Below are 72089 nucleotides of genomic sequence, written 5' to 3'. Positions count from 1 at the left end.
TTCCAAGTCCTTTGCCACACGTGCACAAATACCTGAGGGGCTGAAGAGCCTGTATTGATAACTCAAATTTCCCAAAGTGATTCTGACAAAAATACCTTACTGCTTATGTGGTCCAGACTGACTGTCTCCATTAAATACATTCATTAGGTAATTGCTTAACTTTCCATTTTCCTTTTCTGGTGAAGTCACATATAATAACTCCAAAATGGCTAGAAGGAATCATGGGATTTATGCATATAACTACAGCATTGCTTTTCAAAAAGGACAGAATACATTCAAGAACTATTTATATTCTGGATAAGCCTTGAATTATATATATTACATACGCAGAAAACAATTCATTATGGCATTTCGCACGTTGTGTGGCACACTAAATGACCCTTTGGTACTGATGTCATGCCCATTCATTTGGAAGGAGTTATAGATACCAAGAGGACCAAAAACTAATGCCAAGAATGCATGGAATGGTTTCCATGGAGCATAATGGCACAATTGTCTGATGGAACAAAATTGAAAAGAACTAGAGGACCGGAAAAGGGTGTGGTGTCTGCAAAAATGAAAAACTTTATTCATGGATTCAAATTTATGCTTAAAATGAATTGGATGTGATATATCATTCTCAGTTTTCAGGCAAAAGTTAGAAACTAGTAAAATAGTGATGGAACTTTTAGAGTAATCTGACAAATTCTCCTGGAACTTTCTTTCCTTCACCTCAAATATATTAATTATGATCAGTCCTATCTTTCTTCCCTAAAGGATGACAGAATAGCCTCCTTTTTAAAAATCTTCTAAAACTTTTGAAAGGTTTCCTTCTGTGTCCTTTTTAGGACCTCATGCACCAATCTCCACACTGCCTTATAAACTTGACATTTCTTTCCATAGAGCTGGAAGGACCTGTTGGTAGAGTCCATTACCAGAAAGAACCCCAACCTGACTTAGAGACAGCTGGGAAAAATTTTTGAACAGGGGATAATCCAAAACATTTCTTTTGTTTTTTGTTTTTTTTCATTAGACCGTTGGTTATATTTTTATTCTGTTCTATAACCATAATTAAACCTTCCTTTGAGTTCCTTTAAGAGCACTGACAGTCAATAAACAGCTTGAACATTATCACAAATATGCAAATAGTGGTCACTGAGAAGCTTCCGATGGTACCATTTCATAACTTTGGTGCCATTCCAAAGATAGCTGCTTGTGTTAAATTCAAATGAAGGTGCTTTTCTCGTGTCACCTATTGTTTAAAGTTATTCCACAGTTTAGTTTCATAATGTTTAGTTCAAATAGTTTTGTCGTGGTGCCTTCACCATGACTAAATAGTCCCTTTCTTACTGTTACTTGAAATCCATTTCATTCTTCCTTAAGATTCCTGACTTTCTGTTTTATTTTTATTTTCATTTATTTATTTGACAGAGAGAGAGAGAGAGCACATGCAGGTAGAGTAGCAGGTAAAGGGAGCAAGAAGCCCAATGTGGGGTTCGATCCCAGGACCCTGGGATCATGACCCGAGCCGAAGGAAGCCACTTAACCCACTGAGCCACCTGGGTGCCCCCAGATTTTCTGTTTTAATTTGATGAATTTCTATATTTGTTAGCTAATACTTTCATACCTATCCTCATTCCTAACTCTTACCATAAAACTTTTTATTGAGGTCCTTTCATTTTGATAGTATTAAAATTTGGTGTTTGCTTTCTAGACTTGATGTCATACTACAGCTTCCTTTTATTGTACTCTGATTGGTAGTATATACTATGTTTTTGGATCCTATATACTCCTTTTGATTACTTTGCCCTTTGTTTTGCTATAGTAGATTTTCAAGTAACTGTCCATGAAAAGCTGAATGAGATGCAAATGTTCTGAGATCTTACCAGTTTGAAAATGTCTTTTATCTGCTCTTACCCTAAGTGAGAATTTGGCTGAATGTAGAATTCTAGGTTGCAAAAAGCATTCTCTTAGAGGGGTGCCTGGGTGGCTCAGTGTGTTAAAGCCTCTGCCTTCAGCTCAGGTCGTGATCCCAGGGTCCAGGGTCCTGGGATTGAGCCCTGCATCGGGCTCTCTGCTCAGCAGGGAGCCTGCTTACCCCTCCCCTCTCTTTCTGCCTGCCTCTCTGCCTACTTGTGATCTCTGTCTGTCAAATAAATAAGTAAAATCTTTAAAAAAAAAAAAAGCGTTCTCTTAAAACTTCTCAATATGATAAAAGGAATTTGTGAAAAACCCACAACTGACTATCATACTCAATGGTAAAAGACTAAAGTCTGAGAATAAAACAAGGTCTTCTGTTTTCACCACTTCTATTCAGCTTTGTACTGGAAATTTTAGCTAGAGCAATTAGACAAGAAGATGAAATAAAAAGCATCCAGATGGCAAAGGAAGAAGTAAAACTATCTGTTCACAGATGACATGATCTTATATATATAGAAAATCCCAGAGCACCTTTCAAAACTACTAGTGCTAATAAATGAATTCAACAAAGTTGCAAGATAAAAGATCAACACACAAAATTCAGTTGTCCTTAACATCTACAGTTGATTAACGTCAAGATTTTCCTTGATAATGTGAATGGGTTTCATCCAATCAGCTGAATGGCCTTAAGAGCAAAGAAAAAAAATTCTGTCTCAAGATGCAGTGTCAACTTCTGACTGATTTTACAGCCTGTTGTCCTGCCCTGCAAATTTCAGGCTTACCACCCTATAATTACAGGTGCCAATTTCTTCAAATAAACCTTCTCTCATATAAATGAGATGAAAAGATTCTCTTAAAAGGTTGAAGACTTCTTCCAATGTCTTTATTTTAGTTGCTGAAGAGAATTCTGATACTAATCTGATAATCATTCTTTTGTAGATGATTCCTTCCTTCCTTTCTTCCTTCCTCCTCCTCCCAGCCTCAGCAACAGGAGCCACAATGGTGACACTGAGAATGATCTGACTCATATGTTTCTGCTCTTGAGATAATCTTGAACACTCTCAAAATAATTTTATCCCTGATGCAGCATTTATAGTTCAAGAAGTTGGTCATGTAACCATCTTCTATCTGTGATAGGGATGGGGAGAGGGAATCTGGATCATTTGGCTTTTGAAATATGAAGTATCTATAGAAAAAGTAGGCTGATAAGAGAGGTGGATACCAAACAGAGATGACCAATGTCTACTGTACATACTATCTTCAATGACATCTTAAAGTTCAACATATACTGTTGAATAAATGCTTATTATAATACATTATGGACTTACAGGGTAGTGAGGTTAAGTGACTTGCTTAATTATGTAATTACTTGCTCACTTGTTTATTGATCTCTCTAGTGTGTCTGCAATTAAACAAGAGCCTTTGGTTAAGTTATTCAAGATGTGCTCCTTGGATTTCATTTCTGTCAACCCAGAAATATACTAATGTTCAAGTAAAGCAAATATACACATGGCAAGAAGTTCAGAATTTTATGAATCAGATTCACACCTAAATATGCTCTCATCAGCCGTTTCCAAGAAACAATATTGTCAGAAGTTGCTGATAACCCTCATAAATGAATTTGTTCTCGGTTATCAGGACATGAAGCCCATATTGAAAATCAATGTTAATTCAAGAATTCTCCGCTCAACATGTAGCTTGTTCTGAGCTCTAGGAATTGTGCAGGAAAAGGAAAAAGGAATGATTTGTGATCTGAGGAATATGTTTTGACAGCCCAAACCCAAAACACATTCAAAAATTTTCACAGGGGCTTTAAAGGTGACCTTGGTTAGGAAGGGAAAACAATCTTCATCTGGTGAAGATACGGTGAGAAATATTGCCTAGAAAGATATACAGACTAAATTTAAAATGAAAACAATTTTGATTTTTACCAGTTGGGTGCTTTGGGCTTTTGGAAATATAGTTTGAAATGCTGGCATCTCAGCAATAAGTATTGGAATCTGGAGGCTGGGAATCAGTTGGTGGCACCTGCCAGTCACCCTTCAACAGCAATGAAAAGATTCATCTATTGTAACACGGAGCATTGGCTCCCACTGCCTGCAAATGACTCTCCAACAGCCCCCCTGGAAGCTGGTTCTGGAGTTGGTCCACAGGGAATAATTATAAGATTCCTAAACTCCCATGCCACTTTCAGCTGGAAATAAAGGTCATCTCATTTACAGTTCAGCTAGAAATCTCTGTCCTGAGTTAAGTAAGAAGGGACAGAAATAGAGAAGGCTTTGTGCTTCAACTCACAGATGTTTAAAAGGGAACAGTGATAGAAATCATTCTACTTCTTCTTCATTGTTTAATAAATAAATATAGAAATCAAATGCTAGGTGTTTAAATGTACAAAAAAAATCCTCCGAGTGTGTTTAGAGTAGATCACATAGGTTCTACACTATAAAGTCATAATAAACTGTGCACGTTTAAATGAAACTTTAAAAAATAATACTTTCTATTCATATCTTCATTAGTCTAGTGGTACTATGAGACAAAATGGGACACAACGCTACTGAATTAGAAATTTTAAAAGCCTTGTTTCATTTCAAAATGAAAGATTGTTTGCAACAACATGGACATGGATGGAGCTAGAAAGTAAAATGGCAAGTGAAATAAGTCAGTCAGAGAAAAGCAAAGTAACTTTATTCATATGTGAAACTGAAGAAACAAAACAAGCAAAGGAAAAGAGAGAGAGGGAGTGAGGGAGAGAAGCTAAGAAACACTCTTGTTTTTTATTTTATTTTATTTTATTTATTTATTTGACAGACAGAGATCACAAGTAGGCCAAGAAGCAGGCAGAGAGAGAGGAAGGGAAGCAGGCTCCCTGCTGAGCAGAGAGCCCGATGCGGGGCTCGAGCCCAGGACCCCGGGATCATGACCTGAGCGGAAGGCAGAGGCTTAACCCACTGAGCCACCCAGGTGCCCCAAGAAACACTCTTAATTATAGAGAACAAACTTATGGGTTACCAGAGGGGAGGTGTTGGGGGGGGGGGAATGGGTGACACAGGTGATAGGGATTAAGGAGGACACTTGTGATGAGCACCAGGTGATGTATGGAATTGTTGAATCACTAATTTGTACACTTAAAATGAATATAGCACTGTTATGTTAGCTATGCTAGAATTAAAATTAAAAAAAAATGAAAGATTACTTTTTTAGTCTTTAAAAAGAAAGTATTAGATTGAACATAAGAGACTGATCTTGGGAGTATTTCTTTCTTCCTTTTTTTTTTAAATTTTATTTATTCATTTGACAGAGACAGCGAGACAGTGAGCACGCAAGCAGGGGGAGAAGCAGGCTCCCTGATGAGTAAGGAGCCTGATGAGCGACTTGATCCAAGAATCCTGGGATCATGGCCTAAGCCGAAGGCAGACGCTTAACTGACTGAGCCAGCCAGGCGTCCTGGGAGTATTACTAATTAAAAAAAAAAAAAAAAAAAAGCCATTCTCTCTCAAAACTAATGAGAATTTCAAAGATTACTTCTTGTTCAAAGACCCTTTTACATATTTTGGGCCTATCAGAAATATTTTAAATGATTGTAAATGGTTGTCTATTTGTATCACATTGTGTATCACACTGTATGTGTATGACATTGTTCTAAGCCATTAAACTGGAAAACGTGACCCCTGTCCTCACAGGACTCACAATTTAGATATCACAGACTACAGACAACCCAACCTCAGTGGTGAAGGACGAAGGGGACCTGGTCAGGAAGATGAGGTCCTGGCCTTACCAACAGTTTATTTGAACCTTGTTGAAATTCACTAAATGTTTAGTATTTTGGTTTCTTTCTCCTTCAGTGGTAAGGTTATAATACCTGCCCTCCTTATCTCGTGCATTCCTATATGGAGAGCACACATACCAGCTGTAAACATTCCTAAAAATTCGAATGCATTCTTGTTATCTATATTAGGCACAAAAAGACTGCAAAGAGGTGTCCATTTCCTTTTAAATAGCTTTAAGAAACATCAGTGAAATGTGTACCATCCTGAAAATCTCCTTTCAGCCCCAAATTGCAGAACAGTGTTTTTAGCTACATCTTTGGCTGTGGCTTCAGAGGAAGATGTACATTATACCTCTTCCATCCAGAAGCGAAATGTTGATACTTTGAAGAATTTTACCTTCCAGGCTTATTGAGAAATACCTGACAAACACCACTGTGTAAGTTTAGGATGTACAGCATGATGGTTTGATTTACATTTATTGGGAAATGATGACCACAATAGGTTTGGTTAACATCCATCATCTCATGTAGATACAATAAAAAGAAAAAATATTCTACTTGTTATGAGAACTCCTAGGGTCTACTCCATTAATAACTGTTCCATGTGTCATACATAATGTTAGCTGTAGTCCTCATGTTGTACATTACATCCCCAGACTTATTTATCTTACAGCTGGAAGTTTGTGCCTCCAATTATCCCTCCCTCCACGACTGGTAACTGAAAATCTGATCTCCTTTTCTGTGAGTTTGGTGTGGGTTGTTTTATATTGAGGAACTTTTTTACAGAAATGTGGGAAGAAGCAAACTATAGGAGGAAGGGGAAGATTAAGTCCTGAAATATGTAAAAAAAAAAAAAAAAGGTTTAGGACTTTTTGGGGTAAGTGACAAAACACCAGGGGTAACCTACTTTATTGAATCTTTAGAATTTAGAGAATAAAAATTTTTAGAGATATTATGATATCTGAATAACATTTAAAATTTGCAGACGACCTGCAGTGCTGCCCCACCGTCTGGCCCCGCGGACCCACGAACGGACAGATCCATGGACACACGAAAATCTGCCCTGCTCCTGAGAGCGCCATGTTTGGTTTCTCCAGCGTTGCCGCTATGAAGAAAGTGGTTCAACAGCTCCGGCTGGAAGCCAGGCTCAACCGCGTGAAGGTTTCCCAGGCAGCTGCAGATCTGAAACAATTCTGTCTGCAGAATGCCCAACACGACCCCCTGCTAACTGGTGTGTCTTCAAGTACGAACCCATTCAGACCCCAGAAAGTCTGTTCCTTTTTGTAGTAAAATGAGTCTTTGGGATGGTTTTCTAGACCACTTTTCATGAACCAGTGACTATTCAAAGGAGAACTAAATTTGAAGCCTGTATAAAAAGCTTATCCCTGTAACACGTGCCATACTATATAAACTTTTACTTTTGTCAGTCCTTAACATCTACCTCTCTGAATTCTCATAAATTTCTATTTCATAAGGGTAATTGTTTTATATACACTGGCAGCAGCGTACAATAAAATACTTAGTATAAAAAAAAATTTGCAGATGATACAGAAAAAAAATGTGGACAGTTGAGTTAATATGCTGAAGGAGGAAGGTATTTGTTTTAATTCTAGGTTCCTTTATGAAAAAATGAAAACTTGAATGCGGAAACTTCATTCCCATAAGAGTTGAGATATTTTGTGCCATTCCCTCTTATCTGGCTACCCAACTGTTGGTCTCTGAGTTTCTGCTGCCATGATGAACTCTGTCCACAAGTATTTCACATGTGAACATCTCAAGAGAGGGTTGGTTGGGTTCTTCAGTCTATTCAGTATTCAGTGCCCCTCTAGGTCTCAAAACAGGTCACTTCTGAGGTCACTGGCCAACCAAGTGCTGTTCTAATTAGTTGTGGATTTGCTTATGGGGTCAAATGATGCCAAACACCCTAAGGATTCCAAAGCACACAGTTTATGTGGGGAGGACAGGAAACACTAACTGGGTCTGTTAATTTTCCACCATCTTGCCCAGGGGGAGATGAAGCATGAGAGACTGTGGACTCTGAGAAAGAAACTGAGGGTTTTGAAAGAGAGAAGGGTGGAGGGATGGGTGAGCCCGCTGGTGGATATTAAGGAGGGCAGGTATAGTATGGAGCACTAGCTGTGGTGCATAAACAATGAATCTTGGAACACTGAAAACAAACAAACAAACAAACAAACACTAATTGGGGAGTAGAGAAGTAAAACAGGGAAGGAAAGGTAGCCAATTAAGGGGCATTATCAGGTACTGTGGGTGACCAGGACTTTAATCCCACGGGGAAATCCAGTTATAAAACACCCCTCCTAGGGCCATCACAATGGAGTGCAAGGGAGAGGGGTATTTATATACCAACTCCCCTTAGTCAGTGGTTGAGAGCTGTTGGGACGGAAGTGGAGGGAGAATGTTCATTCTTCCATACACCAGTGCTGGCACCCTTAGGCCAAGAGATGGTGTTGAACCAGCAATTAAATGTGTCAGTCAGTGAAGTGGTTAGGCCTGAGGGATCTCGGTGGGACGTTCACTGCACTCAGTACCTGTCTGCAAGAAGTCGAGAAATCGAGAAATCGCTCTTCGCCACTTTCTACCAGAAAGGCTTTTCATGTACAGGCTTCAAAGCTTGGCCAATACCATTTTTATTAAGGCAGTAATTCAATTTAAATTTTAAGTCCAAATTCATATAGGTATTATTAGAGTTTTGTGTTTGAATTTTTGGACAACCTTTATTTTAAAATTTGAGTTTAAGTGCCTAAAATCCTTCTTTACGTTGTATTTAGATTTTTGTACATTTGATGATAAATAGTAAGCTTCTCTGTGGGAATGCTGGACACTAATCAGTAGCTCAGTTTTGGCAGCATTGAAATTTTTGTCAACTAGTTGAATTGGGCAATTGTTCGACTACTTTATTTTTATAAAATGTTAATGAATGTGGAAGTCTTAGTATCAACCATAGGACTTTCATATGATTATAAAATCGAGACAGAGATGCAAACCACAAAGCATGCCAAAAAATAGAAATCTTCAGTCATATTTGAATTTAAATTTTATTTTCCATTTCAAGAATAAAGTTAAGAACAAAGCACAAGATTATGAGTCAAGTGTAAGGTGAGGTTAGAATTTTTATATTTTTGATTTTTAAGGACCAGAATCCTTTAAAAAAATGGAAGTTTATTGCTTAACTTCCGCTCTTCAACTTTGGTGAGCATTGTTTCAGAAATGTACAGGATCAGAAACGGGAGACTGCAAAGTAAAACTGCTTTAGGAAAAAATAGAAAGGATTAAAAATGTCATCTTCATAAGGGAAAACGGAGCCTGGGTAGAGAGAGAGTGCCTGACCAAGAGACCATGCATTTGGAACCATCCCTTGGAATCTGAGTTCGGTCAGTCCCACAAGTATAAGGTCAGATACGCACAGCGGCCATCCCATATGCCACAGGGCATGAGGTGGGAGTGGTACATCTGGAGTTGAAGCAAGCTGTGTGAGCAGAAGGCCCAGACCCCCATTGCCTGGGCAAGCACCTTACCTGACACCCATGATATATTGGAGTTCATTTTACACAGCTGATGGAAAAAGACATAACCTAAACTTGACTTATGGGTGGATCTGGCTGATTTGTGGATGCAAATCAAGAACTTAGGAGAAAAGTCAAAAGACTGCTGTGCAAAAAACCCTCTAAGCCAGCTGCTTGTAGGTGATGCAGGATATGCTACAAGCAGTGGATCCCATAGACTTAGAAGACTCTGGCAATTTCTCGGCTGTGAAGTGGATCCAGGTCTTCGCGGTATCCTATGCTCATGGGCCAAACACTGTTAGCCCTCAGATAGTGGTATGGCTGGGGTCCTGTAGGCGGGAAAGGCAGACCTATACCTGGAGGGTGTGTCTACTCCTGGTTGGACAAATCTCAGACCCTTCTAGAATGGAAGGGTCATGTAGTCCCGAAGTGAGGTTGCTGATGCCAGCTGTCCATGCCATTTTGTCTGCTTGCTTGGTTGGTGTTTCTTTTACGTGCCTGCTCTCTGGTGGATGCTGACATATGATACACAGATCTTCATACTCAGTACCCACTCCCTTACGTGTATCCACATGCCTCTACCTTAGACCTCATTGTGCTTCATCTGCCAATTTTTTGTTTTCCAGACCTCAGAACATTTGACCAGTTGTTGGCTTCTGGTCAAAAAACTAGGCTATTTGCTAATGTTTCTGAATCACATGTAGTCTGACCTTGGGCCACTCCTTCCACCGAAGTGGATAGAACCAGGTGCTAGGAGCATTGATATAGGCTTTCATTCCTATGTTTTCATTTCTCTTCAGTAAATATCTAGAAGTGCTGGGTCATATGGTAAGTGTGTGTTTAACTCTATAGGAGAGGGGTCATATGGTAAGTGTGTGTTTAACTCTATAGGAGAAGGACAAAGTGTTTGTCAAGTACAGAATCCCAGCAAAGTATAGGGATTGCATGCTAACGAACACTTAGTTTTTTCTGTCTTTAATTTTAGCTATTTTAATCTTAATGTGTTGTCACATTTCATTGTGATTCTAATTTGCATTTCCTTTAGATTACTTCTTAAGTTGTTATTAAGCAATAGATTTCTTCATATATTTGAGATTCGAGAAATATTTTTTTCGCCTGTCTGGGGCTAGACTTTTTCTTTCTTAAAGGTACCTTTTGAAGAGTGAAAGTTTTCATTTTGATGAGGTTCAGGTAATCAAATCCTCCTTTTTATGGTTTATGATTTTTGTCTCCTAGCCAATAAATCTTTGCCTATTTCAAGGTTGCAAACATTTTCTCTTGTATTTATCTTAAGTTTCATAATTTTAGTTTTCACATAGGTCTATGATCCATTTAGAGATTTTTTTTTTGCATGTGTGTACAGAGTGAAGGAAATATCAAGACTGATTTTTCTTTATATGAATGTTCCAGTTCCATTTGTTGAAAAGACTGCTTTTCACATTGAGTTTCCTTGACACTTCTGTCAAAAATCAATTTGCCATATATATGTGGGTCTAATTCTAGACTCTCTACTCTGTTCCTTTTATTTATATGTTTCTTCTTATGCCAGTATCACACTGTCTTTTGACTTGTTGTAAGTCTTAATTACTTTAGCTTTATAATGTCTTGAGATCAGATATAGAAGTTCTTCAACTCCATTCTTCTTTTTCAAAATTGTTTTGTGTATTTTTAGGTCTTTGCTAAAAGCCTCCTGGTATTTTGATTGGGATTGCACTGAATCTGTAAATCAACTTGAGTAGAAATGACATCCTAACTATATTGAGTCTTTCAATCCAAAAGCATGTATATTTCTCCATTTATTTAGGTACTGAATTTATTATTTTTTTTTCATTTTTCAGTGCAAAGACATTACACATGCTTTTTAAAAATGCATCTTTAAGTGTTTCATGCTTTTGGATGCTAATGTGAATGGCATTTTATCTTCCAATTGTTTATTGATTATATATTGCAATGCACTTGATTTTTTATATATTTTCTTTGTATTTATCAGCCTTGCTAAATTCACTTATAGGTTCTAGAAGGTCCTTTGCAGGATTTTGGGGATCATATTATTTTACTTCTTTTCCTTAAATCTTTACATTAGGTATGCATGCACTTATTTATTCATTTGTTTTTTGGCCTATGGCACTGGCTGGGATCTCCAGTTTAAGGTTGAAAAGGTTTGAGCAGATGTCATTTTTTGTTGTTGTTGTTCCCAGTCATAAGGGGAACACAGTCAGTCTTTTATTATTAAACATAATGTTATTTGAGGTTCTTACAGATATCCCTTATCAGGCTGAGGAAGTTCCTTTTTATTTAAAAAATATTTATTGAGATATAATGCATATATCGTATCACAAAGTTGTACAACCATCGCTACAATTTAAGTATAGAATATTTTCATTACCCAGAAAAGAAACCTTGTACTTATTAGCAGTCTCTGCCCATTCTCCCACTCCCCACCCCTCCCAATGGCAAACACTAACCTACTTTCTATTTCTATAAATTTGCCTATGCTGGACATTTTACATAAAGAGAATCATGCAATATATGTGGTCTTTTGTGACTGATTTCTTTCACTTGGCCTAATGTTTTCAAGGTACATCTAAATTGTAGCATGTAACAATACTTCAGTCTTCTTTATTGCTTAAAAATGATGATGGTGATGATGATTATGATAATCTCCTATGGTACATTTTATTTATTCACTCATTGGTGGATTCTTTCCACTTTTTGGCTACTTGGAGCAATACTGTTATGAATATACTGTACAAAATTTTGTGTGAATATATGCTATTGTCCCTCTTGTGTATATACCTAGTAGTAGAATTGCTAGGTCATATGGTACATTTATATTAAACATCTGAAGAACTGTGAGATTGTTCTGCAAAGAGGGTGAAACATTTTAAATTTTTACAAGCTGTGTTTGAGGATTCCAGTTTCTCCCTATCCTAGTCAACACTTACACTATCTGTCTTTTTGTTTATAGCCATTCAAGTGGATATGAAATGGCATCTCGTAGCTTTGATTTCCATTTCTCTGATGACATTCTCCATGTGACATTCTAAAAACAAGTAGAACTTCAAAGAAAATTAAATTTACTCAGTAGTTTTTTGTTAATAGTAACATTATTATATTATAATTATTATTATTTTAAAGATTTTACTTATTTATTTGAGAGAAAGAGCATGAGAGGGAAGAGATCAGAGAAGCAGACTCCCTGCTGAGCAGGGAGCCTGATGTGGGTCTTGATACCAGGACTCCAGGATCATGACCTGAGCCGAAGGCAGTTTCTTAACCAACCGAGCCACCCAGGTGCCCCAATAGTAACATTATTATTATTATAGTTTTGAAACTACGTATAGTGGGATAAATTAAAAAAGATAATTTGTTAATGTTATTAGGAACTCAGATTTTTATGTAAGCAACAAGAGATAAAAATAGAAAATTAAAGTAATTACGGATACACACCTCTGATACATAAATCTGAATTTAAAATATCAATATAAAACCCCTCATATTATATTAAACTTGGAATTGTTTAGAATCATTGACACTCTGGTAGCAACAGTTATAGTTAACATCCTGATCTTGGTTGGAGATGAAAGAAGTCCTCTTCTTGGAGAAATGCCTGAATCTCAGGCACACGACAGGGTAGGTACAAAGTGAGCCTGGTTTGTCTTTTCGTCATAAAAAGCAAGAAGGTGCTCAAAGACCAGTGGGCATGTGACAAAAATATATTAGAATCAGGTTGAAAGCTTCCATTGGCCAAATTTGGGACTTTTGAACATTAAGAAGAGTATCAAGTGTAACTGATTATAATTCATAAATCCATAGTGAGAGAGAGAAGGAAGAATGTATGCCTCCTCGGTCACATGGAAGGTGACTTTTACATCAAATCCTCACTCTGAACATCTGTAATTAAAAGGGAAGAATAGTCATTTGCCATGTCATTTTAGAAGATAAGCTCTTCTTTATAAAAGGATGTCAGCTAATACATGTACGAGAAATGAGAAAATTAGAAAATCGTCATTTTGCAATTCCCAATAAATAATTGATTTTTGCCAGGATGATCCGTAAAATGTAAAGGCTAATACCATTAGGTGAATGGTAGTTGTAGAGAAGGACTAACTCATGGTGCTTATTCCTTTATTGTTAATCGCTAAGGGAAAAATAAGACTGCTTTTATATAGATGAATCTGGTTGTCAGCTCTTAACTAAATCAAGTTCAAATAATGTCCTTTTCCAGTAAGAGGATCCTTTCCAGAATTGTGTGTTGCACCCAACTGTCATATCTTTTTAGACTCCCTCAATCTGGAACTTGTTCTCTGTCTATCCTTGAGTTCCATGCCATTGATGTTCTTGATTACAAGGTATCCTTTTTAAAGTCTTTTTGGGATAAGACTCAGGTTATGCATCTTTTGCCGAAGTCATACTGTGTTCTCCTCTCTTCATGTTATCTGGTGTTACACAAAGCCCATGTATACCATTGCTCATGATCTTAACTTTGAGTACTTAATTAAGAGGTGTCTGCTACATATCTCTACTATTAAGTTTCTTTTCTTTCCCTTTGTAATTAGTCTTTTCTGAACAGACACTTTTTTAAAAAAAAGATTTTCTTTATTTATTTGATAAGGAGAGAGAAAGCTCACAAGCAGGAGAAAAGGGCAGAGGGAGAGGGAGAAGCAGTCTCCCAGCTGAGTGTAGAGCCTGACGTGGGATACCTGAGTGGAAGGCAGCCACTTAACTGATGAACCTCCCAGACGCCCCCTGAGCAGACACTTTTGAGAGTACATAAATATTCCATTTCTTATTCTACTTTCACCCACTAGTTTTAGCACCCATTCATATTTCTTATGTGAATTAGTACTGATGATTGCCAAGTGATTTTCTAATTCCATCATTTCTTCTGCATTTATTTTCTGGCTTTCTGTGAGAAACAGAAAGCTCTTTCTCTCCTCCTTATTTATTTACTTACTTATGCCAGTGTGGATTCAGGGCTTCCTATTTTATTCAATTGCTTGTAATTCACCACTATATGTTAACGCTCTGGTTGTTCCATATTTGGATAATTAGAAGCTCCCTTAAGCGGTTTTCTGTCTTCTTACTCTTTGAGCATTCTTTTACTTTCTGGCATCTTGCACCTTGCCTGCCCACTCCTGAAATCAGCGATTTTCCCAAGAAGTCTTTTTTCCTTTCAGTGGAGAGTGCACTTCGGAAACTAAGATTTGGGTGAGAACTGCGCTCTTGGTGAGTGGGGTGTTACTGTCACCCAAACTCCTCACTCAGAGCAGCAGGAGACATACAGACAAGTCTTTGTACACCTCTATCTCACTGAGTTCACAGAGCTTCAATTCCAATTCTGTAAGGCAGGATATAATCTACTTCCTTTTTCCCCCCTCATATTTGTATTCCCTCTTCCATCAGTGAGAGCCCTGTCTCCCATTATTCTTAGAATATTTACTGATTTGTCTTGTCACCTGTATGTAGCTAATTTCCCGATCCTGCCAAGCTGTTTCTGCCACCCATTATGACACTACCCTTGTGTGGGACACAGGTACTGGCTGGCACGGGGACGTCTTCCTTCCTAGTCCAACTATCTTCATATTATTACCAGCTGCCACTGGGCTTCCCTTGAGAGCTCACTCTAATACTTCTCACGCAAGCTGTCATTATCCATCTTGTTTCTTATGGTAATGGAAATAATTCTAATGATTCTTCCTTGTGTATGATGCCAGATTTGGGTCATGTATATATGTGTGTAATATATGTATATGTACTCATGTACAATACAAATATATACATACATATGTATGAACTCATATATACATTTATGTGAATATATCTGTGATTTTTAAATCAGGGAAGGACATTCAATTTTGCAAAATACAGTTTATCATTTATTGAAATGATTAAATAGGATTTCTCCTTTAACTTAGTGTGATAATAGTAAGTTAGCAGGTATTCTAATTTTTTTTTTAACTTTTAATTTTTTATTTCAGGTATTCTAATTTTGAACTATCTCTTGAACCCCCAAACTGAACCCTGTTTGATCATCAAGTATTAATCTGTTTATTTACTTATATTTTATGGCATTTCTGTATTGTTATTAATTATATATTGGTATGTAGTTGCCCCTCTTGTGCTTTATTGTCAGATTCAATGTCAGATTCATTTTTTTTCCGTCTCCAAGCTTAGGAACCACTTAGGATTGAAATACTGTGTTCCTAGATGTTTTGAATGAAGTCATTTGTGAGGCTGATAGAAGCCTAGTGCTTTTTTTTTTTTTTTTAAAGATTTTATTTATTTATTTGACAGAGAGAGATCACAAGTAGGCAGAGAGGTAGGCAGAGAGAGAGAGGAGGAAGCAGGCTCCCCGCTAAGCAGAGAGCCCGATGCGGGACTCGATCCCAGGACCCTGAGATCATGACCCGAGCCGAAGGCAGCGGCCTAACCCACTGAGCCACCCAGGTGCCTAGTGCTTTTGTAAAGGGTTTATCTTTGATACCTTCTCAATTTCCTTACTGGCAATTGATTTGTTTGTGGTGAAATCTTTCCTAGGGTCAGTTTTGGCAATCTGTATTTCCTAAGAACCTGGTTTATTTTATCTAAATTTTCAAGTGTATTTCCATAATTTCATGCAAAGCGTTTTCTTATGATTATTTTGGTTTCCTTTTAATCCATCTAAATGCCAATTTTGTGTTATGATTCTCTTACACATCCTTCAAAAAATGAGAGAAGGTACCATTTTGTTCATTTGGTTGATTGGTTTCAAGTAATCAGTTATGTTTCTTTCACTTTTATTTTTTGTTTCAAAATCATTAATTTATCATTTTTTCTTTAATTTGTTTTTTTGCTTCCCTTTGATTTATTTTCTTATTCTTTTTTTTTTACCTCTTGTTTTAAATATGAACTCATTTATTTTCTTTTTTCTTGTTTGTTAATTTGCATAAGACTCTGGATTGTTCTTCAAAGCATTCTTTTATCCATAACACATGGATTTTGATGTGTAGCATTGTCATTAATATTATTCTAAAAATAATCTTTCAATTTCAGTTTCTATTGCCTTTAAGTCAACTTTTTAAATAGTCTTAATTTTTAGGCAGTTGGGAATTTTTGTTTCCCATTAAAAAATCAATTCTACTTTGTATTAAAATTTGACAATAAGCTCTGTACTATTTTTGTTCATTGTATATATTGGGAGTATTTTGTAGTCCTACATAAGCCAAAATTTTTGTGAATATTTTTTGGGTATTTAAAGATGGAGTATTATTTGTTTGCAGGGTGAAGGGTGTGATATATTTTAGAGAGATTAAAATTTTAGAGAGACTGAATGAATTGTAGAATTTGATCCTGTATCTTTACTTTTTTACTGTTTTTTGATCTGTCATGGGTCAAGAGACTATGTGAACTTTCCCCCTTACTTCTGTATTTTTCTGTATTTCTCTTTGTTTATTACACAGTACTTGCTTGGGAATTTTCATGCTAGGATTTTGGTATTAATGATCCATAACAGACCTTCATTATGATTGACTCATCATTACAAAGTGAAGTTAGTTGTCTTATTTCATACTTTTTGCTGTGAGTTCAATTTTGTTTGATATTAATAATGTAATCAATCTATTAGCCCTTTAAAATTAATTACGTTATATATATGCCCATTACTTAACCTTGCTTTGAATGTATCTCTTGCATGCAACAAATAGTTGAGTTTGATTTTCTAAACCTACCCGAAAATATTTTTCTTTTAATATGTGGCTTTATTCCATTTACATATATTGTTATGCAGACGTGGTTAGGTGTTAGTTCTCTTTCATCTTTTATGGTTTCTACTGTTAACTGCTTTATTTTTATTTTGCTAAATTATTTAAACTTTTAAAATCAAATGTGTATGTGTGTTTTCCTTCTGCTAGTTCAGAAGATTTATAATGTGTTTTTAAGCCCTTTGGTGATTACCTAAGCTTGTATTTTTAAATTTTTTTTACTTTTGACACTACTTATTGCTTCCTTATTATAAATAAAAAAATAAATAAAAACCTAATTAGTGTCTATTTCCATACACCTGTTTGCCAAGTCCCAATTTTAATTAACTACAATTCCTTCAATTCTTCTTTATAACTATAATTTACATGATTTATAAATTAGTGTCTTTTTGAACATCAGATTTATGGAAGTATAATTTACTCTTTTGGATATATAGCAAAATTCACCCTTGTAAAGTGTATAGTTCTTTGAGTTTTGACACATATATACAGCAGTATAAACGTCACCATCATTAACATATGGTAGAATATTCCTTTCACACCATAAAGCCTCCCTGTAGGCCTTTGTAATCAACCTCTTACCCCACTCTTGACCTCTGGCAACCACTGATTTTGATTTCTACAGTTTTGCTCTTCAGAAATGTCATGTAAATTGAGTAATTCATTATGTAATCATTAGCGTTTGCCTTCTTTCACTTAGTAGGATTTTGAGGTTCATCTATGTTGTTAAATGTGTCAGTGGTTTTTTTTCTTCATCCTTTCATCTAAGGATGGATATGTCACAAGTTGTTTATCCATTCCCAGGTCAACAGACATGTGGGACATTTCCAGATTTGGGGAGTATGAATAAAGCTGCTTTAAACATTTGTGCAGAGGTGTTTGTGTGGACATATGTTTTCATTTCTCTTGCATAAATACCTAGTAGTGGATTGCTGTTTGTTTAACCTTATAAGAAACTGTCAAGCTGTTTTCCAAAGTAGCCATACTACTTTACATTTCCAAAAGAAACACACAGGAGATTCTGTTGCTTTGATTCATTGTCAACTCCTGGTATTGTCACCTTTGAAAATTTTAGCCATCCTAGTCGGTGTTTGGTAGTATATCACTGAGGCTTTAATTTGAATTTCCTTAATGTCTAATAAGTTGAACATACGTTCATGTATTTGTTTGCCATTTGAATCTTTTCTTTGCCAAAGTGCCTATTCAAATCTTGTACTCAATTTTTTAAAATTGGCTTCTTTGTTTTTTTATCACTGTGTTTTGGGAATCTTTATATATTCTGGCTACTAGTCTAGTTTATCATTTTTTATTTATGGTTTGTACTTTTTGTGTCTTATTTAAGATATTTTTGGTAACCCAGTGTCATAAAGATTTTCTTTTCTTTTCTTTCTTCGTCTTTTTTTTTTTTTTTTCCCCCTAAAATCTTTGTAGTGTCAAAGGAAAAAACCTAGCTTGGTCGGTAAAGTGGTAAAAATAGGTTTCTTTCTTTCTTTCTTTTATAGAGAAAGAGAGCAGACTCAGGGGGAGCAGCAGGCAGAGGGAGAGCAGGTCCCTCACTGAGCAGGGAACCCTATGTGGGACTCCATCCCAGGACCCCAGGATCATGACCTGAGCTGAAGGCAGATGCTTAACTGACTGAGCCACCCAGCTGTCCCAAAACAGATTTTATTCTGACAATTGCAATAGTACTCAGTATAGAGCAGGGCTCAGTACTGAATATATAGGCAAGTGAGGATTTATAGTGAAGGAGCAAGGTGGGATTCAGTGAATGGAAAATTACTATGAGGGAGTATTAGAGGTAAGGGGGATTCTGGCTAAACTCATCTAACAGAGTTCTTGCTTAAGATAAATAAGCATGATCACATCATGGGGAACTTGATCAAGAGTGATCAAATATGGAGCATGGGAGGTTCTGATTAGACTGATGTGGTGGGATTCTTGCTAAAACTGGATTTTATAAAGAAGTGGATAGATGGGCTAGAAAAAGGTGCCTGACTGAAGTTTGGTCAAGCAAAGAGTCTTTGTCAATAATTTTAATTTACATTTAGGTTAAAGATTCAAGTTAATTTTTGTTTATGGTGTGAGGTATGTATCCAGCCTACCAACTTTTTTCTTTTACAGTTTGTCCTTTTTGTATGTTATCTAGAAGTGTTTGTTAGCCCAAGTTTCCAGAGATTCATATTTTCTTCCAGAAGTTTTATGGTTTTAAGTTTTCCATTTAGATCTATAATTGGTTTTGAATTAATCTCTGCAAATGATTGAAGATGTGAATCAAGGGTCACTTTTTTTTTTAACATATAGATGCCCAGGTGTTCTAACATCATTTGTTGAAAAGACTATCTTTTGTCCATTGAATGACTGTGCTAGAATTTTTTTTTTTTTAAGATTTTATTTATTTATCAGAGAGAGAGAGGGAGAGAGCGAGCACAGGCAGACAGAATGGGAGGCAGAGGGAGAAGCAGGCTCCCTGCAGAGCAAGGAGCCCAATGTGGGACTTGATCCCAGGACGCTGGGATCATGACCTGAGCCGAAGGCAGCTGCTTAACCAACTGAGCCACCCAGGCGTCCCTGACTGTGCTAGAATTTAATGATAGATACATGGTTCTATTTCTGAACTTTCTGTCCTGTTCTATTATCTATATGTCTATCCTTTGGCCAATATAAAGCTTTTTGGGTAATGACTTTTTAATAAGCCTTAGAATCAGAATGTATGAATCCTATAACTTTTAATTTTTCAAAATCATTTGGTTATTCTAAAACCTTTGTTTTTTTCCATATAAATTTTAGAATCAACTTAGTTTCTACAAAAATGTCTTCTGCCATTTTGATTGGGAGTTGCATTGAATCTGCAGATGAATTTCAGTAGGATTGAGATCATAATGATACTGAATTTACCAATCCATCAAGATAGAATATCTAACCATTTATTTTATCTTTGATTTCTCTCATCAATGTGTAATAGTTTTGAATTTATTTGCTGATCATAGGGGGTTATAGAAACTGGGAATAAAAATATTTTCACTTCTTCCTTTCCAATCTATATGTCTTATAATTGTTTCCCTTACTTTGCTGCTTTGCCTAGAACCCTTAACAGAATATTGCATAGGAGTGGTGTAAGTGGAATTCCTTGTCTTATTCACAATTTTAGGGGGAAACCATTCAATCTTTCATCACTAAGTACAGTGTTAGGGGTAAACTTCACTGGGTTTTATTATCTCATTTTACTTTTTATTTTTTCATATTGGTTCATTGGTTTTTAAATAGTGTAACTGACCATGCCCCCTTTTCACAAAAACTGATCACATCTTTACCTACCAACTTGTAGATTTTCTGAGTAATATTGTTATTTCTACATTGCTTTGATTCATAACATTTACGTTTTATTTTGTAACCCCATTGTTCAGTTTTAGTTCTACATCCAAGTCAATTTAAAGAGCATGGCCAGGATTTTTGTCACGTTTTCTCTATTTGTCTCTTGGTTAGTGAAGTTCTTCTTCAAATATATTTAAGAAGATTCAGATTAACTATAAATTCATTCGTGTTTGAAAGTAGCTGTTGTTTTTATACTTGAGTGAATGTTTGATTGGCTTTTTTTCCTATGATCTTTGCAGACATTCTTCTGGTATTCTCTAGAGTTGAGTACTGTATTGGGGAAATCCAAAGCTACTCTTCCTTACTAGAGGGGAAGTGGGGGGGAGTGGGTGGGGATGGGTAAAGCAGGTGATGATATGGAGGAGGACATTTGTTGTGCTGAGTACTGGGTATTGTATGTAAGTGATGAATGACTAAATTCTATACCTGAGACTAATATTACACTGTGTGTTAATTAACTGGAGTTTAAATAAAAATTTGGAGGAAAAAAGTGTTTTTAATCCTTTTAGGTGATTTTATTATGAAATTTCCTGGCCCTCACAAAAATACATTTGTAATTATTTATATTTAAAGAGTTCGTTTAGTGCCCAGGACTTAGTTACTTAGTAAATGTTAGCTCTCTGCTTTGACTCTTGCTGCATAAAGACCATTGTTTTCTTCTAAGTTCTCTTATTTAATGGAGAACTTTTTGGCTTATTCTACAGCAAAAATTCATGTGTGGTTTTTCATCTGTTTTGTGTTAGTTCTTTTACTTGAATTATTTCTGTATATATTCTAAGTTGATCTGTTTTTGAAAAGTAGTCATTTCTAAATATGGGGCATTCTTCCTGAATAAACTATTTTGGGGAGAAATATGAGGAAAGAAGAGCCCGGCGAGTAAGCTGAAGTAGGAGTAATTTGAGAACTCTTAGAATTTTCTGGAGCTCCTTTCTTAACACACTGGCCAATGGGCATTAATTGTCTCTGGTATAGTGTAATTTCTCCATGGCTCACAGTGAAGTCCTGTATGGTATAGGACATACGTGTGCATGTACGTGTGTGTGATTTGGATTTCCTTTTCCTCCATATCTTTGACGCCACTTTAAGAACTAAGTCTACTTTTTTTCCCATTTGTTTTCTGTACTGGTTTTATTTTCTTTCAGCTACTCATTTACATGTCTTTCTGCAGGCTAATTGCCTTTGTTTTGTTCCTTTCCTCCTCATTGGCCTCACAGTTCCGTTCCTGATTATTTCTCATCTTTGAAGGAGGGGAATCTGGTCACAACTCACTATGACCTCAATAATTTGGAGGAAAGGGGCCCAGACGGCGAACTGAAGCAGCAGGTGGTTTCACTTTAGCAGACTAAGCTGAAGTAAGACCAATGTGAGAGTTTATGAAACCTCTGAAAGTCTCAGAGCACTTTCCAGCACATTCTGTTCAGGCTCTGTCTGTGGGCATGTCTGTTCCCTGGGTTTTTAGTATTCTTAGTACTCTCCTTGGGTGAGCAGGTTGGCTTCCTTTTTAATGATGACGTAATTTTTGTGTGTGAAGATGTTTCCTTCATTTTTTTCATTCATTCCTTTTTCCCTACAAAGAGGCGCTCTAACTTGGTGGTTACAACCATGAACTCTGGAGACCTTCTGCTTAAATTTGAATTCAGGCTCTGTCACTCACGAGCTACAGCCCTGCAAGACACTTCACCTCACAGTGCCTCAGTGTCCTTACCTGTAACAGAGGGTTAGTGATGGTAATAGGACTTACCTCACAGAGGCATCAGTATTAAGAGAGGCATCAGGATAAAAATTTGTGACATAGCTTAGCAGTTCTTTTTTTTCCTTTTCTTTTCCTTTTTACTTTTTTTTAAAAAAGATTTTCTTTATTTGAGAGAGAGAAAGGGAAAGCATGAGAGGGGAGAAGGTCAGACAGAGAAGCAGACTCCCAATGGACTCTGGGATCATGGCCTGACCTGAAGGCAGTTACTTAACCAACTGAGCCACCCAGGAGACCACCTTGAGCAGTTCTTGGCAAAGTGTAAGAACTAAATATTTGTACAAATAAGCAGGTCTGTGATTATCTGCTATGAAATCTGCTTGCTTATTATCCTGTATTATCCATGTGGCCACACAAGCAGACTTCTTGTCTAAGTGTCATGTCTCAGTGTTTCTCACTCAGCTCCACATCTTGTACTGTTCACAGGTTAGAGCAGGCTTCAGGGATATTCCTGGGCACACTCCAAGAACAGACTGTTCTAACCTAGGGATCACTGATTGAGCCCTTTGGGGCCTCATGCTGCTTTTGGGGAACTTGGCCTATACTGCAAAAGATCTGTCAGCTTGACGTCTTTCCTTCCAGCCTCTTTCTTTCATTTTGGTCCAGAATCTACTGTCTTTTGGCAGCTGGTTTTCATAGTTTGTGGTTTGAGGTTGTGATTATTTTCCAGCTTCATTGGAGATGAAGTTTTCGTCCCTGTTTTTATCATTGTTTTGTTGTTTAGATTGGTTTCAGGGAGGAGAACAGCAATAGTAATGTTTTTACTAGGTCATCTAGAGCTAGAGGTTGAGTCAGCTTTACTTAAATCACTTTTATTAAATCAAATTTTAAATTTTATTCGGAAACTGAAAAGCCTATATAGTTGTGTTTTATAAATTAAGCTCTATTAACTAACAACTCAAAAGGACATGTTCCATTTTACGTTTGTACATTTTAGGGCAGTAATTAAAAGTCCTTTATTAAATTAACAATTCACCTAGTTATAAATCGAATAAGGCAGAGAAATCTAAACAAAAATTCCTCTACCCCTTCCCCATTTCCAATTCCCTCAGTCCCACATCTCAAGAGCAATCATTTTTACCTGTTTCTTTTTTAAATTTTTTTCTGGCAGTTAGCTTGATATGTTTAAATTATCAAGAATGTAGTTATATACGGGTGGGTTTTTTTTTCCAGTTAATGTCATAATACATAAAAAACACAAATAGCAAATTGGTATGTTAGAGCATGTTCCACAGATTGCTGTCATGATTTCTCTGATGGAGTTCCACTGTCTGAATTTCACATGAAACTTCATTAACCCAGATATAAATATAAACTCAAACATAAACTCCTTACAATTGGCTATCAGACTAGATTTTCCCTTCTGCCAGAGAACTCATTCACTAACTCTCAGGTAAATGGGGGCAATTTTTCTAAAGACTACTGCAGTAGTCTGTTCAAAGCTTTTCCTCTTGTTTCTGCTTAAATTTAAGTCAGATATTACTTCTCTACTTAGATTTACTCAGAGTTTTCCTGAAAACACTTTAATGCAATCTTAGATTAAAAAAAATAGTGGGCCTTTGATTAGTCCTTTAGTAGTGTTTCCTGATACAAGTTCAAATTGCTTTATTACAGTTCAAAATTAAAAAGTTCTGAAAACCAGAAGTTGTGTGTATGTGTTTAACTCATTTGTTGGCAAAACTTGACCTGAACTGATTCAAAGAAATATTTATTCCCTCAACTGTTTAATGATGAAATATTATCCCATACCCCACTGGAGCTATTACACGATTTAATGTATATACACTATTTACTTCCTAAAGTCTGAACTATGAAACATTTCTGGCCCTGAATACTTTGAATGAGGACATTGTGGATCCCTGTTATGAAAGTGGAATGCTATTACTACAGGAATTCTCAGCCTAATTAGATAGGCGAACGCTGTGTGCTAAATGCCATCTTAGGCCAGTAGTCCTGTTTACATTTGCTTCTTTTAGTGTCTAGTCAGGAAAAAGAGACCACAGCAGTTATTTTAACAAGGAGAATTGAATCTAGGACCTTGGTTAAATGGCAGCTAAAGAATCAAAGAGCAAAAATGAGACTCTGCATTTATATATATATAGATAGATAGATACACATTTTTAAAATATTTTATTTATTTATTTGACAGACAGAGAGCACCAGTAGGCAGAGAGACAGGCAGAGAGAGGGGGAAGGAAGCAGGCTCCCCGCTGAGCAGAGAGCCCGATGTGGGACTCAATCCCAGGACCCTGGGATTACGACCCGAGCCAAAGGCAGACGCCTAACCATCTGAGCCACCCAGGGGCCCAAGACCTTGCATTTAGATAGAGGTGGCAGTGGTAGGAAGAGCTACTACTCCAGGGTTGCAAGCATAGAAGGAAGAGTTTGCAATTACTAAAAATTAAAAAGAAAAATGAATAGAGACCCTGGGGGTTGGAATTCAAACCTCTAAAGAGATGGCACTAGAACTGTTTAGAGCTGGTGTGTTTGAGGGGGCATTATGAAGTTGGTTCTGGAAGTGCCAGAAAAAAAACAGAGTAGCTCCAACAGCTGCTGCCAGGACGAGGGGCAGTTGTTGGAGTATCATGGGCAAGAACAGGAGGCAAACAGAAGGAAATCCATCCTCTCCTTCCTCTGGCCTCTGGCCCTCTGGCCTTTCTGTCTCCCACTTATGCCCTCTCTCAACGAGCTGGTGAAGGAGGAATACAGTTTGCAGGTTTTTATTGACAGGATTCCAAAGCAGAGTATAGAAGGATGGGTTTGGAGGTGATGGCCAGCTGAAAAATGGGGACAGTCCAAATTTGGGGTGACTTGGTGTCCATGTGTCCCTTCTAAACATATTTGAAATTCTGCACAGCAACAATGACAAATGTATGTAGCTACTCCCCTACAAAAGAAGTTGTTTTCATCTTTTCCTCAGAAAGGGGAAAATAAAGGCACAAGATAAAATTAATAACCTAATATATAATACGTAATACAGGGAGATCATGGTGTCCATCTCTGGGTGATATTAATTAGTTCTGGGGTTATTCCCAGTCCCATATAAATATTCTGCAATATGATGACTAAATTTTAACATTAATCACTACCAGCAATCTTTTCAAAATAATAAGGATAAAAGAGGAAGGAAAAAAAGGTCAATATATGCAAATATATATTATAATACATACTATCTTATATAATATATGATATGCAAAGTAATAAAATAATGTAACATTATAATAATATATTATGTACTATATGATATATTTATTTATATTTATGTAACAAGCAAGGAAGAAAATAGTTGCTACAGTTCTCGTTTCAGGTGGCTATAGTGATATTTATAACTTCCTTCTTCCACTAAACATTCCATGTTTTCTTTGCCCTCAGCCAGCACCTCAACTCATCTAAATCCTTTAACTATTGGGGTGACTCAAATCTTTATTATTAAAGGGCTGAATTTTTAGTGGTCATGCCTTTCTTTAGTTATTATAATTTTCCAATAATTTTGCTATCAGAAGTAGAAATACTGGGAAGTACTTGACAGAATCCCTGGGTCCCATGCATTATCCTCCCCACTCCGATTTTGTTGCTACAAACTGGCTCCTCTTTGGCAATCAGGATCAATCACTCCAGTTAGTAAGTGTCCCCTTTCTTTCACTGCTGACACAAAAGCATAAGGAACTCAAAATAGCCACACAGTAGTCTTAGACGTCCAATTCAGTGAAATCATTGTTGTGTCCGTTGGTGAAGCATTCCTCTAAGACCTCCAAATCTGTAGAATACAAAATTGGGAAGAACAGGAATCAAATAATCAAATAATCTGGGTTTAACACTGGAAGGAGCCACTCCTGCTATCCTGCTTATGGGAGAAATAGCATCCTACTTGTTGCTGATTCAAAGTTTGTACTATAACCTGTAAGGGAGAAACCAAACATTTCGGAGTATGGTCTCATAACTGGTCCTCTAACTGAATTTTCAGTAAGTCGTGCTACTGTTCTATCAGACCAGTCATTTGTAAGTGACAGGGTGCTTCATTGTATCCTCTTAGCCATAGATCAACAGCAACACAAAGGTTAAAATTATTAGCTTGTTCCTGCAAGGGAGAACACACACTGGGGAGCCATGGGGGAGTGTTACAAATGGGTGAATCGAGGAGGTTTTATAAGATTTGAAGGGGAGTTAGCCATTGAGTGGTCTTGTCAAGGATTAGTAAGAATTTGTAAACTAGTTAAATTGCTAGGACAGTCAGTGGTCTTATCTTTAACACAGGAATCCATTGGTCCCCTGGTCTTATCTTGGAACCCAGGGATCTAAATGAGATATGTTAAAATGGCACGAGTTTAAATTACTTGTCTTGCATGTTATGGTTTAGGATAGTTTATCTTTTTTGTGAGCCTTGGTACAGTTTTGCAAATTGTATTCTCTGCTTCAATTTTCAGATATCCCCTCACAGCTACCATCTGGGCTTTTTTTTTTTTTTTAAACTTCATCAGACTCCCTTTCAAAAAGATGAACTGATGGACAGTTAGCTTCTGAGGATGTGACTGATCCAGATCCACACAGTTCTTTGAGATGTCACTATTGTGTATTGAGTTTAGAATGGTAGTTGTTTTTCATCTCTTTCATTGTCAGGTCTTCCTTTTCTCCTTGTTGGAGGATCACTGGTTGGCTTACGTTCCATGGCAGCAACTGTACAGCAACAATTAAGACCCTGGAGGTCATGTATTTGGTTTCTGCAATACAAATAGTAAGAAAAAGATTATTATTAAGGCTCACATGATACTTCAAAAACAAAATACTAGACTTCCACATTTGAGCCATGAAGATATGTCTCATAATAATTTGTAATCAAGTGATATTTCCCCTTTGCTTGGTTATGGGTTACTCAGCTTTGCCAATGTTTGAATAAACAGTCCTGTACCAATTTAACTGACATGGTTGAGGACCTTAAGAGTATCGTGATTGGAGGCCAGGGATGCCTACAAACTGTTTAGGACCTTAAACCAACTAAGAGGGAAGAAAATAACCCAAGAGTTAAAGACTAAAAATATGTAAAGAAGTAAGAGGCAACCAGAGGCATCTGGAGGGTCTTGGTCTGATGGTCTTGGGTGAAATGATTCTATTTCTACTAGTATTTTCTTCTAAAGTTCAAGAGACAGAGCAGCTTGCACTGTAGACTGTACTTACTTGATTTTTCTTACTCTGAGCCCACTCAAAATTTGCAGGCTTAGAGATTATTTGGTAAATGGGTCAGAGATGCACATACAAATGTGGTGTATATTTTCCTCTAACTCAACATTCGCAGGTTTAATACCAAGAGACAAAAGCTTAAAAAATCAGCGCAGTATTTAGCCTTCTTGAACCTTGACATTTTTAGTGAGAGAAGAACATTTCAAAAAGCTGGACTCTGAATATGCCAAGATGAAGAAGTCTGTTGTCTTTTAATTCCATTATAATAAGCATGTTAAAAATGATTGCTCTCAGCACATGCTAATGATATGAACGATGAAATCCTTTATATGCATTATGTCATTCAATGCTGACCAGACTACAAGGAAGTAAAATTCGGCAAAATTTCAAGTTTATCCTTAATGATCCTCGACTTTCTTGGAGATACAGATCCACAATTTACAAGCTCAAACTAACATCTTCGCTGAAGCTCAGTGAGAATTTCAAGAATTCCTCAAGGCTGGTGGTCTGAAACTACTTACATCAGAATCACTTCAAGAGCTTAGTGAAGATGTAGACTTTCAGATTCCAGGCTCTGATTTCCCTAGGGTATTTTTGAGGATAGGAGCCTGGAATATTCAATTCATCAATTTTCCTACACAATTCTTATGCACAGTAAAATTTTGGGGCCACTATTTTACCTACACCCATTAATTTCAGATTTCCATTGGGTATGTTAATTTTTTAAAAGAAATCTCCCAAATAATCTAGTGCAAAGCTTAGGGAATTTTGTAATATTAAGTTCTTAACAAAGTCTTTGACCTCTTGTGCTAATTTATGACACTTAATAAAACAGCTGTTTGAGGAAATAGCTAATATGCCAGATAATGGTCCACCAGATTTGTGAAGTGTGGGCTCCTAAAAAAAAACATGGAAGGAGAATTTGCAGGAAAGAAATTTTAGAACTTAAAGAAATACAGAGGTTGGAAGATTAAAATCCTCTGTGAACTACTCTTTTATTCATTCTGTCTGTGAACACAAATTAAAATAATAAATATATATGACTAAGTAAAGAGACTATCATTGGGCGTTTTACATGTCTCATATTAATAGTTCAGTCTGGGTTCTCTCTGCTGTAAGAGGCAGACAGCCAATCAAGCTGCCTTAAAACACTTTTTTCAGTTGGCCCATATAATTGCAAAGTCAAGTTGGTAGGCTCAGTTGGATCCAGGTGCACACAAGAGGACTTCTTGTCTCAGACATTATCATTATTTGAACAAGACTTGCCCAGTAGTGCAAAAAGATGGTAACCACCAAGGCCAGCCTTGGAACACTGGCTTGGCAATTTGGCTTGGCAACTTCTGGGAAGAATCCTTCTTTTTCTCCGTAATCCCAATAAAAATCTTATGGTTGGTAGACTTCCCACACATTGATCAGAGGGATGCAGAACTTTTAATGGCCAGATCTGTCTGGGTCATGGGTCTAGGCTGCAAGTGGTTTGCCCTGAGATGGTGGGGGAGGGTAAACATCAGGGAGCTCTTTTCAAAAAAGAAATATCTGTCATGGGCAGATGTGAACCACAGCAATAGTGTGTAAACTGAATAGTGTACAATTGGTTTCCATTGACTGTCTTAAGCAATTTTGAGAAAATCTTCAGAATCTTCTTTAAACTTTCAATAAGATGTTTGTTAAGTTTGTTAGCCTTTGCTATGGATAGTCTTTATACAAAGATGTTTCTCCTTCCTCCCTCTTCCTTCCTTCCTTCTCCCTCTTCCTTCCTTTTCTTTCTTCCTTCCTTTCTTCCTTTCCTTTTTTTATTTCCTTCCTTCCTTTCCTGTTTTTTGACTTTTTTTTTCAAATGACCAATGCCTTTCTAATTAAAAAAAAAAAAAAAAGATTTTCTGTATTTATTTGAAAGAGGGAGAGAGAGAGAGCACAAGCAGGCAGAGTGTCAGGCTCTCCTTTGAGCAGGGAGCCCCATGCAGGGCTCAATCCCAGGACTCTGGGATATGACCTGAGCCGAAGGCAGCCACTTAACCAACTGAGCCACCCAGGCACCCCTGCCTGTCTAATTTTTGACTCAGTTTTAATTTTTCTCCTCATCTTGGACCCAGAGATAAAGAATAACCAGAAATCTTAGCTTGCAAAAACTTTTACTTAGCTTTGATTTAACCTATTTGGCAAAACTGGTGAGGTATATCTCACACCCTGAGAAGAAGAGAAGAGAAGAAGAAAAGCATATGTATTTAATCATAAGGACAGTGTTGTATTATTTAAGCCCACAGTCCCTGGAGTCAGACTGCCTGGGTTCAAATTCTGTCTTTGCCATTTGCTAGGTGTGACCTCAGCCCATTTTCAACCTTTCTATGACTCAGCATCTTCATCTCCAGAATGAGGCTAATGGTACCACTCCAGTGGCATTGCAGGAAGATGGATCATGTGATCTGAGCTCTGTGGTGCATGGGAAAGGCTCAGTGAGTGTTGGCAGAAGCCCAGATTTATGCTGAAGCTCAGGACGTCCGCCATCACATTTACTAGTTTCCCATTTGCTTGCCTCTGTAGACATGCATGTATAGCTCCAAGCATCAGGTCATTCTCTCAAAATTCTTTTCTTCTTTGCAAAAGATCTTCTCTGCAAGACACTCTACTCCAGTTCTGCCATGTACTTTACCTTCCTCTTCTATTTCCAGCTCTCAGGTTCCCCTTTTCTCATGACTGCTCAGAAACCTGACTCAGCAGTCTCCTCTATGCAACTGAAATTCATGACTTTGTTGAAAAAGGTGTATAAAAGTAAATCCACACAAACAAAATTTCAGTGAGGTCAACACCAGGCAGGGGAAGAATTTGTGCTGCTGTGCATTGGTTCTTACATAACATTTCACAAATCTTGACTGCCGTCGACTTGTGGCTGGAAGAGAGTTAGTTAATGCAGATGCAGTGGGAGGTGAAAGCTAAAAGCTGCAGAGACTCTGCTCTTAAGGAGAGGAAAATTTTGCATCCTATTATTGTATAGTTGAGTTTAATACAAATTAAAACCATTTTTATAAAAAGATCTGATTTAAAAGATTTTTTAAAAAATTTATTTATTTGACAGACAGATCACAAGTAGGCAGAGGGGCAGGCAGAGAGAGAGGAGGAAGCAGGCTCCCTGCCAAGCAGAGAGCCCGATGTGGGGCATGATCCCAAGATCATGACCTCAGATGAGGGCAGAGGCTTTAACCCACTGAGTCACCCAGGCTCCTCCAAAGGATCTGAATTTAAAAGCCTTTAAAATTTTTATTTATGTGAGAGAAAGGGAGAGTCTGTGAGTGAACCCGGGGGTGGGGAGTCCAGAGGAAGAGAGAGAATCTCAAGCAGACTGTGTGCTGACTACAGAGTCCAGCACAGCGCTGCAGCCCAGGACCCTGAGATCATGACCTGAGCTGAAATTGAGAATCAGACACTTAACCAAGTGAGCCACCCAGGTGCCCCTCATTTTGAAAATCTTTCTACAAATAATTTATTGTTTTCTCTGCATTTAATGAATCTGCTGAAGAGGAGGAAGGTGATAATCGTTTTAATGAATAATTATTGTATGTTTAACATGTCCCAGGCTCAGTCCCACCAGTTCCACAAATCATTTAACTTTGCCACACTACTGATTCCCACTGTGCAGATGAAGAGCAAGAGGTTTGGTGAGTGTTGGTTTCTTGTCTGAGGTCATGCAACTTTTAAGTGTGGATTTTGCATAATAACTATACAGAAGTGAGTATTTGCTTGTTAGGCATATACTGAAAGACAACTCAGAAAACTATCAAATAAAATGATGTGGTATTAGGTTGGCTTTTTGCTTTTATTAATCAGTGCAGTCATCTATAAGATCCCTCATTTTGGAAAATTCAGTTTTTTTAAGCCTCTCATAATGCAGCATTTCTACTTCTCTCCCATCTATTGTTTCATTCTTTTGGGGTTTTTTTCATTGATTTATTCCATAAACATATTATTGAGTATCCACTCTATTGGAAACCACATAAGACTGCAATAAATAAAAGATCCTTATTATCTCAGGAAAAGTAGGTTACTTTAACTTTATGGATGGTCACCTATGGGAATTTTAAGTCCTGTGGGAATTTTAAGTCGTTCTTCATTAAATATAAATATATATATATTTATATAAATAAATAAATATATTATATATTATATATATTATAAATAAAATTATATATATGGGGCGGAGAGAGAGAGGTGAGGAAGGGAGGAGAGAAAGAGAGAATCTTAAGCAGGTTCCACACCCAGCACAGAACCCAAAACAGAGCTCAGTCTCAAGACTCTGAGATCATGACCTGAGCCAAAATCAAGTCAGATACTTAAAAGAATGAGCCACCCAGGCGCACCTCATTAAATATATTTTTTAAAAAAGTTTTTTGGGTGATATTGACAGGGAAGCCTAGGATAAAAAGCAGGGAAAATTTTTACCAGCACTTCATGACAAAGTGTTCTGGGGATAGGAAAATGTCTTTTGGGGGGAGCTTTTTCTTCATTCTGCCTTGTACTTTGTCTACTTTGCACACATTTGTAATTTGCTGTCAAAGAAATCTGCTAATGCACTAATAGGTAAAGAGAAAGCTGAAGTTGTTAACCACCTGTTTTAGAATCATAAAACATTTTTCTCTCAGTTGTATTGCCTTTAAGTTTGAGCTGACTCTCAAAGAGATAAGAGTTTTCAAGTTGGCTTCTAAAATTTCCAATGTTATTAAATACACTTGGTAAAAATAATTTAGATAAGTGTCTTTATTGTTGTTCACTTATCTGTTTTCAAAATTTTCTCTATTAAAATAATGCCATAGAGAAATTATTCACTATAATAGATGTTGGCCAATACTTACTTCTTAGGATTGTGTACAATAGTATTCAGAAAGACAAAAATTCTAAAAAGTAGATTGACTTGATGATGTAAGCTATCTTATTTCTATTAATACTGTGCATTCTTATTTTTGACTGTTTGCACCTCATTTCTGATGGAATTCCAAGTAAAACCAAACCAAACAAAACAAAACAAAACAGAACATCCCATATCCTTAATAAGATAGGAGAGGAAGCATTTCTCAGTTCCTCATGAAGGTACCTGGACCTGAAGGCATAGAAGCTTTCTAAGCAGGAAACTGGAGCATTTGATCCAGGATGTGGTGAACTACAGAGTTTTGGCTCTAGAAATGAAAATTGTGAGCTCTGGAAAACAAAGAATCCAGTTCTCTTGGAAGAAGATCATAGTTTAAACTACTACAAGATAAAGGTTTGCTGGTTGTCAATTTTACTTATTACTGTTTTCGGGAAGCTATTTTAAATCTGTCCATGTTTTAAAATTTGGAAACAACAGTCAAATTAAACTTCAGGTTTAAAAATATACCCTCCCCAGTGCCTGGGTGGCTCAGTGGGTTAAAGCCTCTGCCTTCGGCTCAGATCATGATCCCAGAGTCCTGGGATGGAGCCCTGCTACATTGGCTCTCTGCTCAGCAGGGAGCCTGCTTCCTCCTCTCTCTCTGCCTGCTTCTCTGCTTACTTGTGATCTCTGTCTGTCAAATAAATAAATAAAATCTTAAAAAAAAAATCCCCTCCCCTCAAGATAATCCTTTAAAAAAAATATATGACTTTGCATTTTTTCCTGTGGGCAAAACATGAAAACCTAATACAGAGTAAAGCTAGAATACACGTCATTTAGATTTCATGCTGCTATCTTCATCTTTCACTAGAAGGTAGTGATTTGAACATATTTTTTTGTTATTTAATAAGACCCACAAACCTAGGTGAAGTTCTATGATATCAACTTGTTTGGTGTAAATCACCTGATTGCACTGACCGAGTTGGAAAATGGTTCCCTTAGCAGCAGAGCTAGTTAGAGAAGGAAACAAGGTGTTACTCCATAGAATGTGCTAACATGCTATTTCTCAGTCTTAAAAGGTATGCTTAGTGATTAAAAACTGAGGCCATGTGGGAGATGAGTGACCAGTGTGTTCACATAAAGGTGTCAGAACTATCAGGATTTTTCTGTTCTGGGTTTGGTGTTTCTTCTCCCACTATGTATTCATGGTGTGAGTACTGGTCAGTAATTGGATGTCTTCAAAATTCAAATTTCTATATTTCGATCGAGGATTTAGCAGAGAAAAGTTTTTTTTTTTTTTTTAATCCGCATGTCACTGGCTTTTAGCCCAACATATTTACACCTCAAATGCACAGAGGCATTTTAAAGATATTGTCAAGGTTTTGACGACAGGAGGACTGAATGCCTTTTTAGCATTAAAGATATCTTTAAGTTTCTCATTTCCTCTCCCTGATGCGTTCACCTTCAATATTTCTTTAGTATCAACAGATTTCTGAACAACTCTCCAATAGCATTCCATTTGAAACAGAATTGATTTTGTTTTGAGGCAGCTGATATTAGGAGCTAAGTGCATATTTCCTGTTTAATCATTTCAAGTTCATTTCCTTAAAAAATGAACACACTGAGTATTTAACTTATTTGGCAGTAGGGAAAACAAATAAAGACCTTTGGCCCTAAGCTTAAAAAAACCCAATAAGAGCTCAAGAGGCAGCAGTTTGGGAAGCAGTTAAGAATGTAATTAAAAAACAACTCTAGAATCCTTAGATTGCTTTGGATAATCTTGCAGGGTTTCTGAGGGTCAATGTCACAAGACATCTAATCCAATCACCCATTTTGGATTTGAATCCCATTATATCTATGCCAGGTGGTCACCCTGATGTACAATCCCTTATCATTTGGGGACAGGTAACTTAACACACTCCGAAGTACATCTCCTTCATTCTGATCACAAGGAAGATTTTCATTATGTGAACTCAGAATCTATGTCGTGGTCATTTTTTACTGATTGGTTCTGGAAAAATCGATGAGGGAGTCACACAGAATAAGTTCTAAATTTCATTTGACAGATCACTAAACTTCTAAAGACAGACTGACACTTCCGATTGGATCAACAGTTCCTGTGTCCTAGGTCTGTTGAACAGACTCCGATTTGTTTATGGCACCCAGTCTCAAATCCACTCTTCAGTTGCAGCATGAGCAGAACAGAGCCGGTCAGGACTTTCATCAACCTCATTTCAGGCAGAGGGATTCTAATTAAATAAAGCCCTAAATGACATGCACTCCTTTGGTAAGTCTGTTCTACAACTGAACTCTATTAATTGTGTCAACTACTAAATCTTTCTCATAACTATTTACTAGGTAACACTACTACTGGTACTCCCCCACACCCAACACTCATAACTCATATTGTTTCTGTTACTCTCTGCCAGGGATATTCAACTGCTTTACATATATGAACTCATGTAAGCTACTATGAATTAGCTGTTAGTATTATTCTCTTTTACTGATGCAGGAAGTGAGGGAGTTAAAAAGAGTTGAAGTAGCTTGCTGAAATTTATCAGGTAATTGATGGCAGAACTAGAGAATGAACTCAACAATCTTCAGTTACCTGTACAGAACGTCGCAGAATTAGTTGGATTTTCTGGACTCAAGGAAAAGGCTAGTCACATATGTCCATTATATAAATTTTTATTGGCTTATCACTTTGGTTGATCCAGATTTCTGTGGACTCTGAGCTGGCATCTGATGCATTCATTCTCACCCTAGGGTTCAAGTCATCAACATTAGCTTGTTTTCTAAATCTTATCCAAGATACTTTAAAAAATGTAATACTGGCCAGGGCCAAACTAAGACAGACCCTCTCATGCATCATGCAGAGCCATGTCTAGGTTGACACCTACCCATTAATCAACAACTTTGGATAGAAGTGTTCAACCATGTATGTGGTCTTATAATTATACTATTTTTCTAGCTGAAGTTTTCTCAACTCTAATGTCACAACACACTGAATTGTTGTAATCAACTGTGAGGTGTTTCATAACTAATTTGTTTCTTAAAAAATAGAGTAGATTAAAGATTACTACCAAATTAAAGCCACTCTCATTCACTGCCATTTTGTCAAACTTTCTTGAGTATGATAAATAAGGTAGGGGTTATAGCTGGCATGAGAATAAGAGAGGATATGTCCTTGGGAGAGTGACAAATAGAAAACTCAACTCTCAAATGTATAGTGGTGGAAAATAAGATGATAAATGTTGCTCTGGTCCACATTTTTCCCATCTTGGTTACAAGGATTTAATGAGAAACTTTGTCAAATTCATTTTGAGAATTTCCTCTCTCCATTCCTGTGGCCATGACCTTGTATCAGGTTCTTATACCCTCCTTCAAAGAGTATTAGAATGGATTTTTCAACTTTTTATTCTGAAAGTTTTCAAACACATAGAAAAATAGTTATAATGAACATCCACATACCAACCCAGATTTAACATTTCATCTTACTAGTTTCATCTGTATATATATATATGTATATATTTTTTTCTCTTAACTACTTGCAAATAAGTTGCAAGCACCATGACAATTTCCTCCTGGGATCAGTCATCTGCTTGCTTTATCCATTAATGCTCTTCCTCTGATTTGTTCTGTATCTTAGAGACTCAGTGCCTGCAAAATAGGTTTCCCATACTCTCTGGTGACTGGGTTCTTCTTAGGTTTTGGCTAATGGGAAGCATTGGCTGGAGATAAGATGGTAAGGAGAGAAAAGAAGACAGGATATTTCTACTGCTCTTGCTGTGTTTTGGGAAGGGTCTTTGGCACTGTTTGTCAAACAGTCCTTTTCTCCATGGTCCAAGCTTCCATTGGCAAGTCCTGTCAATTCCCACTGGACAGCCCTGGCCCCTGGGCTCCGATACCACCACCTCCTCCCATTGTTCTTCCAACTCAAAAGGTAGCAGTGGCTTTCTGCTTTTGTTGCTACTTGGATTCCCTCTTTTTTACCTTTTTGCCCTTTCAACTCTGCCTACACCTATTTAACCAGTCCCCCTTATTGAATTCCTTTTTTTGAACTCTTTCTTGTGAGTTCGTTCTTTCTTTCTTCCTTCCTTCCTTCCTTCCTTTCTTTCTCTCTTTTATTCCTTCCTTTCCTCTTTCTTTTCTTTCCTTTAAGGTGTGCACTTTATTGAACTGGATTTAAGTCAGTGCACAGGTAAGCCCATGCCTCAACTTCCCTCCCAGGGAGACCAAAAGCCTTCATCATACACCTCAAGTTGGGGAGATAGAGAGGACCATGATGGCAGACCATTCAAAATAAAACAAAAAGAACAAGTGTTAAGGAGAAGATTAAAAAAATTGGACTACATAATTTATACAAAAGCAATGCCATCACCCTCTCCTGTGTAGACTCTGGGGAGGACTGGCCCTTCTCTTCACGGAGAAATGGGGATGCTTTTGGGAAGGCAAGGGACTTTCTGTAACAATGCATCTCATGATATTTGGAAAGACACTTAAAAAAAGCAATGTACAATTGGTCCTCTGCCACATTGTAGAACTTTAGGGATACTTGCTCCAACCAACTGCTGTCACCTTTACTGTTCCAGCTTTTAAATCCTGAGTCAAATGCCCAAGAACAAAACAAACACGCCCTCCAATCCAAAATCAAAACCAAAACAAAACAAATTAAAATAAGCAAACGAACAAAGAAAGCCATGCCAATCTCATCTCGTTTTTTGCACAAGTTAAGTTTTGTCCAAAAAGGGTGGAAGGCAATGAGTCCACCTAGAAGTACCTGCAGTGGATGATGGAGGGGTGGGACTCGTCGTCCTCCTGTTTGCTTCCTGAGCCGCATCTGCTGGAAGGTGGACAGCGAGGCCGGGATGGAGCCGCCAATCCACACAGGGTACTTGTACTCAGGCTGTGCAATGATCTTGATCTTCATGGTGTTGGGCGACAGGGCGGTGGTCTCTTGCATCTCATCAGCAATGCTGGGGAACACGGTGGTGCCCCCTGATAGCCCAATGTTGATTTTGAGGTCCTTGTGGTTGTCAACGTCACACTTCATGTTGGATTTGAAGGTATTTTGAGGATGCCACAGGATTCCTGTCCAGGAAGGAAGACTGGAAGAGGACCTCAGGGCAGCAGAACCGATGGTGATGCTAATGGTGATGGCCTGCCCATCTATCAGCTCACAGCTTCTCCAGGGAGGAGCTGGAGGCTGGGTGGCCATCTCCTGCTCAAAGTCCTGGGTGACATAACACAGCTTCTTCTTGATGTCACACATGATTTCCTGCTCAGCAGGGATGGTGGTGAACCTGTGGACACTCAGCAGCATGCAGGGTTCCTCAGAGGCCGCGCGCAGCTTGTTGTAGGAGGTGTGGTGTCAGATCTTTTCCATGTCATGTTTGATGGGGTACTTCAGGGTCAGGATGCCCCTCTTGCTCTGGGTCTCATTGCCCATGTGGGAGTCCTTCTGGCCCATGCCTACCATAATGTCCTGGGGCCAGGTTCGCCCCATAATAGAGGGGAAGGCTGCCTAGCGGGTGTTGTGATCGGCAAAGTCGGCCTTGCATGTGTGGGAGCTATTGTTGACCCTGAGTGCAACATATCTTCATCCATGGTGAATTGGTGGTAGTGCAGACCCATGAGAGCTAGGGGCCTTTGTTTGCAGGAAGGACGCAGTCTCTGGGGTGGTGAGCTCTGTTTCCTTGATTCTGAATAACAGCCTTTAAATTTCATTGACATTTTTCTTCTAAAAGTAAGTATTCTCTATCAACCTCAACACCATTATCACTTAGGGGAAGTAATAATACCTTCCTAATATCATCTAATACTCCAGTTCCTATTAATGTTTCCTCACTTGTCTCCAAAATGCTTTTTATAGTGATTTCTTCAAAGTAATGCAATCAATGTTAAATCATTTTTTGATTATTATGTCTTTTCTTTTCTTTTTTTAAGCTTCTCTTAATCTGGAACAATTCCAGGATTTTATTTTCCTCTATGACATTGACTTTTTGAGGGCCCAAAGTTGTCCTCTAGAATTTTCCACATTTTAGATTTTTTTCTGATTTTTTTTCTCTTGGTGCTGCTGGACTTATTCCTAAACTTCTTACATTATTTCATAATCTGGAAGTTAGGTATAAAAGCTTGACTAAATTCAAATCAAAAATTTTTGGCAGGAGTGCTTTTTAGATGTTATTTATTTCATATTGTGTCATACCAGAAAACAACATGAGTGAAATATTTAATCATTTAGTTAAGATTATGACTATTAGATCTTTTTATTTTTAATGGCAGCTAAATCTTATAAGCAGTCAATAATAAGGGCAGTTACCACTTTTGCATTTGTTTTTGTCAATTTTGTAACCTTGTATGATAACTAACTGAATGTTAGTATTATATTTCTATGACATTTTTAAGCTTATGTTTTATAGGTATAGCTTAGTGAACTATGTTATTTCTATAGAATGCTATCTTGTAAATTGTACATGTTCTGTGAGTATTCGTGAAATGAATGGCCAGCCATGAGTTTTAGAGCAGTGTGATTTCTTGCTCTTTTATCTTAGTTCTTCTTTTACTGATCTCTTTTTTGCTAATCTCCTCTACTCTTAGCCTTTATATCCAGCAAAAAAAACAAAACAAAACAAAACAAAACAAAAAATGAAATAAGAATGGTTAGATCTAAAGTCAACTTTTTTCTGCCCATTCATATTTGTTGACTCAATATGTTTGAAAATGAACTCATCATCTTTCCTACCAAACTTGCTCTTCTCCTTTTATTGCTTAATATGGTGGTTAGCATCATTCAATGGCACCAACTCCCAGGTAAACATGCATTTTTGGCCCCTGACTGTTATTCACACCCCTTATCCAATTAATCCTCAAGGTGTGTCCATTCTGCCTTTCTGGCTGTGTCTTTTTCAATAACTTGAATCTTAACCCCATTACTCAAGTTCAGTTTTTCACCAACCCTTAAGTAAACTATCAGAAACTGCCCTCCCTGCTTCCAGGCTCACACCCTCAAATCTTTCTTCTACATTACTTCCAGAAAGTTCATTCTGATATGCAGATTTCCTCATTTCATTTTCCTGCTTAAAGTATTTTAATTGCTCTCCATCACCTACAGGATGCAAAGCCCTCCATGTCAAGGTGCTGTTCCACTCTCCAGTGTCTCATCTTGAGGCTCTGCTTCTTGCACCCTGACCTCCTACACTAGCCCTCACATGTCACGACTCTACAACAGGCTATGCGTATTTATCAACACACTTGTATCTGCGTTGTTTCCACCTGGTTACCTCTGATGATGCTTCAATCTCAGCTAAAGATCTGTCTTTATGTGAATCCTTCTGTGATGCTCTCTGACAAAGTATTCTTGAATCCCAGTACCTAGCTCAGTGCTGGTACAAGGAAGTGAGCCGTAATTTCCTCCAGCCCACTGAAGGGGTACTCAGCCACACTTCTCCCTCCAATCCTCCAAAGGCTTTCCCTGATCCTTCCTTCCTCCTAAATTAGCCTCTATCCCCATTAATTACTCTTACAGCAAAATTTTCCTGATTTGTCTAGGCTCATGATGGCGACATGGAAATATAAAGATACTAAAAATATAAAAAAAAAATATCACAAAGATGAAGACTCAAGGCTTGAAGCCGAGATCCTCAGGCCAGCAACAGGGCTCTGGCCTAGACCCATAGAGAAAGGCTAGGGACAGAAGTCTAATGAGGTCACAGAAATGATCAGGCCAGTTATGTCATCGCCAGGAGTCAAGTCAAGGGCCAAAATCCAAATCAGGACATAGGAACCACAGCAGGGCTAAAGCCTAGAAAAGGAACCACAAGAATCTCACTGTATTGTTCTTTTCATCTCATCTTTGGGACTGGGAGGTCAATGATGAGTCTAGAAATTTGTAGTTTGTGACATCACAAAATAGTCCTGATAATAGCTATATAAGAAGGAAGAGTGGGCATCAGTCTTAAATTGTGGTACACTAAATAACCATTTCTTTTTCTTGAATGAATCACTCTGTGTTTTTCTGCATCATAGGCAAATGAAAAACAGGGACCTAAGAAAGAATAAAAATAAACCAATGTTGAATTTTAACAAGGCCAATTCAGAAGAATGCAAATACTACTGCATGAATCTGGGTAGGAGAAGGAAAAATGTCTTAAAAGATAATTATACAAAGAATGATAAAAATAGCAGTAGAATGTATGGGAAAATGTTACCCATGAAAAAGGAAAAAAAAAAAAGCACTCTCTCTTAACTTCCTTATTTGCTTGGTATTGGTAATCATGTCATTCTTCCTCCTGAAATCTTCCAATGCTTTCCTAATGCATTTGGAACAAAACCCCAAATCCTTAGTATGACCTGCAAAGTCCTGGGCTCTGGCTCCTGCTGACATTTCCAGCTGCATCTCACACCTCTCTTGTCTGTCACTGGGTTCTAAGCACATAGGCCTTTCTACTGGTTTCCAAAGACGCCGAGGCCCTTCTTTCCTTAGGGCCTTTTGCAGATATTTCACCTTTTTCTGGCATGGTCCCCTTGCCCCTGATTTAGTGCCAGCTTCTCCTGGCTATATTTCTCCCCACAGCCCTCAAAAGACTTTCTCCGATCCCTCTTTCCATCTAAATTAGCCTCTATCCCCATTAATCTCTCTCCTAGCAAAATTTTCCTTTATCGCGCTAATCAAAATTTGTAATCGTTGGTTCATCTGGGAGGTCATTTATTTGATATTTGAGAGCTCCAGAAGTGTAGAAACCATGACTTTTTTGCTTATAGCTAGACAGTAGAAACTCAACAGTTAAGTCAATTGAATGAAAACAGAAAGGGAAGATGAAAAAATGGACTGGTGCAATCATCTTTGCGGCACAGGCTCCTATTTATCCCTCAATCTCTCTCGCTATTATCTTTTCGTCATTAGTAATAGAGTCTCAATCTTGACTCAAACACACTCTTGACCAGAAGAAGACTACATTTCCCCAGACTCTTATGCAGCATGTTATAGGTCTGTGACTAATACTGGTTAACAGGATCTAAGGGGAAGTAGCATTTGCAATTAATGAGAAAGATCTTTGGAGGGGAGTTGTATGTCTCATTCTTTGACCTCTCATCCTTTCTATTGGTTGGAGTAAAGACATGATGGTTGGAATGCCTGCAGCCAAAGTGACATGCGGTGGCATGCAAAGAGTAACATAGCACGAAGTAGAAGGACCCAGATCCCCAAGGATTTTGTGGAACAGAGCTGCCATATTAGGTTGGGACTATGGAACTGTGACAGCTGTACCTTATCCTAATGGGTAAGCGCAGGTAAGGTGCTGTGGCACAGGGAATGGGACTTAAGGAAATCTGAGCGGGGTTTTGAGAGCATTGACATTAAAAGATGGAAGGACATTCTATGGATAACATGCTCCATTCATATATGCACTAAGTAATGAAATAGCATGGTGTATTTAGCTAATGATAATTAGAACTCTGGGATCATCAATATACAAGAGCTAGAGCAAGAGCAGTTTATAAATAAACAGTTTACAAAACCAGATTTTAAATAATAGAAGATTGAAATTGTGGCAGAGACTACTTCCAAAATCCCTGCTCCCCTTCCTTCCCAACTCTGGTGTGATTGTTCATAATTATGAAATATTTCCACTTCTCCTCCTTTTGTTTTTGTTGTTGTTGTGGGTTTTTTTTGTTTGTTTGTTTTGTTTTGTTTTGTTTTAGTGGGGGAAGGGAGGAACAGAGGGAGAAGGAGAGAGAGAATCTTAAGCAGGCTCCATGCCTGCTCTAGTGTGGAGCCAGACTCATGGCTCAATCTTACAATCCTGAGATCATGACCCAAGCTGAAATCAAGAGTTAGACGCTTAACCCACAGGGCCACCCTGGCGTCCCTCTTCTTTTGATAAATGATAAAATTGTACTTTTTCTGTCCCTTTGTAGGTAGATTCACTATGTGACTTTGGCCAATAAAATGTAAATCTTAAGAACTAGAGTAAGATTCATGCTCTCTCTCTCTCTTTCTCTAGTATGATAACTGGAAATGATTCTGATAGTGGTTTTGGGTTTCAGAGTGAAAACACCATGGATCAGAGCCCTAACAATCCAGGTTGGTTATGTCATGTGAGAGGAAAACAAGCCTTTGTTGTTTTAAGCCTTGAAGATTTTGATTGTTACTGCCGTTTTACTTAGAGTGGCAGTGTACTTAGATAAGGTAAGCTTTCCCAGGCTCTTTTGCAGCTAGGTGTTGTCAGACAACTGTTTGCTGCAAGACCCAGTACAAGGATTGTCTTTAACTCCTAGGAAGACTGCATAAAGGAAGTCCCATAACCAGCGAGGATCCTTTTTGCCTTTCGGCTCGTCCTTTTTTCTGGCATCTGGAATTCAGGCAACAATCTCTGACATTCAGAGAAGAGACCATGAAGCAATACAATTTCTTATGAAACTAAACATGTGACTACTGTAGAGCCCAGTAATTGTCCTCTTGGGCATTTATCCTAGAGAAATGAAAACTTATGTTCATGCGAATACCTGTCCATGAATGCTCAAAGGTGTTTTATTCATAATAGTAGAAAACTACAAACAACCTAGAATTTCAACAGGTGAATGGTTAACCAAATGGCACACACAGGTCTATACCATGGAATACCACTTAGCAATACAAAGCAAACAAGCTCTTGATACATGAGATATGCAACAACCCAGGTGACTCTCCAGAGAATTCTGCCAAGTGATAAACCCCAAATGTAACCTACTACATGATTCCATTTATACAACATTCTCAAAGTGATAAAATTGTATATACAGGGAACAGATTAGCATTGCAATTTGTGCTGATGAAAATGTCTATCTCTACTATTATCACTGTCAATATCCTGGTGTGAGATTCTACTATAGATTTACAAGATGTCATCATTGGGGAGAACTAGGTAAAGGGCTCATAAGATCTCTCTGTATTAGTTTTTACAATTGCATGTAAATCTAAAATGATCTCAAAAATTTTCATTAAAAAAACAAAAAGAGTTAAGAAAGAAAAAAGAAAAACCCACTGAAGTCAGATTTCTCCCAGATGAGTTAAAAAAGGATGAGTTAGGCTGGAGTCTTTGGGCTATTGCTGGTTGGGGGATTCCTAACAGGAAGGGGGGTGAAATGTTGGTGGTGAGAGCTGAGGAGGGGCAAGGAGGGTCAGCAGGAGGGGGTCCTCAGAGCAGGGCAAGGGGGAAGCACTTACAGTCCTTTGAAGGGCTCACAAGGTTACCCTCTGATGGAGTCAGAGGATTTTGAGGTAAGTTCAGCCAGAAAAGGGGTGAGAGCCAGCAGAGGATCTCACAAGTCACAAGCAGTTGTAAGAGAGGCCCTCATCCCTTGTCAATTCCCACAGCAGAAGAGCTGGTGTAATGGGCGGCTCATTACTATCACCTGGGAGCTTTTGAAAGTACTGGAGCTTTTGAAAGTACTGCTACCCAGACCTCACCCCCAGACACCTCACCTTGAGTCTGATGGACTCTAAGACCCATGTTACACTACCTTCCAAAGACACGGTACAGGGCATCTCCCTTCCAATGCCCCTCTCCCATTTGGGGTACCAATCACCCATCAAAGATCAATGGTCAGCCAGAGCCCAAGGTCTGCCTTCAAGACCAGGCCGCTAGCCACGGGTTCCTGTGGCTTCTCTGCACTGAGGAGACATATAACAACACAGACAGAGGCTAAGTGTTCGCAAGAAAAACATGATAAATGAAAGTCATACAGTGGGGAACGGGAAGATCGCCTGGAGGCTTGAAGCGCTTAGTTTGCATGCGCACAAGGAATGAGTTATTAGGGATAGCAACAATAGGGCTTTCTCAGAAATGGAAGATGCCTTTTACTAAACATTACTTAGAACAAATCTCATATCATACCTTAATGTTTACAAAGGAGACAGAGGGAGAGAGGGCAGGAAGGAACAGATTTCCCAGGGGAGGAAATTGCAATGAGAACAAGTAATCTGGATCAAGCCAGAGCATGTTTGAGCAAAAAGGATACCCGACGACGGAGGAAACTCTAAGGATGAGATAGGATTTTACATAGCAGGAGCCCCAAACGAGATTGATTTTCAACTGTTTTAAAGTGGGGACTATCGTCTAATGCCAGAGCAAGAAGTTCGGTAAATGAACACTATTTCCTACAGATTCTGATGCTCGAAGACTTTTCCCAAGTTCAGAATAAATATTTTTAAGTGAAAGACAGCTTCAACTCCCAACCATAGGGAAATGGTTGGGTAAATCCAACCATTGGATTTGTGCACAAATCCAGTGCACAGCACGAGGAATAATATGCTACCTTTACAAATGACGCCCATGAAAAGAACCCGGAGAACACAGACCGATCGGGTTAAATAAAGAAAGCAAGACACAAACTGTGAGTGCTTTCAACTATGTGTGAAATGTGTATTTTCTTTTATACTTCTTCACTGTACATTTCTAAATTTCCATCAAGGAGTATATATTATTTTAATAAGAAGAACCAAAAACAAAAACAAACAAACAAACAAAAGAACCAAAACCAAATGTTGTTTATCATCTGATAGCCCTATTTCATGTTTCATATCCTTCTTTCCCCACCAAAGTGTTCACAGAAGCACGTTGATAGCTCTGCAAAGTTCCTAGCTACTGATCTCTCCCTCAGCTATAGGCACAACTATTTACTTATTTATTTTAATTTTTTTATTTCTTTAAAAGATTTATTTATTTATTTAGGAGAGAGAGGTAGCGAGAAAAAGCACAAGCAGGGAGGAGAGGGGGAGGCAGCCTCCCCCAGTGAACAGGGAGCACTATGCAGGGCTCGATCCCAGGACCCTGGGATCATGACCTGAGCCGAAGGCAGCGGCTTAACCCACTGAGCCACCCAGGTGCCCTGACACGGGTATTTATTACTCAGGCTTCCTTCTCCCAGTGCTGCCCTTGCCAAGCATTTTATGCCTCCAGTGGCTTTTTTCTGAAGATACTCTATTGGCTTTGGGGAAGTCTCTGAGAATACCTGAACTGCTAGGTGGGCATCCTCCAACATTTAGCACATACTCTTTTCCATAACAGTTTGTATTTGTTTTCTCCTGCTGAGTAACACATTAGTACCGACTTGGTGGTTGAGAATAATTCTTTTATCTCATGTTTGCTGTGGCTCAGGAATCCAAGTATGGATTAGCTGGGTCCTTGGCTCGGGGTCTCTCAAGACTGATATTAAAGTATTGGCAAAGGCTGTGATCTCTTCTGAGGCTCAGGATTCTTTTCAAGATCAATTTTTGTTGTTGTTTTGTTGTTTGTTTGATTGCTTTGCTAAAATTCAGTCTTTCTGAGATTTTGGGACTGACCCACATTTTCCTGCTTTTTATTGGCTAGGAGTCACTTTTAGCTATCAGAGGCCATTTCTATGTGACCCTCTCACAGCATATCAGCTAACTTCTTCAAGGCCAGTGGAGAGTAGCAGTTGCTGCTTTGTGTCTCTTTTAGAGACACCTGATTAGGTCAGGCCCACCCAAAGTAACCCTTTGGTTAGCTTGAAGTTGACCGAATAAGGTCCTTGTTCACATCTACAAAATCCTTTCACCTTCGCCACATAATTATGAGAGTACTATTCTATCATAATCACAGGTCCTTCCCACTCAAGGGTAAGAGATCGTATAGGTGGGTATACCAGAGATTATGTCTTGGGGCCCATGTTAGAGTTTTACCTTCCACAAGGTTACAGAAGTAAATTAAGGGTACTGCAAATGCTGGACTCAAATTAATTTAACATATATTCTGACTGAAATTCATAATAAAAATAATACATTCTTAATACACCACATGCCATTTTTTTTGTGCACATTTCAACATTGTCTTGCAATTTGTGTTTGTTTAAAGAATTTCCCAAGAATGTAACGTAAGCTACTTTAAAAAAAATGAAAGTACCATTTGCAATAGTTATTCAGGTAATCTGGATTCTCTCTAGGCTATAAAACCAATGAAGGGATAAAAGAATCAACTGAAGAACCAAACACAGCCTGGAAATAAATTAGAGGCAGAGGAGAATAAAGGAATATTTACCATTTTTCACCTGGTGGGGGGAATACATTTCAGATTTCCATTTAACACAAAAGTACTGCGGCTAGAAAATTGAAAAAATTTTCAGAAGTAAGTACTGAGATAGGGTGGGGTTATGTGATGCGTCTTGAGGCAGGAGGGGTGCGGCCCTGAAAAGGTGTAGCTGGTGCTCTCTGGGGTTAAGAGACAGTCTGCTCTCTTGCCTCATGGCCAAGTAGCTCTCCAGTATTTCCAGCCCAGCTGGGATGATAACAGTAATGGCTAGAACTTTGATGACATTTACCATGTATCGGGCATTGGTCAAAGCTCTTTCTCCAAAGTAACTCATTGAGTCTTTGCAATAATTCTGTAAGGTATGTGTGCTATTCCTATTATTATTACAGGTTGAACCCCTCCATTGTTGTTTTATCTTCATCTTTTCTGCTTAGCAGCTCTTTTCTATTTTTTTTTACAACACTATAGCTCCTGCTCTTCATTGTCATTTTTTTCATCAGCTGTTTTGTGCAGTGGCTGATCTTGTGGCTAACTTCCTTCCCTGTAAGCTTTGAATACTTTCATGACAAACATTTTCAGGGCCTCTGCTAGGACTCAACCTATTCCATGTTCACCTTAATTAGATGAGAGCCACATCCCCTTGTGTTTCTAGGAATAGCTTTGTGGACAGTGCAGCCTCCCAAACATTTCCACCATTCACAGTGGAACAGAATTTAGAGCATGTTTGGTTGCAAGTGGCTGAAACCTGAGCCAAATGATCTAAACCATAAAATAATAGAAGAGTTCTCACACATCTTAAGGGTACTGAAGTATCCCAGAAGTGAGCCCACCGAAGAAGCTCATAGAAAACACAGTAGCACGGTGAACTTTCGGTTCCAGAGTCTCAGAGGCAAGCACTATGAGCTCACTTCTTGACTCTTGCCTCTGCTCGGCCTCATTTTGCAGCTTGGCCATCTCTACTTGGCAGAGAAGATGGCAGTTGCTAGCTCCAGGGCTGCCCCATCCCACTTTATCCAATATGACATCGAGAGGGTCTTCTCCATCCAGCTTCTGAGTGTCCCTCTGAGGGAAAGATTCTGGTTGGCCTGGTTGGGGAGGCTTGCAAGTGGCCCAGCCCAGGTGAGGTTCCCCCTGGGTTTCCGAGTAGGAGTGAAGCATGTCACTGAGTTTACTGGGAGAGTTGTTGCTTCTCACGGGGAAGGAGGCTTTGTTTCTGACGGGATGCGGACTCATGGTCTGTGACAAAACCTGTCGAGCCACTGAGCAGTGTAAGTTGGGAGATCTTCAAATATAACTTAATCTGCAATAAAGCGTCTAAATCATATTCTCCCTAACATTCAGTTTTCATTTGTGTGATGTGATTTAAGATACGGTTTGCCCTGGATATAAACCGCAGAACATGATTCGGTGAGAAAAGCACAGTGCTGCCCAAGCCATAGTGAGCTTCATGCCTATGCACACCCACAAATTAAAAATCACAGGTACAGGAAAATCTCACCCCCAGGAGGGAGAAAACTTAAAAAACCAGAACAAGGGGCCAGAGCAGGGCCTTGTCGAGCCCCAAGTTAGCATTTGATGTATTACTAGTTAAGATGGTGATGCAGGCAGCTGACATAGAGCACCATGGCCTGGAGAGCACCCGGGAGCTTGATGGGAGATGTCGGAAGGCCACTTGAGCGGGAGACTGAAGGGGTGTCAACAAGTGACAAGGGTACTTTTTGCCTCTAATGGGAAGCATCAGAAACTGCCAGTAAATGCTGTGCTCCAATACAGGTTTTCCTACAATTAACAACCCAGGCTCTGGAGGTAACTAAAGAAGGGGAATGAGGTAGGACTGGGGAAGGCGGAAGAGGCATTTGTGAACTACGTCACTAATCTGAACTTGTGAAGAGTTCTGGGATTTTCTCGTGGGACCACACCTTGAAAGCCTCCATCTGGATAAAATCAGGATGAAATGTTTGCTGACTGCTTGTACCCTAAGAGGGCGTGGCGGCGGGGGTGGGGGAGATGCTTTTTCTAAGAGCTTCTGGAAGCTTCTTTTCAAGGAAGCCTCTGTCATAAAAAAGACAATAGGATGTTTGCAGTTTCCTCTCTCCCTTCCTCCCTTCCTCCCTTCCTTCTTTTCTTCCTTCCTTCCTTCCTTCCTTTTTTCTTGATAAATTCTAGCTGACGGTAATTCAGAACCATGCTCTGTGTTATTTAGTTTTCTTTTATGCAGGAATGCTATGCTTGGACATGTCATGAACTTAGCAAAGAAAAAGAATATGCCTTTTAAAATATTTAGTACCCCAAATTTGGAACCCAGAAAATTGGAATCTATGAAGAATGCACTTCTAAATCTTTAACTTGGCACCTCTAGGGGGTTGTGGGTGGGAGCAGGGTAGGGGGATGTAATTCAAATACCAGCCTGGAGGAATCATTTGGATTACGACGTAAGAAATGGAAGAAGTTATTGTAATGAGGTCAGTTCTGGTCCTTATGTTATTAGCCGACCAGCGAGGACACAGACGAGGTAGAACAGAAATTAATTAGAGTATTATGGGGGCTTTACAATCTAAGGTATTCAGAAACTTAGTAAAACTAGGTCTGTGTTCTTAAAAAAAAGATTATAGAGAGACCTTATTAAAGCACAGAAGGCTCAGCTATTTAAGATGGTGACATACATAGAGGCAGGAATGTGCAAAGAGAAGCTGAAAGGCAGCCAGGCCCTGAAGGAATTTCAGTGGAATTTCTTCACCGGAGGAGTAGTTAATAAATAGAGCAGATTTCTAAGGGCAGAAACTAGAGCAGCTACTACAAATAGTTTTTTTTTTTTTTTTTTTTTTGGTAAAGGAAGGGAGTGATAGGAAGTTAGAGAGGAAAACGTTGAAACAAAGAAAATAAGCCTTTTAGCTAGCAATCCTGGCTGCCTCCCATGCAAATATGTCTTCTCCCAGACACGGGGAATATTGTGTCATTTAATAATCATAAAACACACTGTAGAGTTGGTCTTGGGTATTAGTTTTAGATTAATGCTCGATATCATTAAGAAATGCATGTAATAGAACACTTTTCAAAAGTCTGAGAGACCATTTGCTTTGTCTTGCTGCCAATGTGTCTGCTATTTTCCGTGGCACAGAAGGACAGAACGGAGGGCTAGAAAATCCTTTTGTGCTCTGGGACAGTCTCCCCTCCCGCTTGGATATAGGGCTCTTCCTCCTAGTCTGATGCACGAAGCTTTCTCTGGGACAGTGTTAATATACTGAGCGTTTATGAATCCGAAGCTCTGATTTTTTTTTTTTTTTTTTTTAAATCTCTATTCTCCTCAATCAGGTAGGTTGGGATGGTTACTAGCTCATTGTGCGCGAGGGTTTTTATGCTTCAGATTGTCAAATGATGATGAAAAGGGAATGGATAGAAGTATGCGTTTCTTTGGGCCAACATATCTGCTACTTCATCAATATGCAGATTTCCTCTGCCTCAGCAGTCAAAAAATTTTTTTTTAACCAAGATTCAACTCGGCAAAAACTGACTAAAATTTGCCAATTGATTCATGGGGTTGGAACTCTTATCCATTATCTCTGTTAGCAGTTCTCTTTGTGGGGCCCTCTCATAAGCCATGAAAATGGAAAGAAATATTTACCAAAAACCTTGAGATTCCATGGCAGAAGGGTTCCGTCAGGACACCAGACCCTGCGAATGGTGAGGCTGACCGGTGTGCAAGAGGACTGGCCTCGTCACACAGCAGCACCTCCCAGATCTTGGGCCTTATGATCTCCTGGGACAGATGTAAAAGTGCAGATTTCTGGGCTCCATGCTCAGACCTACTGGAATAGAATTCCTAAGTTTGGGACCTGCGGACCTGCATTTTTTTTTTTTTTTTTCCAGACACACAGGTGATTCTGAGATACATGGGCCTGGAGGACCGGGATGTATAATTTGAAGGGGAAGACATGACAGGGACCAAGAAGGAAAACTTATGGATATTTGCTTTCCTTTCAGCACAGACCTGGCTGGGAAAAGCGATGTCAGTAGTCACAGTGGATCCCAAAATGCAGGGATTCCGGTGGGGGGTGGGGCGGGGGACCAGACAAGCATGGCACATAGGAAATTGCAAGTCTGTGTAGGAGTAGACTGTGGCCAAGCGACAGGCAAGCATTTGGAGAGTTCACTAAAAGGTATCAAATAGGTAATGAATGGAATATTCTGATGCCATGTGTGCATTGGAGATCATGGTTTATAAATCCGGCCAACTCAAGCTCGAAACAATCCGCTTACACATTGAAGGAAAGCCTAAAGCGTGAGCTAGACCCAGAGAAATTGAAGGTATGAATGGTAATCTCTCTTGCCGATCCCTTGGCTGGCAGAGGGCGTGGTACCTTGATCAACAGTCCCCTGGGTTGTAGCGGTGGGAGAGATTCCCATAAAGGAACTCAGGATGCATTTAGCAAAAGTAAGTTTGTAAAATGGAGTCGGCGTGAGGCATCCAAAATAAACTACTCCTTCAACCAAAAAGCAAACCAGGGAGAGTCAGTCTCACTAAGTGAAGAGCCAGCAATCAGAAGCCCTCCATTAAGTAGGATGGGGTAGGTGGTCAAAGGGCCAGAGAAGAATCAGGAAGTTCTTAGGAACTGGGGCGCAAAGAGGCAGAGTTAGCTGGAGGACAGGTACTCTGCTGTTAAAGGGAGACCTATCATGATGTTCTGCTGCTTATCAAAGATCTAGGGGGCTGGCTCTGGTCCCCTGCCACTAGACCCTCCCCAGTCTGTCATAGTTGCCTAGTTGCCCTCTGTGAACCCTCTCTGGGCCAGGGTACTGTCTGCTCTGCATTTCTGCTTGGGTGTCAGCTGACATACTGTTTAACATCTTGCCTCCTCTGCCTTGGGATTTCTCGCCCTCATGTTTCCATGGGAACTGTTAAATCGTCATGAGTTCCATTCTCTTGTCTGTTCCCCTCTGGGTCAACCTCGTTAGTCTTAGGGGACCCCATGGCTTAGGACAGCTAGGCCGGCACCATGGTTGGTTAAATAGGCCTTTGTGGATTGGCCTGGGAACCATACCACTATTTATAATAATTTTTTTCTATGGGGAAATTCTTTGAGTTCCAAACACCCTGTTGACTAGTGACCTTTTAGAACACAACAATCCTATCTAGGCTCCACAGTGGGGTGAGATCACTAGGAGTTGTCAGAGCCAAGCTGGGAACAGTAAAGCAAGGGCAGGCCAAGCTGGGGTGAGATAGTAAGTTCATAGCAGAGAGATTTCAAAGTCAAGTAGAGATTGGAACTTCTAAATATATGGATGAATCTAAGATCAATCTTGCTGGGTTAGGAGCCGACCAGGGAGCGGGTAGATTAGGTGAGGGAAACCAAGGCAAGTAAAATGTGCCACAGGACTGAAGATATATGGTGGCCGAGCCTTTGTTATCACACCCAGACCCCCACCCCCTATCCCCCACCCCCCACCCATGGGGCCTGAATGCTTTGAAGTGGGAAACTTGGCATCTGTTCCCCCACTGAGTAAATAAAGCACAATCCCTAGGGATGGGGGGAACAGAGAGGCTTATCAAGAGCAATAATGGTCTTGGGTTGTGTTTCTCTCAGTACGATTTCCTCCACCCAGATCCCTTAGGGTCATCACTCAGATCTCTGTTGCTGCTCCTTTCTCTCTTATTTTCTTTTTCTCTCTTCCTGTTCACAGAGAATTTCTCCAGATCAACAGCCCCAAATTTCCAGCCTCTCTGTGTCTGCAAGGACACCCCACCTGTCCCATTGCAGTGATGAGCAGAGCTTCAAGGTTGTGCTTTGACTTCAGACCAACTTCTCTACTTCTGCAGACAACCTCATCACCTCCTGCCTATTTGCAAGTGGACTTTCTCCTACATCACCACCCACTGGAACATTAATTAAAATAAAAATGTGAGGGACACCTGGGTGGCTCAGTCAGTTAAGCATCTGCTTTTGGCTCAGATCTGGAATCCAGGGTCTTGGAATCCAGCCCTGTGTGGGATTCCCTGCTCAGCAGGGGGCCTGCTTCTTCTGTTCCCCATTCCCCTGCTTGTGCTCTCTTGCTCTCTCTGTCAAATAAATAAATAAGTCTTTAACAATTAAAAAATAAAATAAAAATATGTAATGTCTTCCACTGTGAAGCTAGCCATACCTTGCCTCCACATTTCTCCCCAACTTCTGTCCTATATCTCTGCCCTTTTATAGCAAACTCTAAGAGTTGGTCTTCTCAAATGTTCTGTAATTCTCTTATTTTCTCTCTCCTTTCTCAGTTACAGCTTTATTGAGATATAATTCACACCATAAAATTCACGCACTTGAAACATTCAATGACTTCTAGTATATTCACTAAGTTATCAACTATCCCCACAATCAATTTGAGAACATTTTCATCACTTCAAGAAGAAATTCTATACCCAATTGATCATTTCTCCCATTTTCCTCAATTCACTTCCAGGACCTAAGCAATCCCTAATACACTCCCTGTCCCTATAGTTTTGCCTACTGTAGACATTTCATATACATAGAATCACACACTATGTGGTCTTTTGTGACTGGCTTCTTGAACTTAGCATATTTTTAAAGCTCATCTATACTGAACCATGTATCAGTACTTCATTTCTTCTCATGGCCAAATAATATTGTATGGATACACCATATTTTATTTATCCATTTGCCAGTTAACGAACATGTGCTTTGTTTTTGGTTTGTGGCTATTATGAACAATGTTGCTATGAACACTCATATGTGAGTGTTTGTGTGAGCATAAGTTTTAATTTCTTTTTCAGTTCTCAAAGTTTTGTGTGGATAAATTACTTCTGTACCTAGCAATGAAATTGATGGGTCCTATACTAAACCTATGTTTGACATTTTGAGTAAGGGCCAAACTATTTTCCAAAGTGGCTGCACCAATGTACATTCCCATTAGCAATGTACAAGGTTTCAGTTTCAACAGTTTTAATCAAAACTTGGTTGCAGTCTGTCTTTTTATTATAGCCCCCTAGTGACTAGGAAGTGGTGTTGATTTCCATTTCCCTGATGGCTAATGATTTTGAGTATCCATTCGTGTGTGTATTGGTCATTTGTACATTTTCTTTGGGGAAATGTCTATTCATATCCTTTGCCTGGTTTTTAATTGGGCTGTCTTTTTTTTTTATCAAGTTGTAAGACTTCTCTATATATCTTAAATACAAGTTCCTTGTCAGATATATGATTTCCGATTATTTGCTTCCATATTGTGGACTGTCTTTTCATTCTTTTTTTTTTTTTTAAAGATTTTATTTATTTATTTGACAGAGAGAGATCACAAGTAGATGGAGAGGCAGGCAGAGAGAGAGAGGGAGAGAGAGGGAAGCAGGCTCCCTGCTGAGCAGAGAGCCTGATGCGGGACCCGATCTCAGGACCCTGAGATCATGACCTGAGCTGAAGGCAGCGGCTTAACTCACTGAGCCACCCAGGTGCCCTGTCTTTTCATTCTTAATGATGCTTAATGATTTGTGTATTGTTTAATATCCACACACTTGTAAATTTTCCAAATCTGTTAACTGATTTTCAATTTCACTCCATAGTGCTCTGAGAAAAAACAAAAAGGATTAAAGAGATTAAAAAGGCATTTTAAACCTTTTAAATATGTTGATGTTGTTTTATAGCCTACCATAGAAAGTTCTACATGCACTTGAGAATGAATATACCACCGTGGTGAATGTAGTGTATTATAGGTACCTATTAAGTTTAGTTGGTTTACAGAGCTAGTCAAGTGTTCTATTTTCTTGTCAATCTTGTGTCTAGTTGTTCTATCCATTAGTTAAAGAGGGAAATTGAAGTCTCTAGCTATTATTGTTGAATTATCTATTTCTCCCTTCAGTTCTGTCAGTTCTTGCTTCATATATTTTGAGGGTTCTGTTTGGTGTGCATGTTTATAATTGCTGTATGTTTCAAATTATTTGGACTTTATTTTAAATAAAATGTTCCTCTTTATATATAACATGCTGTTTCTTAAAGTCCATTTTTCCTGATCTTTCCCCCTCCCTTCCTTTCTTCCTTTCCTTCCTTCCTTCCTTCTCTCTTTTTCTTGTAAACTCTATGCCCAATAGATGCCCAATGTTCCCTCTTTCCTTCTTTCTTTCTCTCTCTCTCCTTCTCTTTCTTTCTTTTTTGTAAACTCTATGCCTGATATGGAGTTTGAATTCACAACCCCAAGATCAGGAGTCACATACTCCTCTACTGACTGAGCCAGTGAGGTGCCCCTAATATTGGCAGCTTTCTAATGATTATTGTGTACATGTTACATCTATTTCCATCTTTTTACTTTCAACCCATTTATAACTTTATTTTGTTATTTGAAAAATATTTTATTTTTATTATTTTCCCAAAATTATTATTTAAATTCTAGTTAGCCAATATATAGCATCATATTAGTTTCAGGGGTAGAATTTAGTGACTTGTCGCTTACCTATAAACCAGTGCCCATCATACCAAGTGCCCTCCTTCATACCCATCCCCCACTTAGCCCATCCTCCACCCACCTCCCTCCATCAACTCTCAGTTTATTTTCTATTGTTAAGAGTGTCTTATGGTTTGTTTCCCTCTCTCTCTTTTTTTCCCTTCCCATATGTTCATCTGTTTTGTTTCCTAAATTCCACATAGGAGTGAAATCACATAGCATTTATCTTGGACTGACTTATTTCACTTAGCGTAATACACTCTATCTCCATTCGTGTCATTGCAAATGTCAAGATTTCATTCTTTTGGATAGCTGAATAATATTCCATTGATTATATATACCACATTTTTAAAAAAGATTTTATTTATTTATTTGACAGAGAACACAAGTAGGCAGAGAGGCAGGCAGAGAGAGAGGAGGAAGCAGGCTCCCTGCTGAGCAGATGTAGGGCTCGATCCCAGGACCAGGGGATCATGACCTGAGCCGAAGGCAGAGGCTTTAACCCACTGAGCCACCCAGGTCCCCCTACCACATCTTCTTTATCCATTCATCAGTCGATGGACACTTGGGCTTTTTCCATAGTTTAGCTATCTAATGTGTGCCTCTTGAAGACAGAATATACCTGGAGCTTTTTGTTTTTTAAAATCAAGGCTAACATTCTCCACCTTTTGATTGGACTGTTTAATCCATTCACATTTAATATTATTATTGATCTAAGTAGACTTATATCTGCCATTTTAATTCTTATTTTTATATGTCTCACATCTTTTGTCTTATTCTTCCTTTTCTACTTTCTTTTGTATTAAGTAAATATTCTAGTGCAGCATTTTCATTCTTTCAGTTATTTCTCCAATATATATATTTTTTAGTTATTTTCTTAGTGGTTGTTCTACGGTTTATGATACACATCTTAACACTCATGTTCTCTCCTTAACCTTCTCTAAGAGGAATTGCATGCCCATTCCACCACTGAAAATGCTCAAAAAAGAAACATATTTTTAAATCCTAAAATAAATTTTCATTTTACTCAACTGACATCAGATTTGGTTAATATCTCCTTGTATTTTGAATCTTCCTTAATGTGGTTTCTGATATACCTCTTCTCATTCTTTCTTTCTACATCACTAGTTACTAACTCTCTGTTTCCTTTGATAATTCTTTTTCTTTCTCCAGACATCAAAAATATTATATTGGCTCAGGGCTTGCCGCGGATTTTCTTCTCATCTATCTTCACTCAGCAGTTAATTCAGCTCACTCAAGTCCATGATTCTTATTTCCCTAAGTACCAAGACTTCTAAATTACATTCTTAAAACCAACCTTGTTCTAAACTTGGAACTCCACATCCAACGGCCTTCGTAACATCTCCACTTGAAGTTCAATAGGCATCTAAATTTTAACACATCTAAAGCCAAACTGCCAAACTTGCTATACACCCAGTTTCTCCAGTTCAACTTTCTTCTTTTTTTTTTTTTTTTTTTTCTGGATGCTCAGGCCAGAAGTCTTGGAGTCACACTTGACTCTTTTGTTGTTGTTGTTTGTTTTATGTTTTTGGGTCTCACACTCCACATCCCATGTATTAACCAATCCTGTCAACTTTCTACCTTCAAATTTATCTGAAATTTAAATACCTCTCTGCTTTCTGCATTGTTACTGCTCTAACATAAGCCAAAATATTCCTTTATCTGCAAAATCCTTCTACCATTCCTTCCCTAGTATATTCATAGAGCACTGAGGGTGGTGTCCTTTGTAAAAAAATTTTTTTTTAAGTCAGGTAATGTACCTTCGGTATTGGACACTAACAGGCATGGCAGGCTAGTTTTTAGTGGGAGGCCTCCGATCCTCCCCTGTGTTTTTCTTTGCCGGTTGCTTGAGTATCTTTATAAACTGGCATGTTGTTTTCTCCAGAACGAGTGACCCAAGAGAGAGAGCAGCACAAGCTGTCTTTTTTTACGACCTAGCCTCAGAAGTCACACAGCATCCCTTTATCACATTCTATATATTAGATCCAAGTCCCTAAATCTGGCCCACATTTAAGGGGAAAAGAATTAGGTTTCTCTCTTTGAAGGGAGGGGTATTATAGAATTTAAAGACAGATATAAAATCACCATGATTTCTTCCTCATATTCTTTTCTAATCTCATTTCTTTACCCTCTTCCTTGTGTGCTCAACCACAGCCATGTTTATCTTTACTATTCCTAAAACATGACAGGAATGTTGCTACTTCAGGACAGGAACATTTGTTGTTCACTCCACCTGAAAGAGTCCCTCCAGACAGCCACATAACTCCCTTACCTCTCATATCTCTGCTCAAATAATACCTCATCATGCAGGGTTTTCCTGACCACTACAGCTAAATAGCATTTTATCCCTTCTGCCTCTCTCTCTATCTGCTTTACTTTGCATTGATTTTTTTCATAGTTTATATATATATTCACACACACCTACTCTTCCTGCTCTTAAATATAAACTCCCTGAAAGTAGGGATTTGGTGTTTTTTATTCATTACTGTAATCCCATTTCCTTGAACACTTGCCAGGCACATTGTAGATACTTGGTACATATTTTGTCATTGGATGAACACATTGAGTTACTCTGTTCATAATTACCTTGGGGGGTATATCTACCATGTGATACAATGAACATTTGGGGGAATCACTATTTCAGTAAATTAATTGAGAAGAAGAAATTGTATGGGTGGCTCTATTAACAACTTTTTTTTTTTTTTTAAAATTTGGGCAGTATTTTTTTTTATATTCTTACATGACATTTTATCCAAAATTATACTTATAGACCTTCAGATAACTATTCAGAAAGTTAATTCTTAAATTTCCAAAAGGCTTTTGGGGTTGATATTAAATTGGAGTATTTCAACAACACATCTATTATATAAGCATTAAAACCATTATGCCTAAAAAATTTCTTTCTTCCACAAGCTCCCTTAATGAGTGCTCTACTATGAATAATACTTTGATAGATAAGATAAAGTGAATTAGCTCCAAAATTTTGGAAAATGTATAGATGTATGCTCAGTTAGAAAAATTTTCATCCCAGGAATCTTCAAGTCAGTAACTTTTTGATGTTGTTTTGTTTTTTCATCTGAATTATGAATTTAGTGAAAAATATAAATTTGATATCCTTGGTATTTGCCTCTCTGGAAGTATTATCATTTTCTTCTTTAAGAAAAGTAAAACTTTGTACTTAGCCTCAATGGCTACTCCTTTAAAAAAATATATTTTTTAATGTTATGTTTGTCACCATACATCATTAGTTTTTGATGTAGTGTTCTATGATTCATTGTTTGGGTATAACATCCAGTGGTCCATGCAGTCTGTGCCCTCCTTAATACCCATCACCAGGCACACCTATACCCTCTCTCCCTTCTAAAACTCTCTGTTTTCTGGAGTCCATAGACTCTCTTAGTTTATCTCCCCCTCTGAGTTCCCGCTTTTCATTTCTCCCTTTCTTCTCCTAATATCCTCCATGCTATTCCTTAGGTTCCACAAATAAGTGAAACCATATGATGATTGACTTTCTCTGCTCGACTTATTTTACTTAGCATGATCTCCTCCAGTCCCATCCATGTTAATACAAAAGTTGGGTATTCATCCTTTCTGATGGCTGAGTAATATTCCATTGTGTATATGGACCACATCTTCTTTATCCATTCATCTATAGAAGGACTTCTCAGCTCTTTCCACAGTTTGACTATTGTGGACATTGCTGCTATGAACATTGGGGTGCATGTGGCCCTTCTTCTCACTGCATCTGTATCTTTGGGGTAAATACCCAGTAGTGTAATTGTTGGGTTGTAGGGTAGCTCTATTTTTAATTTTTTGAGGAACCTCCACACTGTTTTCCAAAGTGGCTGCACCAATTTGCATTTCTACCAACAGTGTAAGAGGGTTCCCCTTTCTCCACAACTTCTCCAACAATTGTTGTTTCTTGCCTTGTCAATGACTACTCCTTGGATATTAATATTCTCTAACCATTTTAAAGAAGGTTTATTAGTAAATATCACTCTGTCATATTAAGCAGTAGCATTTTTGTCTTTCTTAGTCCTTGAGTGGTATCTTGTATCTTAAAACTGCTTTCTATATCTTGGCCTTTTTCTATCTCAAATAAATAATATTTTTTGTTAGAAAATTTGTGTCCATTTAAACAATATTTTAAAATAAATATATTAGCCTATATCATCTTCATTTTCTTACTCTTTGCTAACCAAACCCGAAAATGTGATAACCTTTTAATAGGGTTGTAAAGAACATTGTAATGCATTATTGAACTGTAATGCATGCATTATCAAATTAGAGGATGAAATGTATGTGTGAGTGGGGATCTATCTATCTATCTATCTATCTATCATCTATCTCTGGGGAGATATATATATCTCCCCAGTGGTTTCAAGACATTTGCTGCTGTATTTGGTTACATGTAATAAGAAGCATAGAACAAAAAAGGAGTATTATTATACAGATATTCAGGGACATCTCATAGACCCTGAAGTGTAGGAAGAGACTAGAAACAAAAAAAATTGAAATGGATCAGAAAGTTAGGAAGCTTTCTTCATCTCTAGTCTTTGTTTCTTTCAGGAGTTGTCCCTTATTCTTCCATTTCTTCAGAATAGTTTTAGCTGGTACTCTAATGCAGCAGAAAATGGGTGACCCAGAGCTCCTGAGTTACAACATCTCCACCCATCATACCATCCCAGATTGGCCTGGAATTCCTTAGTACTAATTCTACACTCTCAAGAGAGAGAATCTGATTGGTTAGGAGTCTGCTTTTTAGCCAATCAGCTCTGGCCAGTTGTTTGCAGTGTAGACATGCTTGCTGGGGTTCCAGTCAGTGAACAGGACAGGCAGATTCTAGAGAAGAGAGTTTGGCAGGGATCCAACTACTCCTGCTTTTCTTTAGACGTATGTTTTTAAAACTTGAGAACTGGCCCTATATATAATGAAATCATGAGATTAATTTTAAAACTAAGCACTTGCCCTAAGCCAGCAGATTATTATACAGGCTAATATTGTGGAAGGCTCTCTTTTTGCCCATAGCCAATCAATCATTGAATGTCACTGATTTAAAAACAACTTCAGTTTACTCTATACTACCCCAGTGTGATTGCTTCCCAGTATTAGCTAATGTTGTGGAGTTTGGCCTATAAGCTGAACATATAGTTCTCTGTAAGACACTTAAATCACATTTAATCCTCATAATTTCTTATCAACAGAAAACTGGAGCTCAAAAAAAGTTAAATATCTTATCTAAAGATACAGTCCTAATTGGTCATGGGTTGGAATTCTAACTCTTGTTGCTCTCTCTGATGTCTTATTTACAACTGATACACAAAAAGGTAAATGGTACCATGAGGCACATCCAAAACATGGGACATTATAAAGGACACCTAGTCTAGTCTCTTTAACAAACTGATGTCATTTAAAAAAAAAAAAGGTTAGTGTTACACTGAAAGACTCTGAAGAGAAAGAAAAAGATGCAGTATGTTTTCCTGGATTAGATATTTTTTAAAAAAGATTTTATTTATTTATTTGACAGAGGGAGATCACAAGTAGGCAGAGAGGCAGGCAGAGGGAAAGGGGGAAGCAGGCTCCCTGCTGAGTAGGGATCCTGATGCGGGGCTCGATCCCAGGCCCCTGGGATCATGACTTGAGCCAGAGGCAGAGGCTTTAACCCACTGAGCCACCCAGGTGCCCCTGGATTAGATATTTATTTAAGTAAATCAACTGTAAAAGGCATTGTTGGGGAAATTTGAAGATATTTTCAGAATTAGACAAGAAAAAATTTACTGAGATACTTGTCTGTAAAAACCTATTTTAGAGCTAGGTGACAGTATGCTCTCATTTTGATGAAAATAAATACATGTATATACAATGGGATCTGGAAGTATTTGTCCTAAGGTGTTATAGTGGTGATTTCTATGTGGTAGAATGTAATATTTTAATTTTTTCATATGTGCTTCTCTGTGTTTGGATTTTTTTTCAAACCATGCATATATTGCTTATGTATTAATAAAATGTTATTTTTTCAAAAAAAGAGTGCAAGCACTGAATTTGGAATGTCTTGGTTCTGATCCATAGCTCTGGTACTGATTTAATAATGTGAACTTAGGCAAGTTATATACTTCTGTAGGCTTTGCTTTTCTTAACTCTGAATGGGCCCTGATCATGAGATACCTTCATACAGTTACCATGAGGATCAGAGAGATAAACGAATGGAAAGTCTATTACCTAGTCATGGCCTAATAAATGTTAATTACTATTACTATGCATAAGTATTACCAGTAAACATTTGAAAATAACCTTTGTCTAAGAAAATAAGCTACCTTAGTGCTTAAAATCATGGCTTCAGTTGGGGGGATGGTGCCTGGATGGTTTAATAGGTTAAGCATCTGACTCTTGATTTTGGCTCAGGTCATGATCTTAGGGTCTGAGATCAAGCCCTATATCTGGCTCTGTGCTGGGAATGGAGTCTGCTTAAGATTCTCTCTCCCTCTGTTCCTCCCTGTACCCCCTCTTCACTTGCACGCATGCCTGTGTGTACTCTTTCTCTCTCAAAAAATAAAAAAGAAAAAAATCATGGCTTTGGGGCATATTGAGACATATTATAGAGTGAGATGTCTATGAATGAGTCTCCTTAGCTTAACAGACTAGGGGACTTTCTTTACAGCCTAACTGCAAATCAAATAAGCAGCCTGAACTAAAGCACACACTGTTCTTAATGGTCTTTAAGACCCAGACACATGCCAATGCATGTAAAGCATTTGATGAACAAAGGAGTTTATCTAAAGCATGCTTCTCTTGAGTTCCCCTAATCATGCTTCAAAGGTTTAAATTTCACAAAAAGGAATTTCACCATGATAGGGGCACTACTACTTACTACCTATACTAAGAGCTGCACCATCTGTTTTAAAAACCACAATTTTGTAAATTGTTTTTGATGACATATTGTAGGATTGCCCTGTATATGTAGTTCATGATGAAACCTTTCATTGAGTCCTCTTTGGTTGAATTGAAACCAACATATTAATAACTTAAAGCAAGAAGGCAGCATCCACATTCTGCTTGATGAATTAGGGGTGCAGGTTGCAAATTTCATGATATGAAGATTTGTTTCCATCGGACTGACATTCAGAATCTGCGTTAATATTGTAGATCACCTTGAGTCAGGTAATCTTAATTGTCCACCTGTCAGTGAAGGCCCCCAGGAGTTGAATCAAGTTCAAAGAAATTATTGGTTCCACATCTTTTTCTTCACTGTCCTCTTCCCCTTAAGACATTTTGGTAAACATCATAATATAATTCAGTAATTTGTAGAAATAATTGTAAGGTGAGTCCACTAAAGGTTAAAAAATAATGATGAAGAAATATTGTCTCTCAATCAGTCATATCAATATCATAAGAGACAGCAAAAGACTAGAAGAAGTGGACTACTCCAATCTTAAAGAAAAGACAGGGCAGTGCTCTCTGTTTGCTTAATTAATGCCAGTTACCCTAACAGTTAAACCCTGAAATCCCAATAATTTAATCCAAAACAAACTTGCTCTTTGGTCCTGTCACAGTCCATTGAAGCGTTTCCTGGTCAGCAATCTTCTGTAGGTTTAGTCAAGGATCCACGTGTCTTCCATGTTGTGTGGTCCTCACAGCTATTTAATATCTACTTTGGTCTGGAAGAAGCTTCTATCATGTTCTGTGGGGAAGAAATAGACATGAGCTGTATGAAGGGGTCTAGGAAATATGGCCCCTGGCTGGAAAGGCATTGAATAGCAACACTGTAGTAGGGGTGCACAAAGGCAGGGCGTCATCTAAACGTTTTTTGCTTCCCTTTCTTTCCTTGTCACCTTTTAGGAACAGATACTTCACATGTAGGGGTGGTAGTGATGGCAAAGCCTTTTGTGGCACGTCAATAATACAGTTTCACAAGGCCCAGTTAATGATACGGTTATTGACATCACCAAGCATTACCCAATCCAATAAACATTTAAGAATCTAGTATAGGCCAGATTCTGCTAAGTGCTAAGGGAGAGAAAGATGAATGGACTTGGTCTGAAGAAAAAGTGAGGAGACAGATACATGCATAATTAACATTAATCGAAGGTGAGATAAAAGTACCAAAATTGAACTATAAATCAAAAGGGTTAATAAATGCCAGCCAGGAGGATATTAAATCTTGAACAGTGAGCAGAGAAACCTGATCTCTGTGCAAGATGTTGTTTTTCTTAAGACCTACCTCTAACTCAGGAAAAGGAGAGATTGTTGAAACAGTATGAAGGTCACAGAATATGAAAATACACTCCAGGCTCAGGAGGAATGGGGCCTGAGGCAGATGAATGATGGCAGAGGCCATCCATGACTCCTCTTCTCTCTGCTTTTCTTTGTAACCTCTGTTTCTGCTAGTTTCCACTTTTACTTGGCCTTGTTGTGTCACCAGCCTTAGCCTGACAGAATTTTCTGGGTCTAATATTTAGCACCAGTCTATGCAGTCCCTGTATTTGGGAAGGAACCTGATGGGCTGCTCATCAGGTGATAAGCTGGCCTTGGGTCAGCCATTCCTGAGGTGTAGAAAGGTGGGGTCCCATGACCGCTGAGCTGACGACAGCAGGAATTGGGATGGGGGAGGCAAATGAATTGCTTCGTATAGGAGGCACTGTGTAATTCAACATTAAAAGATGTACTAAATTTCAAATGGGGGGTAAAGGCCAGAGGACATTTTTGCCTTGGGCAGAACATAAACAAAGGCAAGGAAGAAGGAAAGTCCAAGTATATTTGGGCAATAATTAGGTATCTAGAGTGATAGGAGTATATGCAAAAGATAAAAAGCACAATGCTCTCCCAGATGATGAGTATTCAGTTTTATTTCCTCATGGATAACTTGTCACCCAGCATCTTAATGGTCGCAAAACTCCTCTTGGTATGAAACTGGTCACTATAACAGGAGGAAGCATGGTAGAGTAAAAAGAAAAGTACCTCAAGCTTTAATAAATCAGGCAGCTCTGCATTCAACTTCTGACTGCCATTTTCTAGCTGTATATCTTGGCAGGTTACTTAGTTACTCTAAGCCCCAGTTTTCTGGATAATGTGATTTACTGTTGACCAATACTCAGTGGTATGGTGTGAAGACCAGAAAGGGATGGACAGGTTATTTATCTATTAATTTGTCGGGCCAGTGGTGTAATTACTACAGAGCATCAGGAATGTTATCCTCTTCTTAGGTTTTGGTAAGAATTAAATGGCATGATTTTTGCAAAATGCTTAGCAAAGTGTCTGGCACCTAGCAAATGGTCATCACATGTTAGGATTGTTTTTTTTCTCCTTGATTCTGTCCATTTCTCTTCGAAAATTCCAGATCTTCAATATCTGATGAGAGCTTGAATCAGTGAGTCTTTGAACCTGCTAGTTCTGTGAAGACTATCTCAGTTCCGTGAAGACTACCCGCCCCCAACCTCCCACCCCTTACCCCCATCTCAGCACAGACAGACAGACAGACAGGTCAGGAAACTCTTCACTGCTGTATCAGGGGGATTCATCTTTTCAGTAATGATGCCCACCCAAGGATATGGATATAAATTCTACAGTTGCCCAGTCATCCCTCCCAAATCTCTTAATGCCTCAACGACATACTGATTTCTAGAACTCAGATGTATTACCTCATTTCAGTGATTCCTTACTTTTGCAGTTGACAGAGGATAAACTCACAGATAGACTTTAGATAGGTTCACATCATTATGATAGTTAGCTGTTGAGGTGAAAAAAAAGGTGATCATGAACATCTGGTGTCACCTTCAGGAGAAGCTACTAGTATTTACTCCAGTCAAGAAAGAGAATATGGAATCTATGGTAGGCCCAGGCTCCAAATAAAGTAAGAATGTAGTCCTCCCAGGTATACTCAATTTTGCAGATTAAAAGCAATCCAATAATTTTGATTTCTAAGCATGAGTATACTATCCGGGTGTAAAAAAAAAAAAAATCCATAAGCTTTTGAATCTGTGGTATTGTAACCCTCACAGTTTGCAGTGAGAAGTGATCCACTGGTAATTCCTGGGGCCCCTATTATTATGGGGGGATGATTAATGGTATTAGATAGAAAGTATCATGATGTCTTTTTAAAAAAAAAACAAACCCAAGAGGTTTGAATATTCCTATTGCTACAGCTTGAAGAAGAATGTTCTTTTTGCACAGAGAACACTGATTCACAGCAATGTTTAACAAGAACAAAATAGCGAATTTGAAAGATAATGCAAAAATGTAAGCCCCCTTTCTTGTCACGTGGGAATCTCTCTATTGCCCTTATAGCAGAGATGAGTGGAATAAGAGAACCAAGTTCAAGGTCAGTAAGCTGCAGGCCTATGAACTCTTTGGTGTTCAATGAAGAGCCAACTTCTTCCCTCTCCCTCTTTCTGTTTCACCTACATTTTGATAAATTTCTATTAAGTGAGAGCCCTTTTTATGCTCCTTGCCCCAGGCACAGGGCTCTCAGGGTGACAAAGAGCTGTAGCATTACCTTATCATTCTCAAGAACTGACTAGACCATCAGAATAGTACATAACAGAAAATGTAGGGTGAGGGCAAGGCAGAGCCTTAACGAGGATGCCAGCTGGACCAGAACCATTCTCTTAATCACTCTGGTTAAGATTATCATTAAGTTCCATAGTGAGGCAGAACTGGAAACTGATTCCAGAATCACTGCTTCTTTCGTATAGGGTAGGTTATACAAGCATGTGAAGTAAATGACATGGGATTCTCATTACTGAATGTGGTTTAGTCATTTGCAGTAAGTCCTTCGGTTTTTTCCACCCCAAGATAAGATTTAAAACCCTAATTGTTTGTTGTATGTCTCTGACCTTGTAATTCAATGTTTGAATGCCCAGAGGGAACAAAACCAGGCAAGACATATACAAACTGATGGATATGAGGGACTTATCTCAACACGAGTATATGACTAGTATGTTAAGATGATCAATAAGCACCACTTTCTTGTATTTGGCACTTCTTCTCACGATGTTGGGGCTGGGCGTAGTCAGGTGCAAGTGCAAGAAAGTGGAGGCACGAACTGCCTAAAACTTAAGAACAGGGTCGCCCATAAAGCTCGACTGCAGAGAAATTGACTGCAGAGCCCTTGCTCTTACCAAATACCACACAGTTACCACTAAAGAGGCCTCTACAATTTGTGCCCATTGTAATTCTCCGTGAGCTTCTCTTCCAGAAGGGAGCCCAACCCTTTAATTATGTCCCTCTAAAGAAGTTTATTACTAATCTATTTACTGATCTTTATGACTGCAAACTTGTCTGTAAATCCGGAAGAACACCGTCAAATGTCTTCACCCTCAGGCCTTTCTCTCTGCGGATTCCTGATCTTGCTATGCCGCCCCCACTGGAAATCTTAGTGTTCGCAGACTTCCCTGATCCTTGCGCTCACGCAGATCAAACTCTGCGATGAACTGTGTGGAATCCCACGTAGCAAATCTTAAAATAGATGTGGAGGAGGCAGAACACCATCCTGGGGAATTTCAGTCAGTCACCAGGACTCGTCATTCATGGACGATCCCTTTTATGGTAACTTGAGAGTTATTCTGGAAAATAATTATTACTTTTTTTTCTTTTTTAAGTCACAATACTCACAACACGTTCAGGAATTATTTGTGTGGAGGCAGAAACTTGAGCTCTTGACAGTGAATTCTGGTTTTTATATCATTCATTGTAAGGAAGAATGCATGTGACACACGTTAAATCAATTGGCAATATGCCGAAGGCCTTGGGTTTTCCACAAAAACATGAGCATGAGCTCTTGACATTTGATTGATTATCGATTGTTGCCTAAGAGGAAGCTGAACGATTATTCAGATTTGAAAGAATGTGATCATGGTATCCTGTGGTTTGAAACAAGTAGCATTTTGAATTATGTTGTCCCAGGCCTATGCATAATAAGAGTGTTATTTTCGGTATGCAGATGGTAAAACTATCTGGGAAAATTTCTGCACTTACTTCATGAGGTCCTGCAGAGTGGGAATGGAGGATTCCTACAAGGGTTTCAGTAGTCCTTGGCCGGGACTCCTGGGAAGGACATCCTGGCTCGTTATGGAGCCACGTTGCTTGACGGATAGTGAAGGACCAGGATCTAGGACCATGAGTCGTAGCAGGAGCAGTGGCGATAGAAGCATTGTGAAATTAAGGGACAGGACCTTGCCCTGTTCTGAGGTGTTACATAAGCAGCTTGGATTCTGTGATGCTCAAAGGAGAGGTTTCTAAAATATGATACCACATCCAGGTGAGGGGAACTCGGTGGTAGAATTACTTTAACTCTAAGATCAATACATTTTTTTTTTTTAAGATTTTATTTATTTGACAGAGAGAGATCACAAGTAGGCAGAGAGGCAGGCAGAGAGAGAGAGAGAGAGAGGAGGAAGTAGGCTTCCTGCCAAGCAGAGAGCCCAATGCAGGGCTCGATCCCAAGACCCTAGAATCACATCCCGAGCCGAAGGCAGAGGCTTTAACCCACTGAGCCACCCAGGCACCCCCAGATCAATACATTTTTTAAATGCTTCTTGCTCCCAAGTATTATTGGGTAAATTCAAACTCTTTACAAAAGACAAAAATTTCTTGTTTAGAGAAGTTACACAATATCTCTTTTTAAGGCTCAGTATTGCTGGGCATTCTCTTCCCGTCCGTTGCAGGATTTGTACTGCAGAGTTCTTTATGAACAAAAAATTATTTCATATATGCCTATTTTTATAATCGACAAACACGCTTCTGTTAATTCTTACTGGAGTTTTCCAACTTCGTTGGCTCTTTCTTGGGGCTTCCCTCTCAAAGGTGGCTTTAAACAGCCCAAATTTTTGTGTTAATCTTTGTCTATTGTTCAGTAACTGGAGTCATTAATTCACTAATAGCATTGGAGAGGTGCTAAAATTTTTCAAAACTGCAGATTGACCTAATTAATGTCTTTTCTGAATTGTGCTAATTCCCCCATTAGCCACTCTGGGGCCTCTTAAAACTCCCCAGTCTCTCCTGTCATCTCTCCAGAAGTGTTATGTGCTTAGAACAGGTTGTGATTGCCTTGATTATGGGTAACATTGCAGTGTTTTTGAAATGTTTGCAAAAGCGGTTTCCTTCTTCTTACCATGTATTGCTTGGGTTGTTCACTTATAACTCTCACTTTGACTTAGCCAACTTCTAATTGTCTTCCATTAGGCTTCCCGGTCCTCACCCAGGCCTGCTCTCCACTGCCGCCCACCAGTGACTATTACTCAGTGATTGACAGGGAAGAGAATTAAGCATAGGCCTAGATCAGAAATATCCTCAGAACGCCACTGATTAAAGATAATTATTTCACGGTGAGAAGAGACCAGAGATTAGCGCCGGAATCGTCGTCTGGCTTTCATTGTTCATTATCAGGGAGCATGGATAGTAGTAAACCCTATACGAGGACAAGTCATTCTGTCATTTCCATTCCATACGTTCATAGAACTACAGTTACATGTGGGGCTCGAGATGGGGGTGCTGAGATTAATATTTGAGTGCAGAGAATGTTCGGCATTAAGTAAGCAGAAGGAGGACTTAAAGCATAGTTCTGTCTGTGTGGCTTTTGTGCACCCCAGGTACGTAGGTGACACAAACCGCCCTTTCTTATTTTATTTTATAATCTTGTGCTTAGCCATAAAATGTGATTTAATTTTCACGTGCCAGACGTTCTCACCTGTGTGTCAATCAGTTCTGCGCTGAGGACTCAATAAAAAAGTCCAAGGAAACATAAACCTGGTCTAAGAAAAATTCACATGTCCGTTTGATGATTTATTTGATGAACATTCTAGATTTGGAGATGATTGTTGGCTCCTCCACATTATTTCTCATCTCTGCCCGCTTTGTTTTTCAGAGCACTGTGTTAGGCATGGGTTTCTGATGTTTTGACATCTGGTGCCTTGCTGAGCCTGGAGAGACCATGCCTCCGGGGCTCGCCCCTTCCAACCTACAGTAAACAGCTGGCCTGTAAGTGTGCCTTTCATGCACAGACTGATAAGTCCAGAGCCCACAGGCCCCACTTCCCACCTGGCACAGTATTCCCATCATACCCCAGTCATCCCAGGGCCACGTACAGAAACCCCAGAACCTGCTGAAATTATTCAAACTAGCCAATCCTAAACCCACTTTAACCTGCCTCACATGTTACTTTCTACAGAAACAACAGTAAAGACTCTCGTCCACATTTTCCCCTCGCTTCCTCTGCCTCCTGATGGGCCCCATGCTTCCCTGTGTGGTGCCTGTGGTATGGCAGGAACTGTGAGTATAACAACGATCTTTTTAAAAGATTTTATTTATTTTATTTAATTTATTTTTATTTTTATATTTTTTATTGACATATAATATATTATTAGCTTTAGGGGTATAGGTCTGTGAATCATCAGTCTTACACAATTCATAGCACTCACCATAGCACATACCCTCCCCAATGTCCATAACCCAGTCACCTTATCCCTCCCCACCAGCCCCCCAACAACCAGTTTGTTTGTTTTATGAGATTAAGAGTCTCTTATGAGTTGTCTCCCTCCCCATCGCATCTTGTTTCATTTTTTCCCTCCCTAACGCCCACAACCCCCAACCCTTGCCTTCAAATTCCTCATATCAGGGAGATCATATGCAATTGTCTTTCTCTGGTTTATTTTAGAGAGAGATAGAATGCGCAAGTGGTGGGGGGCAGGGCAGAGGGAGAAGGAGAGAGAATTTCAAGCAGACTCTGCACTGAGAGTGGAACCCGATGTAGGGCTCTATCTGACAACTCTGAGATCATGACCTAAGCCAAAATCAAGAGTTGGACACTTAACCAATAAAACCATCCAGGTGCCCTGACAACTGTCTTTTTAATGACAGCCTTCATCTGATCTGTTGGCCTCATCAGAGCTGAATAGGAATAAAACTTCCATTTTAGGACAAGTACCTATTAACTTAAAAAATAATATGTGATGTAATTGCATTAATTTTCAATAACTTCTTCCCCTTCTGCCCCCTTCCACTAGAATGCATTGGAGGACAGACATTTGGTTCCTTTTGTGTATCGGTGGATTCTAAGGGTATCGAATGGAGACTGGCATATAGTATATGCTCAGTAAATGTTTAATTGAATTGATTATTTACTTGATTTCTTTTGTTATTTTTTCTCCAGAGCTGCTTTGCAGAGACGAGCCAAGTTGTGGTTCTGGCCAGGATCAGAGCAAAGAAGAAATTCTGTATTGTCTTGTGTTCTTGATACACATGGAGAAGGTAAATAGAAAAGCCCAGGAGGCATCTTCCATTTACTTTCAGTTCACAATACAGGAGCTGCCCTTGCCTCAGTGTGCCCTCCCCTACAAACCAAACTTCCAGCCCTGACAAGAGGCTAGCTGCGGGCCCCTGAGCAAGACCCATCACTTCTCAGTTTCTTGTCTAGCTGTAAACTGAGGGGATGGACTACATAAGCACACATTTACTATGCTAAAAATTTTTTTTTAATGAATTTTCCTTTTTAGCAATATAATGCCAGTAAGTATTGTTTTATTTTAAGATTTTATTTATTTGAGAGACAGAGAAAGAACACAGTAGGTTGAGGAGCAGGGGGAGAAGCAGGCTTTCCGCCGAGAAGTTCTCTTTATTTTAAAGATGAAAAATTGAGGGGCGCCTGGGTGGTTCAGTTGGTTGGGCATTGGCCTTTGGCTCAGGTCATGATCTCTGGGTCCTGAGATTGAGTCAAGCATCAGGCTTCCATGCAGGGAAACTGCTTCTCCCTTTCCTGCTCCCCCTGCTTGTGCTCCCTCTCTGTCAAAAATAATAATAATAATAATAATAATAATAAAAAGATGAAAAATTTAGATTGAAATGACATAAATTACCCAATGTCACACAATTTATAAATGAGAAATAAAGATTTCAACCCTTGAAAGTCAGTCTATGCTCCTAGACCTATGTTCCTTTTCTCTCTTTCAAATTTTTTAAAGTCTGATATGTTTAGAAAAGTACACAGATTACATACGTATAGCACAATAAATTATCAGAAAATGATTCCACGTGCGAAACTCTACCTCTTGTCAAGAAAGAGAAAAATCCCAGAAGTGCCCCTCTCTTGCATCACCTGTCAATCACTCTCGCTTCCACCTTCCCCAAAGGTAAACCACATCCTAAATTCTAAAATCACAGTTTAGTTTTGCCTATTTTTGAAATTCATATAAATAATTTCCTAGTTATATTCTTTTGTGTCAGGCTCTTTTGTTCAACATAATGTTTACAAGATTCACTGGTCTGATTGCATGTTAAGTGCGGTTGGTGTGAATATACTACAATATGTGTATTCATAGTGCTATTGCTGAACATTTGGGTTGTTTGTCGTTTGGAGCTATTATGACTCATACAACTCTGAACATTTTGCACATAAGTTTGGTGTACATGTGCATGCAATTTGTTCGAGTACCTACCTAAGAGTGAAATTTCTATATCCAAAGGTATCCTCATCTTTCCTACCAGCAGTATGAAAGCTCCATTGCTTCTCTTCTTTACTACATTGGTATTATCAGCCTTTTCCCATTTTTGTCTTCTACGGGAGAGTTGTTTTTAATTAGGTCTGAATTTTCATTTTCCTGATGACTAATGAGATTAGTACTTTTTTCAAAAAATATTTAAAAGCTATTAGATATCTTCTTTTTGAAGTATATCAAGTCTCTTCCCCATTTTTCTATGGATTGGCCGTGTTTTTCGTATTGACTTGTAGAATTCTTTGTAAACATTGGATAGGTTTGGTTTTATGTATTATAAGTGTATTTTCTCACTGCAGCAACATTGCTCGATCTGTTGGTTGGTGACAACAATACTGGAACTAATTTCGGAGCTCCAATGTTGGGCAGACATAGGCTGGCTCAGTATTTACACTTTATCTTTTTTTGGTGTCATTTACCACAAGGGATATTAAACTTCCCAGAGTAAATGTGGGTTGATTTCCTCATCCCTCCCCATTTTTCTTTTTTTGGGTAAAGATCTCTTCAGTTTTATATGGACTTTATAGAGAGGAAAAATCACTTCTTGGGATTCAAATTTTGGTGAAAGGAGTAAAAGTGTTTGGATTCAGTGACCTCAAAATAAAAAGATCTCAACTACAATCACCAAGCTATCCCTGACCCTCCTTCCACCAGAGCCTCGTCTTCATCCTGATGCTCCCTTTATCTTGATCTCCCTCTAGCCTCACCTATGATAGGTGGTGGTTCCTTTTCCCAAGGGTAGGTTGAAGGTCAGGATTATAGTATTAAGGATGAAGGGAGTGTCAAGGAAGGGCATGAGGATGTTAAAGTAGATAATGTGAAAATCTTAAATGCTGGGAGTTAATTATTCTTAAGGGTAATGTCAAATGTTTTGTTTTTAAGTTTCAAAATAGTGGTAGCATGAACTCTGCAGCATCGACCTCTCAGACACTATGTGGAGATGAGAGTTGGTGCAGTGTAATGGCGGCTGCCCCATCGAGAGCCTGTAGGACATCCCTCCGTAGGCCTTTGTTGAGTGGAGCCTGCCTGCACTTACACGTTGTTTGGAGTTCCAGCCTATTCACA

The 72089-nt window shown here is 38.7% G+C and overlaps 1 protein-coding gene and 1 pseudogene across 1 annotated transcript; one reads left to right on the top strand and one right to left on the bottom strand.

Moving 5' to 3' along the window:
* Positions 1-6660: 6660 nt before the first annotated feature.
* LOC131828138 (guanine nucleotide-binding protein G(I)/G(S)/G(O) subunit gamma-5-like) lies at positions 6661-7200 on the top strand. Its single transcript, XM_059168957.1, has one exon. It carries the CDS (start codon positions 6746-6748, stop codon positions 6950-6952), a length of 207 nt encoding a protein of 68 aa, XP_059024940.1. The 5' UTR covers positions 6661-6745; the 3' UTR covers positions 6953-7200.
* Positions 7201-36835: 29635 nt separating this feature from the next.
* LOC131827943 (actin, cytoplasmic 1-like) lies at positions 36836-47328 on the bottom strand (annotated as a pseudogene).
* Between the last annotated feature and the right edge of the window lie 24761 nt (positions 47329-72089).

Source organism: Mustela lutreola, chromosome 3 (assembly GCF_030435805.1).
Source record: "Mustela lutreola isolate mMusLut2 chromosome 3, mMusLut2.pri, whole genome shotgun sequence".
Lineage (NCBI taxonomy): Eukaryota > Metazoa > Chordata > Mammalia > Carnivora > Mustelidae > Mustela > Mustela lutreola.
Note: the sequence above shows the minus strand (reverse complement) of the source record. Positions and strands in the feature narration are given on the sequence as shown.

Excerpts from the sequence above, each read along its gene's own strand:
- LOC131828138 (XM_059168957.1), top strand. The coding sequence starts at position 6,746 with ATGTTTGGTTTCTCCAGCGTTGCCGCTATGAAGAAAGTGGTTCAACAG.